Genomic DNA, 72,089 nt, shown 5'->3' on the forward strand with positions numbered 1-72,089 from the left:
CTTGGCCTGTTGTTCTGTCCACTTGGCTTCATTTATGAAAGTGGCCACCATGTGACTGATGCCAGGCGGAAGCTTCAAGTCATCAATAGGAGTGTTTGGGTCCTCATACCAGATATTGATGTAGTCAAGGAGGACCTTGGGGTCCATGGCCAGAGGAATGGCACTGCCTGATGCTTGAGCTACTCTTTCTTGCTTGTTTCTGATGATGGCTTGCAGACTTTCATCATCAAATTCATCACTTCCCTCTGATGTAGACGGGACTGTGATGATTTTGCTGGGGCTTGGCAGAGGTGCACGTTCAGCAGTTACCAAAGTCTTCACTGGAGGTGTTGAAGACTTTGTCTCTGAGCTGGTTGCAGCTGGGAGTGAGGAGCTGGATCTCGCGGTCGTAGGCTTCACGACATGCTTCTGTACTGGTTTCTCTTGAGGCTTTGGAGGTGGAGCTGAGGATTTTGATGCTAATGGTTTTGGTGTTGAAGGTTTTGGTAATGAGGGTTTTGGTGCTGAGGGTTTTGTGATAGAAGCCTCAGCAGACTTCTCTTGAGGCTTGGGAGCCCTTGACTTTGATGGCACAGACTGCATTTGAGGAACTTCTGAGCCTGAGGTTTCTGCAGCTGAGGAATTAGCAGCACCGGAGGCAGCAGCTGAGGATTCATTAAATTTCCTCACTGGAGCTTCCGCCTGCTTCTTGAGCTTGGCCAGATGCTTTTCTTTCTCATCTGGATAGTCATCAATGGTCATGAGACTTGAGGGATGTGCTACTTGATGATCCTCAAGTGGGGCCCTTCTTCCAGGAGGCTTCAAAGAGAATTTCTTCGCATATTTGGGAGTCACAAACCTGCACTCCTTCCATTCCTTCGCCCATCGGCGTTCAATCTTTTGCAGCCGTATCTTTCTCTTGGCCATTGTCTCATTTTCATCAGGCGTGCAATAGTCCAAGTAAATGTCCTGAGGGATATCAGCACCTGTATTTTGCTCAAGCATCTAAGATTTTGCTGATGATTTTGAACTCTTGAGGATTCTGATGAGCCTTGAAGAGTTTCTTCCAGAAACGCTGCAAATGAGTTAATGTGATGAGAACCGAAAGATTCATTAGCTGACATGTGTGTACCTGTGAACAGAGTATAGTTGCGAGGAATTTGGAGAGGTCATATGCGTTCTCAGATTGGAAGAAAATGAAAAAGTTTGACAGTTTGAGGAATATAACCAGTGGTTGAGGAATTTTCCTAAGCATACTGTTCTTGGGTTCCAGAGTTGTACAGATCCGAAAATTCGCACAATTGAGGAATCTCGTGGAAATCTTAGATGCTTAGCATAGTTCATCAATGATTGTGGTGATAGGTAGTGTTTGAGGAATCAAGTGTGCATCGTATCTTGAGGAAAAACAGATTTCACATAGAAGATGTAAAATTTTAGATCTAATCTTGCTGTAAAAATGGGATATATTTACCATGTAAGGTGCGCACGAAGAACACAGAAAGTTGTGTGTTGGAGAGGCTCTTCGTTTGAGTGTCCAATGCACCCTAACTCGGCGCCAGAGGACATCTACGGTAGCGGCGGACGAAGATGGTCCGACTCCGGCGTGGTTCCGGCGACGGAGAAGTCGAGGCAGTGAAGCTCTTCCTCACCGGCGACGAGACTACCAGCGGTGGCGCTAGGGTTCGGTGGAGTGTGCTGTGGCAGGAGAGCGATGAGGCGAAGAAGAGGATGCTGAGGGGGATAAGGACATATTTATAGCCAAAAGTTACTGTTGGCGCGAGAATGTCGGACCAAATAGCCCCTGCCTCTACGTCTCCACAGGACACTTGTAGCTCCCGCACGATGCAGTGGAGATAGTGGAGATCGTGGTTATCCGATCGTGGGAAGTGGGGGTTCAGATACTGTGCCTTTAAAGAATACATTTTTTGAAGATTTGAGGATTTTTGTTACAAAATCATCAGCTGACAAGGATGCAGTGAGGATTTTGAACAAAGTTTCAAGTAGAACGCATATGAAGAATTGAATAGACTGGATAAGTATAGCATAGAGGGAAAGTAGGGTCCGATCACATTCACTTAGCAGAAACATCAACTTGAAGAAATAGCAATAAGTGAATGCTGTTGAGAACTAGAAATCACAGTCTATCTAGTCAAATGAAAGTCATCAAGTGTTTTTTAAGATTTTGTAATAAATCATCACAATGAAGAACAGCTGTTTTTGAAGAAAAATGCATTGTGAGGAAATTGATCATTTGAAGAGAATCAGCTTGAGGAATTTCACATTGGGCGGCGGCGTTACCCACCATATAAGAATGTTGATTACAGACGCCGCGTACAATTGTCGTAGGGCCCTGAGAATCAATTTCTTCATTAATTTCTTCACATTCAGAGTGACATTCTTCATCAGTTGAAGAAAATCGTTTCATCATGTGTTGCACATCTAAGTCATCAACTTTGCATAAGTGTTAGGATGTGTGCATGCTTTTACAAAACATTTGAAGATTCTAAGATATTTAGCTCACATCGCAACTTGCAAAACCTTTTCTCATCCAAGGGCCTAGTGAAGATATCTGCTAGTTGATCATCAGTCTTCACACGGTCGATGAGGATATTGCCCTTGAGGACATGGTCCCGAAGAAAATGATGACGAATCTAGATGTGCTTGGTCTTCGAGTGCTGTAGTGGGTTGTATGCAATCTTGATAGCACTCTCATTGTCACAGTAGAGAGGTACATTCTTCATGTTGATGCCGTAGTCCTTGAGGGATTGCTTCATCCATAGCAATTGAGCACAGCAAGAACCAGCAGCAATGTACTCAGCTTCGGCAGTGGAGAGTGATACGCAATTCTGCTTCTTTGAGGACCAGCAAACTAGTTTTCTTCCGAGGAAATGGCATGTGCCAGAAGTTGACTTGCGATCCACACGGTCACCAGCATAGTCTGAATCAGAATACCCTACCAGATGAAGATTGGAGCCCTTGGGATACCATAATCCTAGTGTTGGTGTGTGAGCTAAGTATCGAAGAATATGTTTCACAGCCTTATGGTGTGATTCCTTCGGTTTTGCTTGAAAACGTGCACACATGCAAACACTAAGCATTATATGTGGCCTAGATGCACATAGATACAATAAGGAGCCAATCACAGAACGGTATACCTGCTGATCGAAATCTTTACCATTTTCATCAGTGCCGAGGTGGCCGTTGGTAGGCATCGGAGTCTTGGCACCTTTGCATTCGTGCATGTCGAATTTCCTCAGAACATCCTTGAGGTATCACTCCTGTGATATGAAGATTCCATTGCTTTGTTGACAAATTTGAAGACCTAAGAAGAATTTCAGCTCCCCCATCATGGACATCTGATATTCTTCACTCATCATGTAGGCAAATTCATCACTGTATCTTTTGTCAGTACAGCCAAATATGATATCATCAACATATATTTGACATACAAAAAACTCATTATCATAGGATTTTGTGAAAAGAGTTGGATCGAGTGAACCAGGTTTGAAGCCTTTCTTCATGAGGAATTCCTTCAATGTATCATACCATCCCCGAGTGGCTTGCTTGAGGCCATACAGAGCCTTTCTGAGTCTGAAGACTTTGTCTGGATTCTTTGGATCCTCAAAACCTGGAGGCTGAGCAACATATACTTCTTCCTCAAGCTTACCATTGAGGAATGCACTTTTCACATCGATTTGATATAAGGTGATGTTATGATGATTAGCATAAGCAAGTAATATACGAATATCTTCAAGTCTAGCAACAGGTGGAAAAGTTTCATCGAAATCTATTCCTTCAACCTGGGTGTAGCCTTGGGCTACAAGTCGTGCCTTGTTCCTCACCACTTGACCGTCCTCATCTTGCTTGTTTCAAAAAATCCACTTGGTGCCGATGATGTTGTGCTTGCGAGGATCTGGTCGTTTGACGAGCTCCCATACGTCATTCAGCTTGAATTGAAGAAGTTCGTCTTGCATAGCTTGGATCCACTCCGGTTCCAGAAAAGCCTCAGCAACTTTTGAGGGTTCTGTGATGGATACAAAGGAAAAGTGCCCACAAAAGTTAACTAAGTGTGAAGCTTTTGAGCGAGTGAGAGGACCTGGCACGTTGATGTCGTTGAGGATTTTGTCAAGTTCTACTTTGTTTGCAATCCTGGGATGACCTGGTTGAGGATTTTGTCTGGGCTGAGGAAGTGGTGCTGGTGCAATTTCCTCAGGAGCATCTTCTTGGTTTTTATCAGCGATGGGGATCGTTTCTTCACCAATTTCCTCACTGGGGACAATGTCTTCAGTAGGCTTAAGCTTTATTGCTTCCTCAGGAGACAACTTATCTGGATCAGAAGGCAATTTCTCTCTTTGCGAGCCATTAGTTTCATCGAACCACACATCTACAGTCTCAACAACTTTGTTGTGATAGTTGTTGAAGACTATGTAAGTGTGCGAGTCCTTTCCATAACCAAGCATAAAACCTTCATGTGCCTTAGGTGCAAATTTTGAGCTATGGTGAGGATCTCTAATCCAGCATTTTGCACCGAAGACATTGAAATAACTTACATTGGGTTTCTTGTCAGTGAGGAGTTCATATGAGGTTTTCTTGAGGAATTTGTGAAGATATACCTTGTTGATGATATGACATGCAGTGTTGAATGATTCAGGCCAAAAGCGACGAGGAGTCTGATATTCTTCAAGCATAGTTCTAGCGATTTCAACCAGAGTCCTGTTCTTCCTTTCGACGACACCATTCTGCTGAGGAGTATAAGGAGCGGACAATTCATGAGTACTACCAAGTTCATCATGATAATCATCAAGACAAGTGTTTTTGAACTCGGTTCCATTATCACTCCTGATATGTTTGATCTTGATGCCAAAGTTCGTCGAGGCCCTTGAAGAAAATCGTTTGAAGATTTCCTGCACTTCAGTTTTATACACTATGATATGCACCCAAGTATATCTGGAATAATCATCAACTATGATGAAGCCATATAAATATGCTGCATTGGTTAGTGTGGCATAGTGAGTAGGTCCAAATAGATCCATATGAAGCAATTCGAATGGACGTGTAGTGGTCATGATAGTCTTAGAGGGATGCTTGGATCTGGTCATTTTCCCAGACTCACAAGCACCGCAGAGATGATCCTTGAGGAATTTGACTGATTCGATGGCAATGACATGGTTCTTCTTCGCAAGCGTGTGCAAATTCCTCATGCCTGCATGACCTAGTCTTCAGTGCCACATCCATCCTTCTGAGGTTTTTGCTAGTAAGCAAGTGGCTGGTTGATGACCTGTAGTGAAATCAACAATGTACAAATCCCCTCTTCTTACACCTTCAAGACTTTGGATCTGTCAGATTCCATGATGACTACACATCTATATCTACCAAAGATAACAATCATATCTAGATCACAAAGCATTGAGACTGACATAAGGTTAAAACCAAGGGATTGAACAAGCATCACTTTGTCCATATGCCTATCCTTGGAAATAGCCACTTTGCCAAGTCCCAATACCTTGCTTTTACCTTTGTCGGCATATGTGATTTGCTTCAGAGGTGATGGAGTTAGTGGCATATTCATCAGTAAGCTTTTATCACCAGTCATGTGATGTGTGCAGCCACTATCAAGAACCCACTCAGTATTCTTGGGTTTGTCATCATGTAGATGAATTAGTATAGTTTACCATCTCATATGCTTCAGATTTGAAGAATACGATACTCATTTCATCAGATCAGTAATTTCATCATAACAGAAATGTAAGGATGTGTGAAATATTTTTATTTCATCAATCATTAGCTTGCGTCTTAGCAAGCATTTCCTCAGGTCTCCAGCAAATTCTTCACATGATGATTTTCATCTGGAGACCTGACCTGCAGAATTGATTAGTTTGATTTCTTCACCACCCACATCTGAAGGGGTGGCAAAGCGTTCATCATCCTGCGAGCACCATATGAGAAAGGTGGCATTGAAGCCAATGCACTTCTCTTAACAGTTGGGGGTTAAAGTACTCATATGAATATGCAGCGAACTGGTTTGAGGATTTATGAACATAATGATTTGAGGAGTAACGCTCATATTCATATTCCTTGTAGTTTCCCTGCATGTTAGAAGCATAAGCACGGGTACGAGCGTAGTTTTGACGTGTTGAGGATTTTGATCCTCTTGAAGATTTTGGTCCTCCTGAGGAATTTGATCTGGGTTCAGATTCTTCAGTGGTGGTGTCATGAGGACATTCACCTGAAGATTTTCAAGACAGCTTTTGGGAACCCAGATTTTCCTTCGAGGAGGGCCATTCCTGCAGTTAGTTCCAACATATCGAGCAAATACTTCACCAGATTGATTTTAGAACATTTTATAGTTGGAATCAAATGATTCATCCGAGGAATGGGATAATTCACATGAAAAGCCAGTTAGATTAGATGGATCAAAAGGAGGCCCAGTAGCAGCAACCCATGAGGTTTTGGGATACTGCTCAGGTTTCCAATAAGATCCATCAGCATTTAATTTCCTCTCAAAGGCAGTTCCTTCTTTCCTCGGGTTCTTGTTCAAGATCTGCTTTTTAAGCACATCACAAAGGGTTTGATGTCCTTTGAGGCTTTTGTACATGCCTGTCATGTAGAATTCCTTCAACCCTGCATTTTCATCAGTAACATTTGTGTTTTCCTCAAGTGAGGAAATAGACACAACAGGTGCAGTTGAAGAATTTGTAGCAATGGTAGCATTTGATGATTCTGGTGAGGAATTAGCAGTTTCGCGTTCAATGCATTTAAGACATGGAGGAATAAATTCCAATTGACTAGCGCTGATCTGTTGAGCTTGTAATGAATCATTTTCCATACGAAGATCATCATGAGACATCCTCAGCTTCTCAAGATCAAGCTTCCTTTGAAGAAATTCATAGGAAAGCTTCTCATGATCAGTGAGGAGTGTATCATAATGATCCTGAAGATTATCAAATCTAGACTGAAGACTTTTCATGTCATCAGTGAGGATTTGGGTAAGGTTCATTTCGTCATTCAACAGATCATCACTTTTGTCTAGCAGTTTCTGAAGCTTTTCCAGAGCAGTTTGTTGTTTAGTGGCAATGATAGCAAGTTTACTGTAACTGGGTTTATTATAATCATTAGGTTCAGAGTCACTTGAATCAGAGGAGGAGGCATTATTTGGTACCTTCGAATCCTTTGCCATGAAGCAATAGGTTGGAGCGAAGTCATCACCATAGTCATCAGTATGGATGGTGCAATCATTTTCTTCAAGATTGAAGATTGACTTGCTGACGAAAGTGGTTGCTAGTGCAAGACTAGCCTGTCCAGATTCTGAGTCTTCTTCAGAACCTTCTTCTTCATCACCTTCCTCTGATTCTGGCTCAGAGTCCATTTTCTTGCCAATAAGTGCCCGAGCCTTTCTGAAACTAGTCTTCTTGTGTGATGAGGGCTTTGAAGATGAGGATTTTGAAGATTTCTTCTTCTTCTTCGAGTCATCAGAACTGTCATCCTTGTATTTCTTCTTCTTTGATTCCTTTCCCCAACGGGGACAATCAGCAATGTAATGACCTGATTTCTTGCACATTTGACAGGTTCGTTTCTTGTAGTCCTCAGATGAAGATTCTGATTTCCTCATGTCTCTTCTTGAAGATTTACCGAACTGACCACGTCGTGTAAATCTCTGGAATTTCCTCACGAGCATTGCAAGCTCCTGTCCAAATTCTTCAGGGTCACAAATGTTGTCATCTGTGTCTTCTTCTTCAGATGAGGAAATTGCTCTAGCCTTGAGTGCACGTGGTCTGGAATAGCTTTGTCCATATAGATCTCTCTTTTCTTCTAGCTGGAATTCATGAGTATTTAGCCTTTCAAGTATATCAGCTGGATCCAGCATCTTGTCGTCTGGTCTTTCTTGAATCATCAGAATTAAAGTATCAAATGAAGAATCCAAAGATCTAAGCAGTTTCTTCACAACTTCGTGATCAGTGATGTCTCGAGCTCCAAGTGCTTGCAGTTCATTTGATATGTCAGTGAGGCGATCAAAGGTGTCTTGGCAGCTTTCATTGTCATGTCTCTTAAAGCGACTGAAGAGATTGCGAAGAATATCAACACGAGAGTCACGCTAGGTTGATACTCCTTCATTTACCTTGCACAGTCTCTCCCAGATCAGTGTTGCAGAGCCCAAAGCACTTACTCTTCCAAACTGGCCTGGGCTCAGATGGCCACAGATGATGTTCTTCGCTTGAGAATCGAGTTGCTTGAATTTCTTCACATCAGCCACAGTGACACTGGTAGAGATGATGGGGACACCATTTTCCACAATATACCAGAGATCATTATCAATAGCTTGTAGATGCATTTGCATTTTGTTCTTCCAGAAGGGAAAGTTCTTTCTTTCGTAGGTAGGACATGTTGCAGTCACCTTAAACATGTCTGCAGTCGACATAACTAAAACTCCAGGTGGTTAAACCAAAATCACACACAACAAGAGAGTACCTTGCTCTGATACCAATTGAAAGTGCGTTATATCGACTAGAGGGGGGCGGGGTGAATAGGAGATTTTTAGAATTTCATCACTGAGGAAATTCCTTTTGAGGAAATTCCTCACTGATGACTAACTTACAAAGGAAACAGTAAAGGATCAGACGTGCAAACGTTCACAACAGCAGTATTTCAGAGTGAATAATGTGAAAATAAATTGCAAAGTAAGCAGGCACGTAGAATACAGATGATGATTAACTATGATGAAGAATTTGGGGTTGAGGAAATTTAGAGAAAGTCTTCAGCAAATTCTTCAAACAGTCACAGTGAAAGTTATCAACACCTAATACATGGAAAGTAAAGAGTTGATGAATTAGAACCCGTTTCTCAGTGAAGACAATCGTTGATGACCCAGTTCCAACTGCTGTGACAGTCGTACATCTGGTTTGGAGCGGCTTGCTATTGAAACCAAAGGACACCCAGTCCAGGGACACACAGTCCCTACCGTATTCTCCTTGAGCTAAGGACAAACAGTCCTCGCCCAACACTCGTGGTAAGTCTTCAGGGCAGACTTCCAAACCCTGACAAACTTGGTCACTCGACGATCCACAATTAACTGCTGGAACGTTCTAGACCATGACGCCTAACCGTCTAGAGGATGCACAGTCCTCAAAGGTAAAAGGCTTCGGTCCCACACAGGAACAACTTCTTCAGTGATGCTCAATCACTAGGTTTGGTTTGTGGTTTCGGTGGATGGTGTATTTCCTCACTGATGAATTACTCTCGAATACTCTGAGGAATTTGGGTTGCTCTTATGACAAGTGTCAGTTTATAACGGAGCAGCAAACCAGCTTGTGGTTGTGGGGGTGGCTATTTATAGCCTGGGAGCATCCCGACATGATTTGACACTAATGCCTTTAAATAATATGACCGTTGGAGTGGATAAGACCAGTGACTTGGCGTGGTTATCGAAACGGTCGGAACCCTCAACTGTGAGAGTCCTCATGTCACTCATATTCCTCACTTGAGGCTTTTGGTAGGATTAGGCTTGGGTTGAGCATCATGAGGAAATTCATTCCATAGTGTAACTTCAACCCCCATTTACAGTACGGTGTTCCTATTACTCAAATGCGAAGAAAGTAAAAGAGAAAGTGTAAATCTTCATGCTTGAAATTCTTTAGAATGATTTTCTTCAGGAACCACCGGTCTTCTCAATATCAGTATCTTCATGAGGAATATCAATTTCATCGCAGATTCCTCACGATTCATTTCTTCAGCTTTAGATCAATTTCTTCAACTGAAGACATATATTTTTAGGGGTCGATATTCTTCAAATATGTCAAACTCCTCCATGACTTATAGATCCTGTGTACACTCACAAACACATTAGATACTTAACCTATAAGTCTTCAAACCACCAAAATCACTAAGGGGCACTAGATGCACTTACAATTTGTGCTTTTTGGACGCCTACTCTGGGTATCACCAAATGAAGATGGCCGTGGAGGATCAAGAGAAAATAGCTTTCATAACCCCCTTTGGGGCTTTTTGCTATGTGTCCATGCCGTTTGGACTCAAGAGTGCAGGGGCGACTTATCTGCGCTGCATCCAGAATTGCCTCCGCAGCCAAATCGGACGTCACGTCCACGCCTATGTCGATGACATTGTGATTAAAACCCGCCGGGGGGAGACGCTACTCGAGGATCTCAAGGAAACTTTCGATAATCTGCGGGTGTATCAGATGAAGCTGAATCCCACCAAGTGTGTTTTTGGTGTTCCTGCAGGGATATTGTTGGGCTTCCTGGTGTCTGAGCGTGGCATTGAAGCTAACCCGGACATAATCGAAGCAGTTACGTCCCTTGGAAAACCAGCAAATGTTAATGAAGTCCAACGAATGGCGGGTCGCATTGCGGCTTTAAGTCGCTTCATAAGCCGCCTGGGAGAAAAGGCGATTCCCCTTTATCAATTACTAAAGAGATCTGACCATTTTGTTTGGACAGATGAAGCAGATGAAGCTTTCGAAGCCTTGAAACGACAACTGGTCAACCCGCCGGTCTTGGCCGCCCCGGCTGAGAAAGAACCCATGCTTTTGTATGTTGCGGCAAACTCTAAAGCAGTAAGTGTGGCGGTGGTCGTTGAAATGAAGGAGGAAGGAAAGGAATACCCAGTGCAGTGCCCGGTGTATTTTGTCAGCGAAGTGCTAACTCTTTCCAAGCAACGGTACCCACATTGGCAGAAGTTAGTGTATGGGGTGTTTATGGCGAGTCGGAAGCTTAAACATTATTTTCAAGAACATCCCATCACGATGGTTAGTTCCACCCCCTCAGGGACATCATCCAGAATCGGGAGGCAACATGGCGGATTGCCAAGTGGGCGATTGAACTTGGGCCGCATCACGTATGATACACCCCTCGCACAGCTATCAAATCTCAAGCGTGAGTTGATTTCGTCAATGATTGGACCGAGTTGCAGGCCCCAGAAGACAGGCCTGATCTTACATACAGGACTATTTATTTTGATGGATCCAGACAGCTGGAAGGCTCGGGGGCTGGTGTGGTACTGGTGCCCCCTCAAGGAGATAAATTCTGTTATGTCCTCCGACTCGTGTTTCCGTGCAACTAACAATGCTGCAGAATATGACGCTTTGCTTCACGGCTTGCGACTCGCCAAGGACATGAACCTTACGCGGGTTAGATGTTTTGGCGACTCTGATCTGGTGGCTCAGCAAGTTTCAGGCACTTGGGATTCTCTAGACCCCGTGATGGCGGTTTACAGAAGAGCTGTGTCCGATGTGGCGGGTCATTTCCATGGCTATCAGGTTGATCACATTGACCGGCGCCTTAACGAGGCAGCTGATGCCCTTTCACGTCTTGGTTCCCAGAGAAAGCCGGTTCCCCCCAATGTTTTTCTAGATATTTTGCATAATCCCTCCGTGAGTTTGCAGTCACAGGAGGAGTTGGCAATACCAGATCCTGAGTCTCAATTCGTGGCGGCTCTCCACGTCATGTCGGATTGGGTTCTTCCCTATCTGGCTTATCTCGCCCGGGGCAAGTTACCAACAGACGAAGTTTTGGCCCGGCAAATTGTTCGGTGAAGCAAATCCATGGTGATCATCAATGGAGAATTATATAAGCGGAGTGCCTCTGGGGTTTTCCAATGATGTGTTTCCTCCGAAGAAGGATGCATAATCCTAAATGACATTCATTCCGGAGATTGTGGGCATCACGCCGGGTCATGTTCTTTGGTTTCAAAGGCATTCCATCATGGTTTCTTTTGGTTGACGGCTCATGCAGATGCAGAAGAGATAGTTCGTCGATGCGAGGGATGCCAGCGTTATGGACGATAGGCTCATGTGCCGGCTCAAGAACTAAGAATGATTCCCATCACTTGGCCTTTCGCGGTCTGGGGGTTAGACATTGTTGGCCCCTTTAAAATGTCATCCAACAAGAAAACCCATTTGCTGGTGGCGGTTGATAAGTTCACCAAGTGGGTTGAGGCAGAGCCCGTTGGAACTTGCGATGCGGAGATGGCGGTCAAATTCTTGAAAAAGCTGATCTTCCGGTTTGGATATCCACATAGTATCATTACTGATAATGGCACCAATCTGTCTCAAGGGGCGATGCAGGAGTTTTGCCGTCGAGAGCATATCCGGCTTGATATTTCTGCGGTTACTCACCCGCAATCTAATGGGCAGGCGGAACGGGCGAATCAAGAAGTTTTACGGGGAATCAAGCCCCGACTCATGGTTCTCTTGGAAAAAACCCCGGGATGTTGGGTTGAGGAGTTGCCTTCAGTGCTATGGAGCATCCGGACCAGCCCAAACCGGTCCACGGGTTTTACCCCTTTCTTTCTGGTCTATGGAGCAGAAGCTGTTCTTCCCACTGACATAAGGCACTCGCCTAGAGTCGCCGCTTATGTGGAATAGGACAACGAACTGGCGCGTCAAGATTCTTTGGACGCCTTAGAGGAGGCGCGTGACTTGGCTGCGGCCCGATCGGCCATTTATCAGCAGGATTTACGGCGTTATCACAACCGCCGGGTCAAGAGCCGAACCTTTCAGGAAGGCGATTTAGTGCTTCGGCTGATACAGGATCATGCCGGCATGCATAAGTTATCACCACCATGGGAAGGACCGTTCGTCGTCAGCAAAAATCTTCACAATGGCTCTTACTATCTGGTGGATCTCCGGCCTAACCGGCCAACCACGGAGGCTGAGTCGACTCGCCCCTAGAATATTGCCCACTTGCGGCCTTATTACACTTGAGCTTTTAAGCTCTGCATTTTGTATGTTTTTCAGTTTTTATTATAAAGCAATAAAATTAAAAACGCCTCCCAACTTGGGGGCTTCCTCTCATTGAGATCAATTTTATTATCCATTTGGCCTATGAAATTATTGTCTTGGGTGGCGCTTGAGCTTGTTTGACTCGCCCTTTCCTGTCGCGACCTTATGAGACGACGAAATTATTATCTTGGATGGCGCTTGAGCTTGTTTGACTCGCCCTATCCTGTCGCGACCTTGTGAGCCGACGAAATTATTATCTTGGATGGCGCTTGAGCTTGTTTGACTCGCCCTATCCTGTCGCGACCTTATGAGCCGACGAAATCATTATCTTGGGTGGCGCTTGAGCTTGTTTGACTCGCCCTATCCTGCCGCGACCTTATGAGCCGACGAAATCATTATTTTAGGTGGTGCTTGAGCTTGTTTGACTCGCCCTTTCCTTTTGCGACCCTATGAGCCGAGAAAGTTGTTATTTTTTTACCTCCCTGGCACTGCTATATGGTTTTTCAGATTTTTTTTTCCTGACTCGTCTCAAAATATTTTAGGGCGACTGCTATTTGTTATCACTTATTATTCGTTGAGATGGTTTCATAATGTTTTTGAAGCTTAGAATAGGTTGATGTTCAAAATCACTCTATCCATGGCGGATTAAGCATCATAAAAAGGCCTCAATGGCGGGTCGAGTATTATGATAAAAAAGCCTCAAGCGGCGCATCAAGCATTTCAAAACGCCTTAAGGGCGACATAAGGATTTTTTAAGGTGTCACAAAAGCAATGTCGATTCCTAAAAGAGACCTATTACATGGCTCTCATGGCCAAATAATTGAAATTTTATTCTGCTGATGTCCTTGGATCAGCCTGCTGCGAGGTTTGGCCAACCTCAATCTGCAAGTCGCCCAGTACCCAGTTACACTTGGATAGAGCGGCAAATTCATCTTCATCGGTCAGGATTGATGAGTGGTCTGCGTCCAAGTCAAAAGGATTCTTGGGTTGACATGGAGTTAAGCTGGTAGTCACAAAGGTTGGCGGGTTGACCTTCTTGTTCTTATTGTCATAGGTGGCTTGATATTTTGATAAGTCCAGGCTTGCAGCAAGTTGAGTCGCCGCCAGATGGGAGTCCTTGACAACGCGCTGGTAGTCCTCTTCGGCGAATTCTGACCCATCATCCTTGAGTTGAGGAAAGCCCGCGCTACTCCTTCTGGGTTTATCTCTGGAGCATATGCTAAGCATCGACTTACTGTTGTCAGCACTCCTTTCCGGGCGACTGACCGAGTTAACTCGCCAATTTGGGGAGGAAGAGTGGATATGCAGCCAAGCATCTTCTTTATTGATGTTATAGGCTCCTTGGCGCCCATCACCGCTTTCACAATCAGTACACTGTCGGTATATAGCTTCTCCGTCAGCGTGTAAATCTCCTTTAGCGTTAGGACGCAATCATTTTGAAGGTTGGCGGCTCTCGGACATGTATAAGGGGTAATGATAATCCGCGACTCGGATAAAGGTTATTTGTTTACAAAGGTGAAGGGTTAGTTTTTACCGAAGATGGCTTGCGCCATGTTTGAGATATGTCGTTTTAAGCCTGACAGCTCTTGTTGCACAGTATCCAGCTTGGCTTCACCTTTTTCTGCTCGCTTTGTTAAAATATCTTGGTCAGCTTGAGCCCTTTTTAAATCGGCTTTTAGCTTTTCCATCTCAGCTAAGACCAGTTGATACTTCTCCTCTGATTTGGCCCGGGCATCCTCTTGATCAGATAAGCTTTTCTTCAAGTCGCCAAGTGCTGATTCAGTCTGGATAAGAGATTCCTGTTGAAACATATGGTTAAGGGGCAAGTCTCAAAACTATTGCAAGCAACATCCCTGATAGTTGGGGGCTAATGTATAATTTTTTTCAGACAAAATTATACAGCATCAAGAACCGGCTCATCTTTTTACTGATGACCCGGTCCTTGGGGGTTACTGGTCGAAATGTTTTACTTCATCAAGACCCGGCTCATCTTTTTACTGATGACCCCGCCCTTGGGGGTTACTGGTTGAATTTTTTTACTTCACCAAGACCCGACTCATCTTTTTATTGATGACCCGACCCTTGGTTGTTACTGGTCGAAATTTTTGAAGTCATCAAGACCCGGCTCCTCTTTTTACTGATGACCCGGCCCTTGGGGTTTACTGGTCGAAAATTTTTAAATTCATCAAGACCCGACTCATCTTTTTACTGATGACCCGGCCCTTGGGGGTTAATGGAGATAATATAGTATACAACAAAACGTACCTCATGTTTGTGTTTCAGCATCCGAAGCAGGCCTTTCTCCATCTCATAACTCGCCTCCAGGCGACTTACAAAACCAGATCAAAGTTCTTTGAATTCCAAATGTTCATATTGAGAGAGCTTAGCCTTGGAGAGTTCATACTCAGGAACAGTTTGTGCTGATGATGATACATGCTTCGATAAAACCGCTGTGGCCGGTTTAGAGAAGCTAGTACCAGTGATAATTACAGTGTCCGGATCTTCTGCTGTTGTCAATGGACTTGGCGGCTTGGGTGCATCCATTGTTTCCTTGGGAGAGCTAGGGAGATCCACTTGATCTTCAGGTTTGTCTTGGTCCGGGTTGTCTTGGATCGGCGCCGACTTTTTGATAGGCTCTGAGATTATGATGGGAGTTGACCCGCCAGTTTTTCTTTTCTTCGCATGTGCCCTGAAAGGAGAAGGGGTGCGTTTAAAGGACTGAAAATTTATCACCATCAGATTGAAAGTAAATATTATCAAAAGATTTACCCAAGGACACGGATCATTGGCGGAAGTGCCGACATTACTGAGTCGCGAGATGTAGGAGGAGAATTCTGCAAGAATTGTACTTCGAAGATATAAGCAGGTTACAAATGCGATCCAAAAAGACATGAAGAAGTATTGTTAAAGGATACCTCATTTGGCCTTTTCTTGTTCCTTGTTGGTAAACCGGACACCAGATCACCGGAATGACTTCGAGTCTTCCGATTTGAAGTGTGTTGTACTTTCTTCAGAAGAAAATTTGGGTCCAAACAAGCATTTGGGTGTGAGAAGGGAACTTTCCCACAAATTCGCCTGGCCGGCTTAGGTGGAGAAGGAGATGAATCGGGGGAAACAGAAATTACCTCTACGGAATCCTCCTGGCTTTCATTGTCTTCATTCTATTCAAGAGATGCAGAGGTATAAGTACAAAGTTATCAGTAATGGCTGGCGAGTTAAGAGAGGATAGGTTTTTACCTCCGAAGGAGCGTTGCCGACTTGGGATTCATCGGGCTCAGATGGTTCGGCCACAGCAGGCTTGCCCTTGCCCTTGGATTTCTTCTTTGGAGGCGGCCTAGCTTGCTTCATGGCTGACTTTTTTGGCCTCTTGGACTAAAATTTATCACCTTTATGAAATGGCATATTTTATAAGAGGTCATAGTTCGAATGAGACATAAGAAGGAAAATACAAAAGGCGGGTTAAATTTGTTTACCTTAGGTGCCGGGTTAATCTTGCACAAAGGTTTCAGACCTATTTGGCCGCATTTTCCCGCGGGCTCGCCGGTCAGCTTCTTGATGATGGTACCAATGTCATTTTCCGTTAGAGCCGTGTGGAAGTAGCACTGAGGATGATCTAGAGTGCCTTCGAATTCACACATTAACCCGTCCCGACGACTTAAAGGGAGGATGCGCCATTCGACCCAGCAGCGGATCAAGTCAACTCCAATAAGGCCGTTGTTTGTCAAAGATCTTAACTCGGACAATACTGGGATAAAATCTGACTCCTCCACTTCGGTGAGCTTGTCTGGGAGTTTGAAATTCATTGGAAGGCGATCTTCCCTATAACCCAGAAGTTTGTTTTCACCCACGGGTGAGGTCTCTTGACAATAGAACCAAGACTCGCCCCAGCCTTTGGGGTGGCTTGGCATGCCGAGTGACGGAAATGGGCTATCCCTGCGGCGCTGGACATTTACGCAGCCAAGCTCCAGGCTGGGGCCATTGTGAAATTCTGTTTAGCGATTTAAGTGGAAGAAATACCAGAATAAGGGAACCGAGGGTTCCATCCGCAAATAAGCCTCACAAAACACATGGAACTGGCATATGTTGCTTATCGAGTTGGGCCCTAGATCTTGGAGGCGGACATTCATGAAAGCCATGGCGTCTCTAAGGAACTTCGATCCAGGCGGCTTAAAACCCCTCTCAAGGTGTTCAACGAAAACAACTATTAACCCTTCTTTGGGATTGGGGATTTCTTCTCCGAACCCGGTGCACCAACCGATAACATCCTGAGCGTCCAAATTTCCCGTTTTCACATAATCTTCTAGTATGGCATCATTAACCTTGGTAGGGAGCCAGTCACTTTTGAAGATGGCCCATGCTACAAAGGGATAAAGTACGAGTGAATTGACATGCCAAAACATCTACTGTAAGAGGTGAAACGTTTTCATTTGACTCGCCAAGTAATTTGTCCGCTGGATGAGGAAATTTTTCGATCCGCCAATAAAGGCCCGGGTCAGGTTGCTAGGGCGACTTACGAAACTTTGGCTACTTAAGGGAGCGGTGTTTCAAGGCATCAGAGGTATTTATCCAAAAATGGCAAAGTATGAAGACTACAAACAGTTTTCACATAATAAGCGGTAGATTATGGATCTACTGGACAGATGGAACTAAACACGGAAAATGACCGGATACGGCAACCTACGACTAAGATGGGATAATACTGTTGATTTGGTGAAGTCCTACCCTAAGTGTGCAAATCGAGAGCGGACAGGTAAAGGTATCAAAGACATTGATTGTCTCGTCATCGTCGCCATCGATTAATCGAAAGCGCCAAGTAACGTGGCAGTGATGAACTTCGAAAGAAAACTGGGATCTGCTCTTGAAAACTGGAAATCTAACCTGGTGGATTTGGCTAGAGATGGTCGACGGTGATGAAGGCTTCCGGACGGGCGCGGAAACCTCAGGCGGCGACGAAGTATTCGGCAGCACCGAAGTGCTCGGCGACGGCGAGGTGTTCGACAACGACGAGACGGTCGATAATGGTGAACTGCTCGGCCGCGGCGAAGTGCTTGGCGGCGACAATGTCCTCGGGCGGCACCAAAGCTTTCGGACGACGGCGAGAACCGTGGTTGGTGGCGGAGCTCTCGGAAGACGATGACTGTTTTCAGTGTGATAATGGGGAGAAGGGCGACAAGACTGGTGGGTAGAATGCGCCCAATCCTTTCCCCCACCTATTTAACAGGGCAGGCGCTGGAATCGAGGCGCCACGAGCGGGAACCACCTTAAGATAAAGATTCGCCATGATGGCGCTCCGAAATTTTTTGGATAACGATACCGAAGCATCCGTTGGGATTGCGTCATTATCTTTTCCGGAGTTCAAGGGATAAGAAGGTACCAACGAGAAATGGTTTGGCGACTTAAGTTTTTTCGCAACAGATGGCCGGTTAAGTTCATGGCGTATAAAAGAGGATGAAAAATGAATCGCCCTTAATCGAGTAAGAATATTGGCGTGAAGAAAATTCAAGTCAATATGGGGCCTAATGTTGGGGATATTATCTATTGATAACCCGCCCTAGTTGGGCCGGGTCACCAAATCTCGCGATTCATCTAAGCATGGTTCGGGCCTTGGCCTGGCAAGACCGAAGGTTCTATGGCGGTTTACAACTTCCGGATGGTTTCCAAGCTTTGGAAAGATGGCGACTTAGAGATTGTAAGAGTCACGGTTTGTAGAAAGGAAAGTACCCTTGTAAACCCTAGGGACTCGACCTGTATATAAAGGCGAGTCCCATGGAAGAAGAGGGCAGGTTAGAAATCATCGAGTGCTAGGTCTGGCAAGTTACGCCCTCCTTATAATCGAAACTCCATCAATACAACTCAAAGAAGGACGTTGGCTTTTACCTTCTCACGAGGGGCCGAACCTGGGTAAATCGCCGTCTCACTCCCGTTTAACCCCTTTGACTCGCCACCAAGGTGCGATGGCTCCAATACTAAGTCCTTTCACGAGGACATCTGCCATGACAAAACCACGACACATAGGGTTGTCTTTAAACTAACGTTTGTGTTTGCAGATGCGTTTACTATATTACTAGGACGTAGCTTGAGTAGTAATAGCATAGCATACACGACAACCTCGATGGTGGCACAATGATGGAGATCGTGATGATGGGGAACATGGTGTGGCGCCGGTGACAAGAAGATCATACCGGTGCTTTGGTGATGGAGATCAAGGAGCACTTGATGATGGCCATATCATGTCACTTATGAATTGCATGTGATGTTAATCCTGTATGCACCTTATATTGCTTAGAACGACGGTAGCATTATGAGGTGATCTCTCACTGAAATTTCAAGCTCAAACTGTGTTCTCCCGACTATGCACCGTTGCGACAGTTCGTCGTTTCGAGACACCACGTGATGATCGGGTGTGATAGACTCAACGTTCACATACAACGGGTGCAAAATAGTTGCTCGCGCGGAACACTCGGGTTAAACTTGACGAGCCTAGCATGTACAAACATGACCTCTGAACACATGAGACCGAAAGGTCGAGCATGAATCATATAGTTGATATGATCAGCATAGAGATGCTTACCACTGAAGCTACTCTCAACTCACGTGATGATCGGACTTGAGATAGTGGATTTGGATCATGTACCACTCAAATGACTAGAGAGATGTACTTTTTGAGTTGGAGTTTAAAATTGATTTGATTAGTTAAACTCTAATTATCTTGAACATACTCAAAAGGTCTTTACAATTTATGATGTACCTTGCGCTATAGCTCTACAGTTTTTATATGTTCCTAGATAAAATTTTAGTTGAAAGTTGATAGTACCAACTTTGCGGACTGAGTCTGTAAAACTGAGGATTGTCCTCATTGTTGCGCACAAGGCTTATGTCCTTAATGCACCACTCGGTGTGCTCCACCTTGAGCGTCGTCTGTGGATGTGGTGAACATCCGACATACACGTTTATGATGACTACACGATAGTTCAGTGCAAAATACTTAATGGCTTGGAAGCAAGGTGCCGAAGACGTTTTGAAACGTCACGGAACATAAGAGATGTTCTAAAGAGATGAAGTTGTGATTTCATGGTCATGCCCTTGTTAAGAGGTATGAGACCTCCGACAAGATTCTTTGTCCGTGAAATAAAGGAGAAAAGCTCAATCGTTGAGCGTGTGCTCAGATTGTCTCAGTACGACAATCGCTTGAATCAAGTGGGAGTTAATCTTCCAGATGAGATAGTGATGGTTCTCCAAAGTCACTGCCACCAAGCTGTGAGAGCTTCGTGATGAACTATAACATATCAAGGGTAGATACATTGATCCTTGAGCGATTCGTGATGTTTGACACTGCAAAAGTAGAAATCAAGAAGGAGCATCAATAGTTGATGGTTAGTAAAACCACTAAGTTTCAAGAAAGGCAAGGGCTAGAAGGGATACTTCGTGAAACGGCAAAACAGTTGCTGCACTAATGAAGAGTCCCAAGATTAAACCCAAACCTGAGACTAAGTGATTCTGTTATGAGGGGAACGGTCACTGAGGCGGAGCTACCCTAGATTCTTGGTAGATAAGAAGGCTGGCAAAGTCGACAGAAGTATATTTGATATACATGATGTTGATGTGTACTTTACTAGTACTCCTAGTAGTGCGAGGGTATTGGATATCGGTTCGGTTGCTAAATGATTAGTAACACGAAATGAAAGCTACGGAATAAACGGAGACTAGCTAAGGGCGAGGTGACGATACGTGTTGGAAGTGTTTCCAAGGTTGATATGATCAAACGTCGCACGCTCCCTCTACCATCGGGATTGGTGTTAAACCTAAATAATTGTTATTTGGTGCTTGCGTTAAGCATGAACATGATTGGATCGTGTTTATTGCAATACAATTATTCATTTAAAGAGAATAATGGTTACTCTATTTGCTTGAATAATCACCTTCAATGGTTTATTGAATCTCGATCGTAGTGTTACACATGTTCGTCATATTGGTGCCAAAAGATACAAGGTAATGATGATAGTACCACTTACTTGTGGCACTGCCGCTTGAGTCATGTTGGTGTAAATTGCATGAAGAAGCTCCATGCTGATGGATCTTTATACTCACTTGATTTTGAATCACTTGTGACATGCAAATCATACCACATGAGCAAGGCCTTGTTTTCATTGAGATGAAACAAGATAGTAACTTGTTGGAAGTAATACATTTTGATGTATGCAGTCCAATGGGTGCTGAGGCACGCAGTGGATATCATTATGTTCTTACTTCAATGATGATTTGAGTAGATACAGGAGTATTTACTTAATGAATCACAAGTCTGAAATATTGAAAAAGTTCAATTTTGTTTCAGAGTGAAGTTCGTCGTAACAAGAGGATAAACTGTCTACGATATGATCATAGAGATGAATATCTGAGTTGCAAGTTTTGGTACACAGTTAAGACAATGTGGAAGTTTTTTCGCAATTCATGCCACCAAGAACACCATTGTGTGATGGTGTCATTTCCGCGACCTATTTGATATGGTGCATACTATGATGTCTCTTATCGAATTACCACTATCATTTACGGGTTATGCATTAGAGACAACCGCATTCACTTTAAATAGGACACCGCGTAATTCCGTTGAGATGACACAGTATAGATTGAGGTTTAGAGAAATCTAAGATGTCGTTTCTTGAAAGTTTGGGGCTGCGACACTTATGTGAAAAAGTTTCAGTCTGGTAAGCTCGAACCAAAAGCAGATAAATGCATCTTCATAGGATATCCAAAACAGTTGGGTGCATCTCCTATCTCAGATCCGGAAGCAAATTGTTTGTTTCTAGAAATGGATCCTTTCTCGAGGAAAGGTTTCTCTCGAAAGAATTAAGTGGGAGGGTAGTAAAACTTGATGAGGTTATTGGACCATCACTTCAACCAGTGTGTAGTAGTGCGCGGGAAGTTGTTTCTGTGGCGCCTACACCAATTGAAGTGGAAGCTGATGATAGTGATCATTAAGCATCGGATCAAGTTACTACAGACCTCGTAGGTCGACAAGGTCGCGTACTACTACTGAGTGGTACGGTAACCCTGTCTTAGAGGTCATGTTGTTGAACAACAATGAACCTACGAGTTATGGAGAAGCAATGGTGGGCCCGGATTCCGACTAATGGCTAGAGGCCATGAAGTACCGAGAGAGAATCCATGTGTGAGAACAAAGTATATACTTTGAAAGACCTACTTGATGGTCGTAGGACTATTAAGTAAAGATGGATCTTTATAAGGAAGACAGCCGATGATGGTGAAACGTCACCATTAAGAAAAGCTCGACTTGTCGCAAAGGTGTTTTCCGACAAGTTCAAAGAGTTGACTATTGAGACTTTCTCACTCATGGCGATGCTAAAGGTCTGTTGGAATTATGTTGGCAGTTGCTACATTATTTATGAAATATTGCACATAGGATGTCAAAACATTGTTTTCCTCGACGGAAAGGTTGTATGTGATACAACCAGAAAGTTTTGTCGATCCTAAGGATGCTAACAAGTATGCAAGCTCCAGCGATCTTTCCGTGGATTGGTGCAAGCATCTCGGAGTTGGAATACATGCTTTGATGAGTTGATCAAAGTTTTTGGGTTTATACAAGGTTTATGAGAAACTTGTATTTCCAAAGAAGTGAGTGGGAGCACTATAGAATTTCTGATAAGTATTTATGGTTGACATATTGTTGATCAGAAGTAATGTAGAATTTCTGTGAAGCATAAAAGGGTTGTTTGAAAGGAGTTTTTCAAAGGAATACCTGGATTGAGCTACTTGAACGTTGAGCATCAAGATCTATGGAGAAAGATCGAGACGATCCACGGAAGTTTCAACAAGATGAATGCCTTGACAAGTTTTTGAAGGAGTTCAAAATAGATCAGCAAAGAAGGAGTTCTTGGTTGTGTTATAAGGTGTGAATTTGAGTAAGACTCAAAACCCGACCACGGCAGAAGAAAGAGAATAGATGAAGGTCGTCTTCTATGCCTTAGCCATAGACACTAAAGTATGCCATGCTGAGTACCGCACCTGATGTGTGCCTTACCACAAGTCTGTTAAGAGGTACGGAGAGTGATCCAGGATTGAATCACTAAGCAGCGGTCAAAGTTATCCTTAGTAACTAACGGACTAAGGAATTTTTATCTATTATGGAGGTGGTTAAAGAGTTCTTCATAAAGGGTTACGTTGATGCAAGCTTTGACACTAATCCGAATAACTATGAGTAGTAAAACGGATTCACATGGTAGAGTAGGTATTTGGAATATTTCCGAATAGCACATAGTAGCAGCATCTAAAAGATGACATAAAGATTTGTAAAGCTCACTCGGATCTGAAAGGTTCAGAACCGTTGACTAAAACCTCTCTCACGAGCAAGACGTGATCAAACCCGAAAACTTAAGGGTGTTGGATTCGTTAGAATCACATGGTGATGTGAACTAGATTATTGACTCTAGTGCAAGTGGGAGACTTTGGAAATATGCCCTAGAGGCAATAATAAATTAGTTATTATTATATTTCTTTGTTCATGATAATCGTTTATTATCCATGCTATACTTGATTGGTTGGAAACACAATACTTGTGTGGATACATAGACAAAACACTGTCCCTAGTAGGCCTCTAGTTGACTAGCTCGTTGATCAAAGATGGTCAAGGTTTCCCGACCATAGGCAAGTGTTGTCACTTGATAACAGGATCACATCATTAAGAGAATCATGTGATGGACTAGACCCAAACTAATGAATGTAGCATGTTGATCGTGTCATTTTATTGCTACTGTTTTCTGCGTGTGAAGTATTTATTCCTATGACCGTGAGATCATATAACTCACTGTCACCAGAGGAATGCCTTGTGTGTATCAAACGTCACAACGTAACTGGGTGACTATAAAGATGCTCCACAGGTATCTCCGAAAGTGTCCTTTGAGTTAGTATGGATCAAGACTGGGATTTGTCAGTCCGTGTGACGGAGAGATATCTCAGGGCCCACTCGGTAATAGAACATCACACACAAGCCTTGCAAGCAATGTGACTTAGTGTAAGTCACAGGATCTAGTATTACGGAACGAGTAAACAAACTTGCTGGTAAACAAGATTGAAATAGGTATGCGGATACTGACGATCGAATCTCGGGCAAGTAACATACCGAAGAACAAAGGGAATGACATACGGGATTATATGAATCCTTGGCACTAAGGTTCAACCGATAAGATTTTCGGAGAATATGTAGGATCCAATATGGGCATCCAGGTCCTGCTATTGGATATTGACCGAGGAGTCTCTCGGGTCATGTCTACATAGTTCTCGAACCCGCAGGGTCTGCACATTTAAGGTTCGGCGATGTTTTATACGTATTCGAGTCATATGGTTGGTTACCGAATGTTGTTAGGATTCGCGGATGGGATCACAGATGTCACGAGGGTTTCTGGAATGGTCCGGAAACGAAGATTGATATATAGGTTTGTCTCATTTGGTTACCGGAAGGTTTTCGGGCATTACCGGCATCGTACAGGGAATGACGAATGGGTTCCGGAGTTCTAACGGGAGGGGCCCACCCACCCGGGAAGAAGTCCAAAGGATTTTTGGGGTACACCAGCCCTTATTGGGCTCGTGGGCAAGCCCAAGAGGGCCCTTGCGCAGGAGATAAGGAAATCAAAAGAAAAGGAAAAAAGGGAGGTGGGAAGGAAGGGAAGGACTCCACCTTCCAATCCTAGTTGGACTAGGATTGGAGGTGGACTCCTACACCTTGATTCGGCCGACCCCTTTCGGAACCTTTGAGCCTCAAGGCAAGGCCCTCCCCCTCCCTCCTATATATACTGAGGTATTTGGGCTGATTTGAGACAGCTTTGCCATGGCAGCCCGACCACATACCTCCACGGTTTTTCCTCTAGATCGTGTTTCTGCGGAGCTCGGGCGGAGCCCTGCTGGAATAGATCACCACCAACCTTCGGAGCGCCTTCACGCTGCCGGAGAACCCATCTACCTCTCTGTCTCTCTTGCTATATCAAGAAGGCCGAGATCATCGTCGCGCTGTACGTGTGCTGAATGCGGAGGTGTCGTCCGTTCGGCACTAGATCGGAGCGGATCGTGGGACGCATCGCGGGACGGTTCGTGGGACGGTTCGCGGGGCGGATCGAGGGACATGAGGACGTTCGACTACATCAACCGCGTTTCTTAACGCTTCTGCTGTGTGATCTACAAGGGTACGTAGATCGGAAATCCCCTCTTGTAGATGGACATCACCATGATAGGTATTGCGTGTGCGTAGGAACATTTTAGTTTCCCGTACCACGTTCCCCAACAGAGCCTACCAAATTTATTACAGCTCCGTAAGAATCAACGGTATGGCTACCCAAGAAATTTCCGCCCACGATGGTGTCAAGAATATACCTATTCCAAGGAAAAACACCCACATAAAAACTGCGAAGAAGGACGGTAGTAGATTGATTATGAGTAGATCTACTCTGAGCATTGCAAATCCTATACCAGGCGTCCTTTAAGTTTTCTTCCTCAATTTGTTTGAAATTGAGAACTTCGTTCTAGGGAGTATCGTTTGAAGTGGTGGATCTAGCCATGAGGATAGGTAGACTATCACACACAAACAAACAGAAAGCAAGCGAGAGAAAAGGGCGAACGAAAAGGCAAACGAAGAAAAGGGCAAATCTGTTTGTAAATTTTTGTTTTTCAGAAGTGGGGGAGAGGAAAACGAGAGGCAAAAAAAGTAAATGCAAGAGATGAGTTTGCGACACTTACTTGGATGAGTTCTTGACTTGATCCTCCCCGGCAACGGCGCCAGAAATCCTTCTTGCTACTTCTCAAACAACAGCGCCAAAAACTTACACGTTGACGGAGATTTGCTTGCGTTGGTTTTTCCCTTGAAGAGGAAAGGGTGATGCAGCACAGCATCAGTAAGTATTTGCCTCAGTTTGAGAATCAAGGTATCAATCCAGTAGGAGAATATCGTCAAGTCCAGAGTATCTGCGCAAACACAAAGAGCTTGCTCCCAATGCTATAAAGGGGTTGTCAATCCCTTTAAGATTGATTGCAAAGTGAGATCTGAAGGCGGAAAGTGCAACGAAGTAAAAGAGTAAGGCTGAAAATATGGTGTAGAGTAGACCCGGGGGCCATAGTGTTCACTAGAGGGTTCTCTCAAAATAGCAAATATTACGGTGGGTGAACAAATTACCGTCGAGCAATTGACAGAACCGCGCAAAGTCATGACAATATCTAAGGCAATGATCATACATATAGGCATCATGTCCGAGACAAGTAGACCGATACTTTCTGCATCTACTACCATTACTCCACACATCAACCGCTATCCAGCATGCATCTAGTGTATTGAGTTCATGACGAACAGAGTAACGCCTTAAGCAAGATGACATGATGTAGAGGGATAATCTCAAACCAATGATGAAAACCCCATCTTTTTACCCTTGATGGCAACAACATGATGCGTGCCTCGCTACCCCTTCAGGCACTGGGTGAGGTCACCGCACGGTATGAACCCAAAACCAAGCACTTCTCCCATTGCAAGAATCATAGATCAAGCTGGCTAAACAAAACCCACAACTCGAAGAGAATTACAAGGATATGACATCATGCATACAAGAGATCAGAAGAAACTCAAATAAGATTCATAGATAATCTGGTCATAAATCCACAATTCATCAGATCTCGACAAACACACCGCAAAAGAAGATTACATCGGATAGATCTCCATGAAGATCATGGAGAAGTTTGTATTGAAGATCCAAGAGAGAGAACAAGCCATCTAGCTACTAGCTATGGACCCGTAGGTCTATGGTGAACTACTCACGCATCATTGGAGAAATCATGGTGTTGATGAAGAAGCCCTCCGTGTCCGAATCCCCCCTCCGGCAGGGACCAGAACATGCCCCAGAAGCGATCTTGCGGAGACAGAAGCTTGCGGCAGCGGAAAAGTACTTTCGATGATTTCCTGATTTTTTGTGGAATTTTTGGGAATATATAGGCGGAAGACCTAGGGCTGAGGTGGCCCAGGGAGCCCACAAGCCTGGGAGGCGCGGGCCCCCCTGGCCACGGCTAGGGGGCTTGTGGGGTCCCTGGTGGCCCCCTGCCCTGGTTCTCAGGCTCCCCGATCTTATTATGTTTTGGAAAAAATCTTTTTGGAAGTTTCATTCCGTTTGGACTCCGTTTAAAATTCTCCTCTAAAAAGGGTCAAAAACACAGAATAAACAGGAACTAGCACTTCGCACTGAGTTAATAATTTAGTCCCAAAAAAGATATAAAAGGGATACAAAACATCCAAAGTTTGACCAGATAATAGCATCAAACCATCAAAAATTATAGATACGTTGGAGACGTATCAGTGGCATAGAGCCCACCAAAGAAATCCCCTTCATTAGCATTATTATTTAGCCTCCTTGCTATTATAGCTCCCATGTTGAAACTTCTATCGCTCGTTACTGCGCTCTTAAGAATACTAAGGTCAGGTGCGCAGAGGTGAAAATGCTCAATCTTGCCGTTAATGCATCTACCTATGAAGAGAGCAAAGTAATGCAAGGCAGGAAAATGAATGCTCCCCATAGTAGCTTGCGTAATATCTCTAGTTTCTCCAGCAGTTATACTAGAGAAAAAATGTCTAACCGAAGATTTAGGAGGATCATTGAGACTACCCCAATTTGGTATTTTGCAAATTCTATTGAAATCCTCTAAATCCATGGTATATGATTTGTCATAGAGATCAAACAGTACAGATGTGTCACGGCCAGCTGAAAATTTGAATCTACGAAAAAAAGAGGGAGTGAGAGTAGTATACTGTTCACATTTATCAGAGATAAATTCTTCGAGCCCGGCGTTGTGAACAAATATATCAAACTCGTCTTTGAAACCTGCCTCAATCATGAATTCATCAGAAGGCCATTCACATGGTTGTCCATGTGCGTTCCTCGGTTGGTAAGGATCGGGCTCCCGAGTCGCGAGACAAGGACCTCTCTTGCTTGAGGAACCACCATGACAGTTTCTCCTGAACATCTTCCTTTTCTGAAATTTTCAGTGACTCAAAGGAAAACTGAACAAGGCTCAATTAAACTCATAGCAACTACTCCCACAAGTGCCTAGAAGTCATATCACGCATCAAAACTACTTGGGACCAGCTAAAATTAGCATGCAAAGCTCAAGAACAGGGTCACCAAGGCAGCAAAAATACGTGATGAACAAGGCACTAGAGCAAAAACTAATTGGACCAATGGAGAAGTCACATACCAAGGAGTAATTTCCCCAAAACAGCTTGGTGGATGGTGCTTTGCACAAGGAGATCGAAAATCCCAGCAAGAAGAGCAAGATCACGAGTTTGAGCTGTGAAACAATTTTTTCTGGAGGTAGGAGAAGCAGATGAGAGCTAGAATGAGTGAAGGGGGTGCACGTGGGCCCCACAAGCCTAGTAGGCATGGCCAGGCGGGCCCGTGCCTGGTGGGCTTATGGCCCACTGGTGCAGCCCCCGACTAGCTCTCCGTCTCAGTATTTTTCAGAAATTCTAGAAAAACACATACTTGATTTTCACGACATTCGGAGAACTTTTATTTCGGGGTACTTTTCTACGGGACGCAAAAAAAGAAAACAGGGAAAACTAAACTAAATCTATCATTTTTCTTCTAAGCAACCGAAGGTGAAAGCTTGGAACAGAGGTTTTTGACTCCTCGATTCATCCATCTGATGTTCATCGAAAGAAATCCGTCAATGAGGTTGATCAAGTCTCCTTGACAAACTTTTTCGAATCGCAAAAGAGAGCGGAGAATTATTGAATAGTCACTAGGTTACCTCAATGGGGATGTGAATGTCCCCAACAAGCAAATCATACTTCATCTTGACAGGAGGTATAGGGCATTCAAAGCTCCCAACAAGAATCGATGAAGTTTTTTCGATAGCATTGATACAATGTACACGATATTGTTTCTCCGGAAAGTGCACCGTATGCTCATTACCATTGACATGGAAAGTGACATTGCCTTTGATGTAATCTATAACAGCCCCAGCAGTGTTTAAAAAGGGTCTTCCAAGGATGACCGCCATGGCATCATCCTCGGGAATATCCAGAATAACAAAGTCTGTTAAGATAGTAACGTTCGCAACCACAACGGGTACATCCTCGCAAATGCCAATTGCCGCGAGATTTGTCGGCCAATTGCCGCGAGATTTCAGTGGGTGTCAACTTATCCAATTCAAGTCTACGATAAAGAGAGAGAGGCATAATGCTAATGCAACAAAAGACCTTCCAATGACGCCAGAAATAGGCGTGTTGACGGGAGACTTTTCTTGTCTTGATTCTCCTCAACAACGGCACGAGGAATCCTTCTGCTACGGCTACGCCTTAAGGGAGTTCCTAGGAAAATATGCAAAGGATTTCCCCCGTGGCCTTGGAGCCTTGCGTTGGTGTTCCCGCGAAGCGGAAAGGGTGATGTAGCACAGCGGTGGTAAGTATTTCCCTCAGTTTGAGAACCAAGGTATCGATCCAGTGAAGGAGTATCTCAAGTGGATGCACAAACACAAAAAGCTTGCTCCCAACACTATGAAGGGGTTGTCAATCCCTTATAGATTGTTCGCCAAGTGAGAACTGAAAGCAACAAAGTAACAAAGCAAAGTAAAAGCGAAAGTGGAAACGATAGGTGTGAATAGACCTGGGGGCCATGGTGTTTACTAGTGGCTTCTCTCATGAAAGCAAGTAGATGGTGGGTGAACAAATTACTGTCGAGCAATTGATAGAACCATGCAAAGTTGTGACGTCATCTAAGGCAATGATTATATCTATAGGCATCACGTCCAAAACAAGTAGACCTTTACTTTCTGCATCTGCTACTATTACTCCACACGTCGACCGTTATCCAGCATGCATCTAGTGTATTAAGTCCAAAAGAACAGAGTAACGCCTTAAGCAAGATGACATGATGTAGATGGACAATCTCATATCTACGACAAAGCCCGCCTTGTTACCCTTGATGGCAACTACACGATGTGTGCCTTGTTGCCCCTATTGTCACTGGGAAAGGTCACCACACGGTAAGAACCCAAAACATAACACTTCTCCCATTGCAAGAATCATACATCTAGTTGGCCAAACAAAACCCAAGACTCGGAGAGACTTACAAGGATATCAAATCATGAATATAAGAAATCAGCAAAGACTCAAATATATATCATAGATAATCTGATCACAAATCCACAATTCATCGGATCTCGACAAACACACCGCCAAAAAGGATTACATCGGATAGATCTCCATGAAGATCATGGAGAACTTTGTATCGAAGATCCAAGAGAGAGAAAAAGCCATCTAGCTACTAACTACACACCCGTAGGTATGAAGTGAACTACTCATGAGTCATTGGAGGGGCGATGATGTTGATGTAGAAGCCCTCCAACTCCAAAGTCCCCTTCGGCAGGGCACGGGGAAGGGCCTGCAAATGAGATATCACGGAAACGGAAGCTTGCGGCGGCGGGAAAGTATTTTCGTGGATCCCTTGATTTTTTTCTGTATTTTAGGGAATATATAGGCGAAGGATCTAGGTCAGGGGGCACCAGGGAGGCCACAAGCCTGCCCACCGCCGCCCCCTGGTGGCGGATAGGGGGCTTGTGGGCCCCCTGTAGCCCTCCTGGCTTGGCCCTCAAGCCCCCTGATCTTCTTCCGTTTGGGAAAAAATTATTTCGGGGATTTTATTCCATTTGGACTCGTTCCAAAATCAGATCTGAAAAGAGCCAAAAACACAGAAAAAACAGGAACTCGCACTTGGCTCTGAATTACTAAGTTAGTCCCAAAAAAGATATAAAAGGTACATAAAACATCCAAGGATGACAAGATAACAACATGAAACCATCAAAAATTATAGATACGGTTGAGACGTATCAAGCATCCCCAAGCTTAACTCCTGCTCGTCCTCGAGTAGGGAACTGATAAAGAATGAATTTTTTATGCTTTCATGCTACCTAGCATAGATGTCCTTTGTAACTCCTCTTATGTGACGTGAATGTTTAGATCCATTAGATTCAAAACAATAGTTTGCTATTGACGTGGAAACAATAATAATTCAAGCAAACTAGCAAGGTAATCATGAACATTCAAAATAACAAGTCCAAAAGAAAGTCATCCCTACAAAAGCATATAGTCTGGCTATGCTCTATCATCATTGCACAACAAATTTAAATCATGCCCAACCCGGCATTGGCCAAGTAATTGTTTCACACCTTTACTTTCTCAAACCTTTTCAGCTCTCACGCAATACATGAGCGTGAGCCATGGTTTTAGCACTATAAGTGGTGTGGAGTGTGGTGGAGGTTGCAAGACAAAATAAGGAGAAGATGATCACATTAACTAGGCATATCAATGAGCTGTGGAGATGCTCATCAATAGATATCAATGTGAATGAGTATGGATTGCCATACAAATGATGCACTAGAGCTAAGAGTATGTGAAAGCTCTTCAAGAAAACTAGTGGGTGTGCATCCAACTTGCTTGCTCACGAAGACCTAAGGCAATTTTGAGGAAGCCTATCATTGGAATATACAAGCCAAGTTATATAATGAAAATTTCCCACTAGCTATATGTTGGTGACAAAACGAGAGACTCTCAATCATGAAGATCATGGTGCTTAATATGCACAAGTGTGGAAAGGTGGTAGCATTGTCCCTTCTATCTTTTTCTCTCATTTTTTTTGTTGGGCTCTTTGGCCTCTTTTTTTTTGGGTGGGCTTCTTTGGCCTCTTTTATTTCCTCACATGGGACAATGCTCCATCAATGATGATCATCACACTTTCAACTCAAAACGTAGAGCAACGATGACTCTATATGGAATGCCTTCGGTAGTGTACCGTGACAACGATCTAGCATGGCATAGACATTAATGGAAACATGATGCTAGCTATCTTATGATCATGCAATGGCAATGTAGACGTGGTGGCACATGTCATGGTGGTAGTTGCATGGCAATATATCTCGGAATGATTTTGAAAAAGCCATAGTAGGTAGGTATGGTGGTTGTTTTGAGGGAGGCTAATGGTGGGTTTTGTGCACCGGCGAAAGTTGCACGACACTAAGAAGATAGTGATGGTGGAAGGTGAAAGTGCATCTAAACCATGGACTCAACATTAGTCATGAGGAACTCATATACTTGTTGCAAAAGTTTTATTAGTAATCAAAACAAAGCATTCAACGTATACTCCTAGGGGAAGGGTTGGTAGGTATAAACCATCGCGCGATCCCGACCGCCACGCAAAGGATGACAATCAATAGACTAATCATGCTCAGATTTCATCACATAGCGGTTCACCATACGTGCATGCTACGGGAATCACTAAATTCAACACAAATATTTCTAGATCCACAACACCTTACTAGCATGACTTCAATATTACCAAAACCACAACTCAAAACTAATTGAGATGAATCAAACTTCTCTAGCTATTCAATGCACATGAAGGTGGAAGTTTTCGTATCCCTTTGGATAACTACCCCTTTTGAGACTAATTTTAAAGCATAGATCAACTACCAAACCATGCACCACTGTACTCTAAAAGATATAAGTGAAGCACAAAGAGCAAAAGTATCTAGCTCAAAAGATATAAGTGAAGCACATGTGAGCTGAATTGTCTACCAAAGGATATAAGTGAAGCTCGAGAAAATCACGGTGAGTGCATGTCTCTATATCTAAGTGTGCAGAAAGGATGATTGTGACACAACAAAAATAAAAGACTCCTACGATACAAGACGCTCCAAGCAAAAACACATAACATGTGGTGAATAAAAATATAGCCCCAAGTAACGTTACCGATGGATTGAAGACGACAGAGGGCATGCCTTCCCGGGGCTTCCCCATGCTTAGGCTTTTACGGCATCCTTGAATCTCTTGGGGTGCCTTGGGAATCCCCAAGCTTGAGATCTTGCCACTCTTTATCTCTTTGTCCATAAGAACTTCATCCAAAACTTGAAAACTTCACAACACGAAACTTAAACAGAAACTCGTGATAACATTATTATGAGAAAGCAAACCACCACTTCCTTAGGTACTGTAGCAAACTTAAATTATACTTATTCTGATGTTGGGTTACTGATTTTCAATCTTCCATGGATAATACCCCCCGATACAATCCATAGTTTCATCAAAATAAGCAACCAACACAACAAAAACAGAATCTGTTAACAGCAGACCAGTCTGTAGCAATTTGTATATTTCGTATACTTCTGGTACTTCCAAAATTCTGAAAACTTAAGAAAATCTGAAGAATTTGCGTAGAAATCAGCAGAAAAAAGAATCAACTCAAAAGCTATTACAGAAAAAAATGAAAATTATTTTCATGAGCAGAAAGTTTCTGTCTTTTCCAGGATGACCAAACGATCATCCCCAAGACTCATCATAACGGTTTTGCTTGGCACAAACGTAAAAAGAAACACAAAAAACACAATCATAACAGAATTATTAAAGTGTGGAAAACACAAAACAGAAATAAAAAGGATAGATTCGTTGGGTTGCCTCCCAACAAGCGCTATTGTTTAATGCCCTTAGCTAGGCGAAAGGTGATGGAATCACGTATAGTCATCTTTGGTGCTCAAACCATAAGTAGCCCTCATCATAGATTCATAAGGAAATCTTATTTTATTTCTAGGAAAGTGCTCCATGCCCTTCTTTAAAGTAAATTGAAATCTAATATTCCCTTCCTTCATATCGATAGTAGCACCAATAGTCCTTAGGAAAGGTCTACCAAGAATAATGGGACATGAAGGATTGCAATCTATGTCAAGTACAATCAAATCCACGGGTACATAGTTCTTACTTGCAACAATAAGAACATCATCGATCCTTCCCATGGGTTTCTTGACAGTAGAATCCTCAAGATGCAAATTAAGATAACACTCTTCAATCTCATGAAAACCAAGAATATCACATAAAGACTTTGGAATCGCGGAAACACTAGCACCCAAATCACACAAAGCATTGCACTCATAGTTTTTGATCTTGATTTGGATAGTAGGTTCCCACTCATCATGAATTTTTCCAGGTATAGAGACTTCTAGTTCGAGCTTCTCTTCAAGAGATTTCATCATAGCATCTACGATATGCGAGGTAAAGGCTTTGCTTTGGCTATAAGCATGTGGAGAATTTGGAATGGATTGCATCAAAGAAATGCATTCAAACAAGGAGCAATTATCATAATTGAATTCCTTGAAATCCAAAGTGGGAGTTTCATTACTACCCAAAATTTTGATTTCTTCTACTCCACTCTCCAAGATGGGTGGACTCCATATCATTGGGGCGTTTTTCAACCAAAGTGGATTCATATCCATCCCCTCCATCAATAGGTTTGACACACGAAGACAAAGATTCAAGAGGAGACACACCAAGCACTTTAAGATCTTCGTAATTTGCATCACTAGAACGCACCCTTTTAAACCATTCATGCCTAGCGCGAATTTGGGCGGTTCTTTCTTTGCTCTCAATCATGGAGACATGCATAGATTTCAAAGTTTCATCCAAGTTGACCTTGGGAGGAGCACATCTAACTTTCAAAGCATCAATATCACAAGACATCCTATCAACGCTCTTAGCCAAATCGTCAATTTTGAGTAGTTTTTCCTGTATGGACACATTGAAAATCTTTTGAGAGTTGATGAACTCTTTGATATTACTCTCTAAATCAGAGGGTAATTTGTTGTGATTTCCATAAGTGTTGTTGTAGGAATTGCCATAATTGTTAGAGGAGTTACTAGGAAAAGGCCTAGGAACATAGTTTCCTCTAAAAGCATTGTTGTTGCCAAAATTGTTCCTACCAACAAAATTCATGCCCAAACTAGCTTTGCTACTCTCAATCAAAGAAGATAGTGGCATGTCATTAGGATCTACAGTAGCGTTTCTACTAGCAACCAAATTAATCAACTCGTCCATCTTAGCACTAAGCGAGTTAATCTCTTTTATAACGTGTACCTTTTTGCTAGCAGGTGACCTTTCAGTATCCCACTGAGAGTAGTTGGTCATGATATTGTCTAGGAGTTTTGTAGTGTCTCCTAACGTGATTTCCATGAATGTTCCACCTGAGGCGGAGTCCAAGATATTGCGAGAAGCGAAATTCAAGCTAACGTAAAAGATTTGTATAATCATCCACAAACTCAAGCCATGAGCGGGACAATTTCTAATCATAAGCCTCATCCTCTCCCAAGATTGTGCAACGTGTTTATGATCAAGTTGCTTGAAATTCATGATATCGTTACGTAAGGAGATGATCTTAGCCGGCGGAAAATACTTGGATATGTAAGCATCTTTGCACTTATCCCAAGAATTGATACTATTTTTAGGCAAAGAAGAAAACCAAGTTTTTGCGCGATCTCACAACGAGAAAGGAAAAAGTTTCAACTTAATCACGTCATTATCCACATCTCTTTTCTTTTGCATATCACAAAGATCAATGAAGGTATTGAGATGGGATGCAGCATCTTCACTAGGAAGGCCCGAGAATTGCTCTTTCATAACACGATTTAGCAAAGCTGCGTTGATTTCATACGATTCCGCACTAGTGGCGGGAGCAATCGGAGTACTAATAAAATCATTATTATTGGTACTCGAGAAGTCGCAAAGTTTGGTGTTTTCAGCCATGATGACTTGAACAAACAAACAAGCACACAAGCAAGCAAGAAAACCGGCAAAGGAAAACGGCAAAAAGGCAAAAGGCAAAAGAAAACGGCAAACGAGAATGGCAAATGAAAACGACAAATGTGAAATGGGGGAGAGGAAAACGAGAGGCAACTGGCAAAAAAAAGTAAATGCGAGATATGAGTTTGTGAGACCTACTTGGATAGATCTCTCCTTCCCCGGCAATGGCGCTAGAAATACTTATGCTACTGCAACAAAAGACCTTCCAACGGCGCCAGAAATAGGCGTGTTGACGGGAGACTGTTCTTGTCTTGATACTCCCCGGCAACGATGCCAGAAATACTTCTGCTACTGCAACAAAATACCTTCCAACGGCACCAGAAATAGGCGTGTTGACGGGAGACTATTCTTGTCTTGATACTCCTCAACAACGGCACCAGGAATCCTTCTGCAACGGCTACGCCTTAAGGGACTTCCTAGGCAAATATGCAAAGGATTTCCCCCGTGGCCTTGGAGCTTTGCGTTGGTGTTCCCTCGAAGCGGAAAGGGTGATGTAGCACAGAGGTGGTAAGTATTTCCCTCAATTTGAGAACCAAGGTATCGATCCAGTGAAGGAGTATCTCAAGTGCCAGCACAAACACAAAAAGCTTGCTCCCAACACTATGAAGGGGTTGTCAATCCCTTATAGATTGTTCGCCAAGTGAGAACTGAAAGAAACAAAGTAACAAAGGAAAGTAAAAGCAAAAGTGGAAATGATAGGTGTGAATAGACCCGCGGGCCGTAGTGTTTACTAGTGGCTTCTCTCATGAAAGCAAGTAGACGGTGGGTGAACAAATTACTGTTGAGAAATTGATAGAACCGCACAAAGTCGTGACGTCATCTATGGCAATGATTATATATATAGGCATCACGTCCAAAACAAGTAGACCTATACTTTCTGCATCTACTACTATTACTCCACACGTCGACCGCTATCCAGCATGCATCTAGTGTATTAAGTCCAAAAGAACAGAGTAACGCCTTAAGCAAGATGACATGATGTAGATGGACAATCTCATGTCTACGACAAAACCCACCTTGTTACCCTTGATGGCAACTACACGATGTGTGCCTTGCTGACCCTACTTTCACTAGGAAAGGTCACCACACGGTAAGAACGCAAAACCAAACACTTGTCCCATTGCAAGAATCATAGATCTAGTTGGCCAAGCAAAACCCAAGACTCGGAGAGACTTACAAGGATATCAAATCATGCATATAACAAATCAGCAAAGACTCAAATATATATCATAGATAATCTGATCACAAATCCACAATTCATCGGATCTCGACAAACACACCGCCAAAGAGGATTAAATCAGATAGATCTCCATGAAGATCATGGAGAACTTTGGATTGAAGATCCAAGAGAGAGAAGAAGCCATCTAGCTACTAACTACGGACCCGTAGGACTGAAGTGAACTACTCACGAGTCATTGGAGGGGCGATGATGTTGATGTAGAAGCCCTCCAACTGCAAAGTCCCCTTCGGCAGGGTACCGGGAAGGGTCTCCAGATGAGATCTCGCGGAAACGGAAGCTTGCGGTGGCGGAAAAGTATTTTCGTGGATCCCTTGATTTTTTTTCTGTATTTTAGGGAATATATAGGCGAAGGATTTAGGTCAGGGGGGCACCAGGGAGGCCACAAGCCTATCCACCGCCGCCCCCCTGGTGGCTGATAGGGGGCTTGTGGGCCCCCTGTAGCCCTCCTGGCTTGGCCCTCAAGCCCCCTGATCATCTTTCGTTCGGGAAAAATTTATTTCGGGGATTTTATTCCGTTTGGACTCCGTTCCAAAATCAGATCTGAAAAGAGCCAATAACACAGAAAAAACAGGAACTGGCACTTGGCACTGAATTAATAAGTTAGTCCCAAAAAAGATATAAAAGGTACATAAAACATCCAAGGATGACAAGATAACAACATGAAACCATAAAAATTATAGATACGTTTGAGACGTATCACATAACACTAACACCGAATCCAAGGTCGCATAAGCAGTTCTAACGTAGTTGCCTTTAATGGAGCAAGGTATAGTGGGCACTTCGGGATCACCTAGTTTCTTAGGAGTTCCACCCGTGAAGTATAATTAGTGAGCATGGTGGAAATCTCAACCTCAGGTATCTTCCTGTTATTAGTCACAATATCATTCATGTACTTAGCATACGGAGACATTTTGAGCATATTTGTCAAACGCATTTGCAGAAAGACACCTCTAATCATCTCAACAAAGAGCTCAAAATCCGCATCATCCTTTTTCTTGGATGATTTGGGAGGAAAGGGCATGGGTTTCTGAAACCATGGCTCCCTTTCTTTACCATGCTTCCTAGCAGGGAAGTCATTCTTATCGTATCTCTTATTCTTAGGCTGTGGGTTATCAAGATCAACAGGTTCAATCTCCACATGCTTATCGTTGCTAGGTTGAGCATCAACATGAACATCACTATTGATATTATCATTAGGCTCATGTTCATCACCAGATTGCGTTTCAGCATCAGAAACAGAGACATCGTTTGGACTCTCGGGTGTAGCAGCAACAGGGTTGCTAGCGTACAGGTTCCTATCATCTTTCTTCTTATTTCCAGGATGACTAGGTGCATCAGTGCTAACTCCTTGAGAATATTGTTCAATTCTCTTAGGATGACCCTCAGGATACAAAGGTTCCTGGGTCATTCTACCGCCTCTAGTGATGACTCTAATAGAGTTGTCATTCAAGTCATTGAGCAAGTCATTCTGAGCCTTAAGTACTTGTTCTACTTGAGTAGTAGCCATAGAGGCATGTTTACTCAAGAGCTTAAGATCATTGACGTTTCTGTCCACACAAGCACTTACATGACTAAGCATGCGAGCATTCTGTTCCAATTGTCTACTAACATAATCATTGAAACTTTGTTGTTTGGCAACAAAGTTATCAAAATCATCTAGGCATAAGCTAGGAGGTTTATCAGAAGGACTGTCACTCTCATTGAATCTACGAAGAGAATTTACTTCTACTACCTATATCGGGTTATCAAGAGCATGTATCTCTTTGATAGGTGGTAGATTTTTGACATCTTCAAATTTAATGCCTTTCTCTTTCATAGATTTCTTAGCTTCTTGCATATCTTTAGGACTGAGGAATAGAATAACTCTTTTCTTCGGAGTTGACTTAGGAGGTGGTTCGGGAATAGTCCAAGCATTCTCATTGCACAAGATGTTATTCAATAGGATCTCAGCTTGTTCTACAGTTCGTTCCCTAAAAACACAACCAACACAACTATCTAGGTGGTCTCTAGAAGCATTGATAAGTCCATTATAGAAAATATCAAGTATTTCATTCTTCTCAAGAGGGTGATGAGGCAAAGCATTCAGCAGCTAAACGAGCCTCCCCAAGCTTGTGGGAGACTCTCTTCTTCAACTTGCGCAAAGTTATATATTTCCTGCAAGGTAGCTTGCTTCTTATGCGCAGGAAAATATTTCTCAGAGAAGTAGTAGATAATATCCTGGGGACTACACAAACAACCAGGAGCAAGAGAAGTGAACCAAGCCTTAGCATCATCCTTTAGCGAGAAAGGAAACAACTTAAGGATATAGTAGTGGCGAATATTTTCCTCACTCGTGAATAGGGTGGCTATATCGTGCAGTTTGGTAAGATGTGCTACAACCGTTTCAGACTCATAACCGTGAAAAGGATCAGATTCGACCAGAGTGATTAACTCAGGGTTGACAGAGAATTCATAATCCTTATTGGTCACAAAGATAGGCGAAGTGGCAAACTTCGGGTCATATTTCATCCTAGCGTTCAAAGATTTTTCTTTCCACTTGCGCAGTAATTTCTCAACATCATAGCTATCCTTACACGCAAGAAAGTCCTCAGCTATCTATCCCTCCATAACATAACCCTCAGGCATATCACGCAATTCATATCTAAGAGAGCTAGTTCTAACAGGCAAAATAGCAGGTTCTACTTCAATAGTATCAGCAGTTTCAGAAGTATCATCACATCTAGCGGCTACTCTAGAAATTTGTGCATCAAGGAATGCACCTAGTGGCAAAGCAGTATGAAGCATAGCATCATCATAAGCATCATGGGTAGCAGAAGTAGCATCATCAAGCACACGCGACACATCAAAAGTTCTAGCCGGAGGGGGTGTCGCAAACTTACTCATAACTGAAGGTGAATCAAGTGCAGAGCTAGATGATAGTTCCTGACCTGTCCTCATAGTTGAGGCCAAGATTTTAGTTTTTGGATCTCTCGGATTCCGAATAGTGACCACCAGACGTAAATCCCAAGTGAGTCAGAGAATATAGCTATGCTTCCCCGGCAACGGCGCCAGAAAAAGGTCTTGATAACCCACAAGTATAGGGGATCGCAACAATTTTCGAGGGTAGAGTATTCAACCCAAATTTGTTAATTCGACACAACGGGAAGCCAAAGGATATTCTCAAGTATTAGCAGTTGAGTTGTCAATTCAACCACACCTGAAAGATTTAGTATCTGCAGCAGAGTATCAGTAGCAAGGTGGTATGATAGTAGCAGTAGCAATAGTGACAGCCGTAGCAACAGAGTAACAGTAGCAGGAGTGACAGTAGTAGCAAGAGAGTAACAGTAGCAGCAACAACAAAGTAACGTAGAAAGGACCAGTAGGAAAAGACTCGTAGGCATTGGATCGGTGATGGATGATTATGTCGGATGTTATTCATCATGCAAGAGTTATAACATGGAGAGATATGTAACTAGCTCCAGTTCGTCAATGTAATGTAGACATGTATTCCGTATCTAGTCATACGTGCTTAGGGAAAATAACTTGCATGACATCTATTGTCCATCCCTCCCGTGGCAGCGGGGTCCTAATGGAAACTAAGGTATATTAAGGTTCTCCTTTTAATAAAGAACTGGACCAACGCATTAACACTTAGTGAATACATGAACTCCTCATACTATGGTCATCTCCGGAAGCGGTTCCGGCTATTTTCACTTCGGGGTTGCCGGGTCATAACACATAGTAGGTGACTACAACTTGCAAGATAGGATCAAGAACACACATATATTGGTGAAAACATAATAGGTTCAGATCTGAAATCATGGCACTCAGGCCCTAGTGACCAGCATTAAGCATGGCAAAGTAGTAGCAACATCAATCTCAGAACATAGTGGATACTAGGGATCAATCCCCATCAAAACTAACTCGATTACATGATAGATCTCATCCAACCCATCACCATCCAGCAAGCCTACGATGACATTACTCACGAACGGTGAAGAGCATCATGGAATTGGCGATGAACGAAGGTTGGTGATCACGATGGCGACGATCTCCCCTCTCCGGAGCCGAGAACGGAGTCCAGATCTGCCCTCTAGAGGAAGAACAGGAGGTGGCGGCGCCTCTTATCGTAAAATGCGATGAACTCTTCTCCTTGATTTTTTCCGGACGGAAGGGACTAAATAGAGCTGGAATTGGAGGCGGTGGAGCTTCATGGGACCCACAAGCCTGCCAGGCGCGGCCGGGGGGGGGGGCACCTCGTGGGCTTGTGGGCTCTCAGCTCCACCCTCCGGCTGATTCTTGCGCTAGTATTTTTTATAAATTCCACAAAAAATCCCCATAAATTTCTAGGTCATTCCGAGAACTTCTATTTCTGCGCAAAAACAACACCATGGCAACTCTGCTGAAAACAGCGTTAGTCCGGGTTAGTTCCATTCAAATAATGCAAATTAGAGTCCAAAACAAGGGCAAAAGAGTTTGGAAAAGTAGATACGATGGAGACGTATCAGTCTCATACATAAAATAGACATATGTCTCATACATAATTAGATAGTCATGTCTCTAATGATAGACATAAGTCTCATACATAAAATAGACATATGTCTCATACATAATTAGATAGCAATGTCTCTAATGATAGATAGTGAAAGTGCGTTATATCGACTAGAGGGGGTGAATAGGAGATTATTAGAATTTCATCACTGAGGAAATTCCTTTTGAGGAAATTCCTCACTGATGACTAACTTACAGCGGAAACAGTAAAGGATCAGAAGTGCAAAGTTTCACAACAGCAGTTTTTCAGAGTGAAGAATGTGAAAACAGATTGCACTATGAGCAGGCACGCAGAATACAGATGAGAATTAACTGACGTGAAGAATTTCTGGTTGAGGAAATTCAGAGAAAGTCTTCAACAAATTCTTCAAACAGTCGCAGTGAAAGTCATCAACACATAATACGAGGAAAGTAAGGAGTTGAGGAATTAGAACCCGTTTCTCAGTGAAGACAGTCGTTGATGACCTAGTTCCAACTGCTATGAGAGTTGTACATCTGGTTTGGAGCGGCTTGGTATTGAAAACAAAGGACACACAGTCCCGGGACACACAGTCCCTACCGTATTCTCCTTGAGCTAAGGACACACAGTCCTCGCCCAACACTCGTGGTAAGTCTTCAGGGCAGACTTCCAAACCCTCACAAACTTGGTCACCCGGCGATCCACAATTGACATGCTGGAAAGCTCTAGAACATGACACCTAACCGTCTGGAGGATGCACAGTCCTCAATGGTAAAAGACTTCAGTCCCACACAGGAACAACTTCTTCAGTGATGCTCAATCACTAGGTTTGGTTTGTGGTTTCGGTGTATGGTGTATTTCCTCACTGATGAATTTCTCTCGAAGACATTGAGGAATTGGGTTGCTCTTATGACAAGTGTTAGTTTCTAGTGGAGCAGCCAGCCAGCAAGTGGTTGTGGGGGGTGGCTATTTATAGCCTGGGAGCATCCCGACATGATTGACACTAATGCCCTTAAATAATATGTCCGTTGGAGTGGATAAGACCAGTGACTTGGCGTGGTTATCGAAACGGTCGGAACCCTCAACTGTGAGAGTCCTCAGGTCACTCATATTCCTCACTTGAGGCTTTTGGTAGGATTTGGCTTGGGTTGAGCATCATGAGGAAATTCATTCCATAGTGTAACTTCGACCCCCTTGAACAGTATGGTGTTCCTATTACTCAAATGCGAAAAAAGTAAAACAGAAAGTGTAAATCTTCATGCTTCAAATTCTTCAGAATGATTTTCTTCAGGAACCGCCGGACTTTTCAATATCAGTATCTTCATGAGGAATATCAATTTCATCGCAGATTCCTCGCGATTCAGTTCTTCAGCTTCAGATCAATTTCTTCAGCTGAAGACATATATTTTTAGGGGTCGATATTCTTCAAATATCTCAAACTCCTCAATGACTTATAGATCCTGTGTACACTCATAAACACATTAGATACTTAACCTATAAGTCTTCAAACCACCAAAATTACTAAGGGGCACTAGATGCACTTACAAAGATGACGGAAATGATCCGGAGATAAATAAAAAAGACAAGATGTTGAGTCACCCTAAGGATGCGAGCCAGTGGGGACGATCCAAGGAACATCGTGCTGGGCGCGAGCACCGATGGAGTTAATCCATTTGGCAGCCAGAGAAGCACACATAGCACCTGGCCTGTGTTTGTGTGGATGTACAACCTTCCCCCTGGTTGTGCATGAAGAGGAAGTACATTCACATGAGTATGCTAATTGAAGGGCCGAAACAACCAGGGAATGACATCAATCTATATCTGGGGTTGATGAAAGAGGAGCTAGACACACTGTGGAAAATGCCAGCCAATACGTGGGACGCCGCAGAGAAAGAATATTTCCCTATGAGAGCCGCACTGCTCACGACGGTGCACGACTATCTCGGTTACGGATATGTCGCGGGGTAGGTGTTCCACGGATTTTCTGGATGCGTCAGGTGCATGGATGACACAATATATCGCCAGCTAGATAGAGATCCCGGGTCTTCAAAAACCGTGTTCATGGGACATCGAAGGTGGCTTGGCGACGATGACTCATGGAGAAAATGCAAGGATCTGTTCGATGGTGAAACCGAACCCGAAGACGCCCCCTTATGAGGAGCGGCGAGGAAATATACGAGCTTTTGAAAAATTGGAAAGAGTACCCACCACCGGGAAAGGCGCCAGAGTCGGGAAAGAAGTGAAAGGCACCAGAGCCGCTGCTGAAGGTATGGAAAACGAGGTCTGTTTTCTGCGACTTGCCGTACTGGAAGATCCTCCGTGTGCCTCACAGCCTTGATGTCATGCATATCACGAAGAAAGTGTGTGAGAGTCTGCTTGGTACCCTGCTCAACATGCCAGAGAGGACCAAAGATGGACCGAAAGCAAGGGCAGACTTGAAATCAATGGGCATTAGGGAGGAGCTTCACGCTAATAATGATGACGATGATGAGGATGATGATGATGAGGCAAAGCAGGACACGGAAAGTCGTCACAAAGGCAAAAAGTCCAAGAAGACCAGAAATGACTTCCCTCCCGCGTGCTTCACTCTAAGTCAGCAGGAGATCGATCATTTTTTCACCTGCCTCGTAGGCGTAAAACTTCCTTACGGTTACGCGGGGAAGATAAGCAGATACCTAGACTCAGCGAAGCAGAAGTTTAGCGGGATGAAGTCTCACGGCTGTCACGTGCTGATGACGCAGATACTTCCAGTTGCAATCCGTGGGATCATGGACGCGCACGTCCGTGAAACGCTATTTGGCCTATGCAACTTTTTCAATGTCATCTCTCGGAAGTCGGTTGGCGTGAGGCAACTCAGAAGGCTACAGGAAGAGATCATGGTGATACTATGCGAGCTTGAGATGTACTTCCCGCCCGCATTCTTCGACGTTGTGGTGCATCTGCTGGTCCATATCGTGGAGGATATCATCCAACTCGGGCCGACGTTCCTGCACAGCATGATGCCGTTCGAAAGGATGAATGGTGTCATCAAAGGATACTGTCGTGGGTATAAGTCTGACAGTAGATGTGTAGGGTACGAAAGGATGGGCAGAGCCTTAGCTACGACGAGGTTGTATGAGTTCAGGCCCCTCTACGGTGGAGGTTATAGCCCTACGTCTCAGTGCTCTGGGAGCTTGTTGTCGAGTGAAATATGGATTACAGTGAATTGCTAACCCTTGCACCAGTGGGGAAGGGCGGCTTATATAGAGTGTGCTGCCCTTCACAACGGTTCGGTGCACAGGGGTGGAGTAGTGGCGAATAAATGCCTACGTTACAGGTAACGTATGTCTTAAATGCTAATAAAGGCACATGGAAACGTATGATCGTTTCCCTCCAGGGGGGTTATGATGCACAGAGTTGAATCCAGTCGGTTAGTTTGATACACTCCGAATGCTCATCTCCGACTGGATGGTGGAGGATTCGTTACCGACTGGATGATTGGAAATCCTTAATTGACTAAGGGCCTTATCCCTTATGAAGGGTAGTCCTTGGGTAGGACTTATAGGGCAGGCCTATGACCGTACCCTAGGACAATAACCCCATCATTAGTCCCCGAATGGATTGGGGTTGGAACGACGAAGCGATGCTTGGAGTATGGATCCGACTGGTACAGATGTGACTTTGGCGTTGCTTGCCTCGATCCATTTTATCTTCTTTGACCAAAGATCCGAGTGGATGTATTTGTGAAACGAACTGTCGGGGACCGAGTGCTTCCGTGGTATGTTTTGACGTGACCAGTCAACTGACAGCGGCGGATTTTGCGGGATCCTCAAATTTCGGTTGCCGCGTGCTCAGCGGGGATGACGACATCGCAATCGAGTAGTACCCGACGCCTCAATTCCCGCGCCTTCATCTTCTCCACTGATATCACCGCGACCGGTCGGGGGATAAGATTTCGGGGCCACTTTCTAGTGACCCAGTCGGAACCTTATTTAAACCTCTGCGACGAGGGTTTTTTCGTTACACTCGCCGGATAACTTGCATTTGCTCCGCTTCTCTCGCCATCCCCTGCGCATCCCAAGCTCCTTCTCTCTCCTTCTCCCTCGCGAATCCGCAGCCTCCGCCATGACAAAGGGGCAGACTAGCAAGCTAGAGGCGCGGAAGAAGAAGGGGAAGACAGCGGCGACAGCGAGCGGTACCGGCGGCGTGGATCCAGGGGGATTTCCTCCCCTCCACGGTGACAGAGAAGAACTTGCTGGAGTTGGTGGAGCACCAAATGATTGCGCACGAGTCGTGGAGGTTGCCGGCGGAGGGCGAGACCGAGCCGGCGCCCCGGGAGGGGGAGCGCGTCTTGCTGCTCAGCCACGTGCACCGAGGTTTCTCTCTGCCCCCACATCCCTTCTTCAAAGGTATAATGAACCACTTTGGTGCGCAGCTCCACCATTTTCCCCCAAATGCCATAGCTCATCTCTCTGCCTTCGTCGTGTTGTGCGAGTGTTTCATCGGCTGTCCTCCCCATTGGGGGATTTTCAAACACATCTTCTCTGCTAGATCCCAAACCATCAAACGACTTAACCAGTCGGATGACAAAACTCACCTTCTCCAGCTCTGCGGAGGCTTAGGCTTCCAAAAGAAGAGTAAAAGCAGCTATCCCGCTCTTCAGTTGAGTGAATCTGTTAGGAACTGGCAGTTGACATGGTTCTACTTCCAGGACGTTGCTTGCCCGAATGCCATAACTGGACTGCCTCCCTTTAGCTTAGACCGACCGGCTCCGCCTAGGCAGCTCGCGGTCACGAAGGCAGAGTAGATCCATATCCAGCCTCTGGTCGATGCGCTCATAGATGTTGTCCGAAGGGGAGTCACCGGCATAGATTTGCTCGAGGTTTTCCTGGGTCGGCGTATCCAGCCTCTACAAGCTCGACACCACGCCATGTGGCACTACACGGGGCCTGAGGACTCCACTCGGACCAACGTCGAGTGCGTGACCGGGGAGACGGTGGCGTCGTGGGTCCTCAACATCACAGGCGCCTGCGAAAACCCCAGAGGGGCCCGGCGAGTGAAGGCCTTCCGCGTGGACAACCCTCCTCCGAATGAGGCGAGTACAACTTGTCGAGTGTACACAATTGTCTTAGATTTATCGCTTTCTTGAATCATTGTCTGACGGTTGATGTTGTTGACTGTATCTTGTGCACGCGTGGACTAACTGGTTTTCTCCTGTCTCGAATGGGAATCCGGCCGAGGAGGAGGAAGGCAGCCAGGGGGGGCAGCATCGAGAGCGTCGAGTACGTCTCCAACGGTGGGGAGACGGAGGAGGAGTCCACAGAAGAAGAAGAGGCAGATGAGGAGCAGAACTCGCCACCTCCACCGCCAGAGCATCGGACTAAGCGCCGTCATGAACCTGTGGCTCCTTCGGCCCCTCCAGCATCCTCGAGTGCACCGCCAGCTGCTCCTTTGGTACCGAGTGCCTCGCCAGCCGTTCCCGTGGCTCCGAGTGCTCGGAGCACAAAGAGGACCAGGGACTCTGCTGCTGAGCCTGCGGGTCAGTCCTCTAAGGTGTCCAAACCGAGTGGATCTAAGCCTCGGAAGGCTTTGCCGCGGATGAGGGTCACAGTTCCCGTCACCTCCACGTAAGTGCATTGTTCTTCTATCTTTTTTCAGTATTTGATCGAACTCTTGCTTATTGGTCGAATGAATTTTACTCGACAGAGTTGCCACCTCTGCTACCTCTCCGACACGCCAGGGGGACGATCTCATGGACATGGACAACGTTGCCACATCTCAGCCAGGTGCGTCGTAGCGATTCCGAGAGTCTATGTTATTGCGTCACGAATTCTGTCTTTGGTCTTGCCTTTTTCCTGTGGTCTCACGCCGTTCGGTCGGGTTTCCCTCAGGGGTGATTTATGTGGAGGAGGGCGGCCAGGGGAGGTCCGAGCAAGCTGCGGTGCCTGTCCTTCAGGCTGTTCCGCCAGTTACTACTCTCGCCATGGACGCGCCACCGACTGAGGCGATGCCGTCGACTGAAACGGCACTGATCGCTGCTGAACCGACTGGAGCAGGGCTTGGGATGCCCAAGGAGCCTCCTACGATGCCAGGCCCGTTGACTGTCGAGTACAACGTCCAGCACCTCCCGGAACATCGGGTGGGAGCTGCCAAGGGGGCCATGGTGCAGGCAGAGCTGATGGCGGGAGAGGCCAAGAAAGCGTACGACTCCATCGCGTCCGTGTACAAGCGAAGCTTGGATTTGCGGGACGATATACGAGTAAGTTGGCTAGTAAGTATTTACTTTCCTCTTGTAACCCACTGGTGTTTGATCAATGCACTCGGATATTGTATGATTATTATGCAATGGGTTCACTAAGAGTGAACCCAATGGGTGTAGTCCCCGAGACTTCTGTCGAGTGCTTGCACCGGCAGTTGTCTTTATACACATTTTCTTTAACTTGATCGGATCAAAAACTAATCTGTTCGAATGTTAGCAGTGGGGGCACTCCGAGTGCACCTACTGGATGAGTCCCCGAGAGTAATTTTACTCAGGTCGGGTAGTAGTAAACTCATAGGCTTGTTTGTTGTCATGTATCTCAATAGGGCGGACCTGTTTGAGCTGCATGCCAGTGGAGTCACTCTTAGTGAACCCACTGGATGTAGTCCCCGAGACCGCTGTCGACTGCTTGCCTCGGCAGGGGTCTGAAGACCTTAGAATGTTTACTGTTGTCCTTGTTGAATTTATCTGATCGTCTCTTGGCGCCGACTTGCAGAAAACATGCGAGATGGGAGCAGCGTACGAGACTCTGAGGGCTGAAAAGGTGCAGTTTGCTGGGGAACTGGATGGAGCAATGGTTGCGTTGGCTGGTATGAAGGATGTTCTGGCTGAACGAGAAAAGTCCTTGGAGGAGGCCCGTGAGGCAAACAAGGCATTGACTGCTGAAGTGGACAAAATGGGGAAACAAAGGACCGAGCTAATGGGACAGATGAAAGTGTTGTACAGGCGGTGCATAGCACAGGAAAATTACGTCAGTGACTGGGCCCGGAAGATGATAGCGCTTCTCGGTGGTAAGTTTTGTTTTTCCGAGTGCTTGTGGACTGTGCATTTCATTCTGTGCTTACTGTTTTCTCGTCCTGTCTTTGCAGATTTTTGCATGGACGCTGAGGTGGAAGCAGCTGACGTTGAGCGGTCGATTCTTGCGAATGTTCCACTCGGCGAGGACGCCATTCGAGATATGCTCCGAGCGCACATTTGCCTGGGCAAAGTGGGACCTTTCATCGGTCGACTGAGAGAGGTCGTCGGCCGAATCGACAAGGAGCTTTGGCCTGAAGACGAGTCTCGGCACGAGATGGAAGGCTTGATGACTCGGCTGGAGGAAGTCCCGAACCGAGTGCAGGCGTGGAAGAAATCTGCGGCTCACTGTGGTGCGGACGTCGCTCTGTCGCTTGTCCGAGTGCACTGCAAGGAGGGTCGCGAAGAGAAGCTGAAGGCGTTGCAGGTCGCCAACACGAAAAAGCTTCGATTTGAAGACTTCATGGAGACCTTCCTTGAGAGCGCCACTCGCATCGCCGACGGGATCGACCTCGACACATTCGTGGAGCCTGCCAGTCCCAGTGCCAGTCCTGACGACGTTTAAGAAAACTTTTACCTCGGTATGCCGAGTGTTGGTTGTAAGAAACTTTTGCCACTGCTGTTGGCGATACATTCGTGGTTCGGTGTGGATAAGCTTGATCTACACCGAGCCAACTATCCTTAGGCGAACTTTGAATTTGAATCGAATCTTTTTCTCTTCTTTTGCCAAAGAGCTGTAGATACGATTTTGGCTCGTGGTGTTTGTTTGCGTTTCTTGGTGAAGCCAATGGCAAACATGCGGAGCATGTAATTCTTAGTTGTCTTGACATCTGCATGAGCCTCACTAAGGGTCTGCTGAGTCTCCGAGTGGATCTGTAGGATACACTCGAAGGCAATAGAGTACTTAGGCGATTCGGGATCGCGGCTAAGTCTTCGAGTGCGACTGTCAGGTCGTACTCGGAGCGAGTTGTTACTCATGTAATTGTCAGTTGTCTTGACATCTGCATGAGCCTCACTGAGGGTCTGCTGAGTCTCCGAGTGGATCTATAGGATACACTCGAAGGCAATAGAGTACTTAGGTGATTCGGGATCGCGGCTAAGTCTTCGAGTGCGACTGTCAGGTCATACTCGGAGCGAGTTGTTACTCATGTAATTGTCAGTGGTCTTGACATCTACATTAGCCTCAATGAGGTTCTGCTACTCATGTAATTGTCAGTGGTCTTGACATCTACATGAGCCTCAATGAGGTTCTGCTAATCATGTAATTGTCAGTGGTCTTGACATCTACATGAGCCTCGATGAGGGTCTGCTAAGCCTCCGAGTGGATCTGTGAGATACACTCGAAGGAAGCTTTCTACTTAAGCGATTCTTGTTCGCAGACAAGTCCCCGAGTGCGACGTTAAGTGCACACTCGAAGAAAGTGTGTAGTTAGGCGATTCGTGATCAGAGCTAAGTCCCCGAGTGCGACGCTTAGTGCACACTCGGAGAAAGTTTGTACTTAGGCGATTTTTGATCGCAACTAAGTCCCCGAGTGCAACGTTAAGTGCACACTCGGAGAAAGTTAATACTTAGGCGATTCTAGACCGTAGCTAAATCCCCGAGTGCGACGTTTAGTGTACACTCGGAGAAAGTTTGTACTTAGGCGATTCTTGATCGCAGCTAAGTCCCCGAGTGCGACGTTTCGTGCACACTCGGAGATAGTTTGTACTTAGGCGATTCTTGATTGCAGCTAAGTCCCTGAGTGCGACGTTAAGTTCACACTCGGAGAAAGTTAATACTTAGGCGATTCTTGATCGCAGCTAAGTCCCCGAGTGCGATGTTAAGTGCACACTCGGAGAAAGTTAGTACTTAGGCGATTCTGGATCGCAGCTAAGTCCCCGAGTGCGACGTTAAGTGCACACTCGAAGAAAGTTAATACTTAGGCGATTCGTGATCGCAGATAAGTCCTCGAGTGCGATGTTAAGTGCACACTTGGAGAAAGTTAGTACTTAGGCGATTCTGGATTGCAGCTAAGTCCCCGAGTGCGACGTTAAGTGCACACTCGGGGAAAGTTAATACTTAGGCGATTCATGATCGCAGCTAAGTTTTTTTTTTTGAGACCGGAGTCTACGACCGCGGAAGAATTTTGAATCTGCAAAAACTCAATCTGCTTTGTATTATTTCACCAATACTTGTTCTTTACATTGCTTCAGTCGACGGTCACGTGTAGAAGCGCTTCAGGAGATCTCCGTTCCATGCTCGCGGATCGTCCGTTTCCCTGTCGATGTTGTAGAGTCGGTATGCACCGTTGTTCAACAACTTGGAGATGATGAAGGGTCCTTCCCAGGCGGGAGCCAACTTGTGAGGTCTCTGCTGATCCACTCGGAGCACCAGGTCGCCTGCTTGGAATGTACGACTCCTGACGTGTCGCGCGTGAAAACGCCGCAGATCTTGTTGATATATGGTTGAGCGAGTCAGTGCCATCTCTCGCTCCTCCTCTAGAAGATCCACTCCGTCTTGCCTTGCTTGTTCTGCTTCAGCTTCGGAGAAGAGTTCAACTCGTGGAGCGTTGTGAAGCAAGTCACTTGGAAGGACTGCCTCTGCTCCGTAGATGAGGAAGAACGGGGATCGCCCTGTAGATCTATTTGGGGTTGTGCGGAGACCCCAAAGCACCAAAGGTAGCTCGGTGACCCATGCGCCAGCATCATGTCCCACCTCTCACAGGAGTCGAGGTTTCAAACCTTGCATAATAAGTCCATTCACCCGCTCTGCTTGCCCGTTTGTTTGGAGATGCGCCACGGATGCAAAATCCACTCGGATACCTTGGCCTGTACGGAAACCTTTCAATCTGTCCGAGTCAAAGTTTGTTCCGTTGTGAGTAATTATGCTGTGAGGTACCCCGAATGTGGAGATGATGTCCCTGACAAACTTGATGGCCGTTAGGGCGTCGAGCTTCTTGATGGGCTTGGCTTCGATCCACTTCGTGAACTTGTCGACTGCCACCAACAGATGTGTGAATCCCCCTTGGCTTGTCCTGAATGGACCGACTGTATCTAATACCCATACCGCAAACGGCCAAACAAGAGGGATTGTCTTCAACGGAGATGTTGGCTTATGGGACTTGTTAGAGTAGAACTGACAGCCTTCACATCGGTCGACCATATCTTTAGCCATTTCATTCGCCTGTAGCCAGAAGAAGCCATCTCTGAATGCTTTGGCGACGATTGCTCTTGAAGAGGCGTGATGACCGCAGGTTCCCGAGTGAATTTCTTCCAGGATTAACTGTCCCTCCTCAGGGGAGATGCATCATTGAAGAACGCGTGAAACGCTTTCCTTGTACAACTGGCCATCAATGACAGTGAATGACTTTGACCTGCGGACGATCTGTCTGGCTTGGACTTCATCTTCTGGTAATTCTTGCCTCAGGATGTATGCAATGATCGGCACGGTCCAATCGGGGATGGCAGCAAGAATCTCCATGATCAAATCAACCACAGCAGGTACGTCGACTTCATTCGGATCTGTCGAGCTCTTTGGTTGTACTGGTTCCTCTGTGAAAGGACCTTCTTTAACTGAGGGAAGGTGGAGGTGCTCGAGGCAGACGTCACTCGGGACTAGTCTCCGAGTGGATCCGAGTTTTGCCAACTCATCAGCTGCCTGGTTCTTCAGTCGCGGAACATGGTGGAGTTCTAGACCTTCAAACTTTTTCTCGAGCTTCCTCACTGCATTGCAGTATGTGGTCATGGTGGGGTTCTTGACGTCCCACTCCTTCATCACCTTATTAACCACCAAATCCTAATCGCCATAGACCATCAGGCGACGGGCGCTGAGTGCGATGGCCATGCGTAGTCTGTAAAGGAGAGCTTCATACTCAGCCTCGTTGTTGGAGGAATTGAAGTGTATCTGCAACACATACTTGAGTTTGTCACCCTTTGGCGATATGATCACCACGCCAGCGCCGGAGCCATTCAACATCTTGGACCCATCGAAGAACATTGTCCAATGGGCCGAGTAGATGTGGGTCGGTTGCTGTTGTTCTACCCATTCTTCTATGAAGTCAGCCAGAGCTTGAGACTTTCTAGCTTTCTTGGCCTCGAACTTGATGTCGCAGTATAACATCTCCATTGCCTACTTCGCCACTCGACCTGATGCGTCTCGATTGTGGAGGATTTCTGACAACGTAGCATCAGAGACGACAGATACCGAGTGGTCTTGGAAATAATGAGCCACCTTCTTCGTAGTCATGTCAATATCGTAGATAAGTTTTTGATAGTGGGGATACCTCTGCTTGGAAGGAGTCAGGACTTCGGAGACGTAATACACTGGCCGCTGAACTTTGTATGCTTTGCCTTGTTCTTCTCGTTCGACTGTGAGAACAATGCTGACGACTTGATTTGTAGCCGCGATGTACAGAAGAAGGGGCTCTTTACTGAGCGGAGCAGTAAGAACCGGCTGAGTGGAAAGTAGGACTTTGAGTTCATCGAATGTGACTTGGGCTTCGTCTGTCCACTTGAAAGTATATGATTTCTTCATGAGTCGGTACAGAGGAAGCACCTTCTCGCCGAGTCGACTGATAAACCTGCTCAAAGCCGCTAGGCAACCTGTGAGCCGTTGAACATCGTGTATTCTGTCCGGCCGCTCCATTCGGACGATGGTCCCGATCTTTTCGGGGTTGACATCGATCCCTCGTTCAGAAACGAAGAAACCGAGTAACTTTCCGCTGGGAACGCCGAATGAACACTTGGCGGGGTTGAGCTTGATATCGTACCTATGAAGGTTGGCGAATGTTTCTGCCAAGTCAGTCAGCAGGTCGGAACCTTTGCGTGACTTGACTACGATATCATCCATATCTGCCTCCACATTCCAACCGATCTGGTCGAGGAGGCATTTTTGGATCATGCGCATAAAGGTTGCTCCTGCATTCTTCAAACCAAATGGCATAGTGATGTAGCAGAAGCACCCGAATGGGGTGATGAAGGCGGTTTTTAATTCATCGGGGCCATACAGACGGATCTGATGATAGCCCGAGTAGGCATCAAGAAATGACAAACGCTCGGAACCCGCAGTCGAATCGACAATTTGATCGATGCGGGGGAGCGGAAAATGGTCTTTCGGGCAGACCTTATTGAGATGCTTGAAGTTGATGCACATTCGGAGTGACTTGTCCTTCTTGGGCACCATGACAACATTGGCGAGCCACTCGGAGTGGTGTACCTCACGAATGAAGTTGGCTGCCAAAAGCTTGGCCACTTCTTCTCCGATTGCCTTCCTCTTGTGCGTGGCGGACCGACGCAGGTGTTCTCGGACAGGCCGAGCGGTGGGATCCACATGCAGTCGGTGCTCAGCCAACTCCCTGGGTACACCTGGCATGTCAGAGGGCTTTCATGCGAAGATGTCCCAATTCTCATGGAGGAATCGGATGAGCTCGGCTTCCTATTTAGGATCGAGGGTGGTGGAGATGTTCGTCGGGGCAGCGGTGTCGTCCGTTGGGTGGATGCTAAGCTTCTTCGTCTCTCCCACCGACTGGAATGCGGACTCCAAAGCTGGCTTCTTTGCATGCATCAAGTCAGCGGGGTCGACTGTTTTCTTGTACTCGTCAAGCTCGAGGACAGCCATCTGCTGATCGACGATCCTTGATCGCTGCTGCAGACACTCCTCGGCCCGCTGTCGATTGCCTGTGATAGTGATCACACCTTTCAGGCCTGGCATCTTCAGCTTCATGTACACGTAACAGGGACGGGCCATGAAACACGCATACGCCGGGCGGCCCAGAATTGCGTGGTACGCGCTCTAGAAGTCCACCACCTCGAACGTCAGCTTTTCCTTGCGGAAGTTCTTGTTGGAGCCGAAAACGACGTCCAACGCGATCTGGCTGAGAGACTTGGCCTTTCGTCCAGGGACGACTCCATGGAACTGCATGCTGCTCTTACTGAGTTTGGACATCGGAATGCCCATCCCCTTGAGAGTGTCGGTGTACATGATGTTCAAGCCACTGCCGCCGTCCATGAGGACTTTTCGCAATCGGACTCCTTCCACCACCGGGTCGACGACCAGAGCCTGTCTCCCTGGGGTGGGTACGTGTGCTGGATGATCCGACTGGTCAAAGGTGATCGCAGTCTGAGACCATTTGAGGAACCTGGGGCTGGTAGGCGTGGCCATGTTCACCTCCCTGTTCACCAGCTTCAGTCGACTCTTGCTCTCAACGTCAGCAAAAATCATCAGTGTTGCATGGACTTGGGGGAACGGATCCTCCTTGTCCTCCTCATCCTGTTCATTTCACTTTTCACTCGGTTGCCCTTCGCCGAACCCCTGGATCAGGAGGCGACATTAGCGAGTGGTATGCTTCGGATATATGGCGTTGTCCTCTTCATCCATCTTCGTGTGAATCAGACATGGCTGGTCCAGGATGGGGTTACTGAACTGCCTCTTCTTGGGGGTGAATTGAGCCTTCCCCTTGCCTTTGAACTTGGCATTGGTAACAGCTGCGACTTCTGCCTGCGGAGTGGACGGAGCTTTCTGCTTCTGATTCTGAGTGTTATTCCCATCCCCATCGGCGACTGCTTTGTGTTTTCCGCTACGGATGCGCTCCTCTTCTTCGCCATTTGCATAGTGTGCCGCTATCTCCATCATCTTGCTCATGGAGATGTCGCCTGTTCGACCGAACTTCAAATACAGATATCTGTACCGCACGCCTGCCTTGAAGGCGCAGACTGCTTGGTGCTCTATGATGTTCTCCACCGTGTGGTAGAGGGTCGTCCAACGCTGAATGAAATCGCGCAGGGGCTCATTCTGCTTCTGGACACAGTGCTGGAGCTCCACGAGGCCAGCAGGGTGCTTGCACGTCCCTTCGAAGGTCCTGATGAACACTCGGGCCAGATCTGCCCAGCTGTAGATGCTTGAGGGGGCCAATTGATTTAGCCACGCTCGCGCCGAGCCATCGAGCATCAGAGGGAGGTGCTTCATGGCGACGTGGTCATCCCCTCCTCCGATCTGGACTGCCACTCGGTAGTCGGCCAGCCACGTTTCTGGCTTGGATTCTCCTGTAAACTTGTTGATTCCCATCGCCAATCGGAAGTTGGGAGGGATGTCACCCGACCGGATGGCTCGACTAAAACACACGGGACCATAGACGATGGTCCTGCTTCCACTCGGACGGTCCATATCGCGACCATCCAGTGGGCTCGGCCCCTGTCTACCCTCCGCTGGGCGATATGCCCTCTCGCGTCGGGCCTTGGAACGTAAGTTTCACCGACTGAACGCCGATCATCATAATGTCGTGGCCCGTAGGGCCCATCCCGCGGAGGGGTGCGTGAACGGCGACGATCTTCGGGATTTATGGAACGGCTGCCTCCCGTGTGTCGCTGATGAGAACCAGGGCTGTGAACTGACCGATGCGTGTTCGCATGAACAGAACTATTATGGATCCTGTTGTGCGACTGGGAGACCGCCGAATTTTGCTGCTGCGCCGTGTGCAGCAGGGCGCGGATTTGCTCGATCCCCCTGCCAGCCTCTGAATCAGTCGGCTGAAGGGAATCGGCTATCTTGGCGGCGGCAACCAGGTTGAGGATGGGTGTGCGGAACACCTCCACGTTGCTCCGCCGAGGTGTGCCGACTGGCAGAACAGCGAGGCGGACGGCGAGCGCCGGATGTTTCGCGGATCTCGTGCTCGTTCCGGCCAGTTGGGCGGGGACTTTCATGGGAGTTGGCCATGCGCACTTCTGCTGCAGGCCCGCGACCCAAGTACTCGGAAGGAAACTCAGTCGGAAACAAGTCCGAGCGCTGGGACGGGGGGGCAACCACAACCGACTCTAGGACCGCCACTTGTGAAGACGCGTTCTGGCGTGCCTGGGCGTGCTGCACCCAACGGTGGAGCCGCGGACGGTGGGACCGCTTGTTGCGGCGTGTGACGGCAGTGTAGGTCGACACTAGAGCCGACTACTAGAGAAGAAGAATACCGCGGGTGCCGGCACGGAAGTGCGTAGCCCCGCGACGGGTGAGCGCGTTGACGTCGAGAGGGGCGTCCCGAAGCCATGCCGAATTGTCCATGATGAAGGAGAGAGCGCCGAAGAGGATCTCGTGACCCATGCTCAAATCTCCACCGGATGACATGACGAAAAGATGTAGTCGCAAACTCGCCGGAAGTCTCTTAGACGCATGCCCCATGGTGGGCGCCAACTGTCGTGGGTATAAGTCTGATAGTAGATGTGTAGGGTACGAAAGGATGGCCAGAGCCTTAGCTATGGCGAGGTTGTATGAGTTCAGGCCCCTCTTCGGTGAGGTAATAGCCCTACGTTTCAGTGCTCTGGGAGCTTGTTGTCGAGTGAAATACGGATTACAGTTAATTGCTAACCCTTGCACCAGTGGGGAAGGGCGGCTTATATAGAGTGCGCTGCCCTTCACAATGGTTCGATGCACAGGGGTGGAGTAGTGGCGAATAAATGCCTACGTTACAGGTAACGTATGTCTTAAATGCTAATAAAGGCACATGGAAACGTATGACCGTTTCCCTCCAAGGGTGTTACGATGCCCAGACTGGAATCCAGTTTGTTAGTTTTATACACTCCGAATGCTCATCTCCGACTGGATGATGGAGGATTCGTTACCGACTGGATGGTGGGAAGTCCTTAATTCAGCCGGAACTGACTAAGGGCCTTATCCCTTATGAAGGGTAGTCCTTGGGTAGGACTTATAGGGAAGGCCTATTTCCCTACCCTAGGACTATAACCCCATCAGATACATTCGCAAATTGTCACGTCCAGAGGGAAGCATAGCCAGGGGCTTTCTAACCGAAGAGTGCATCTCCTACTGCACGAATTATCTAGGCATCGAGAACTCCGTTGATCTGCCCGTCAACAGGCACCTCGACAGGCTCGCAGGATGGGGTCACCGTGAGGGTCGCCGCGAAATGCATGTCGACTTCGAGGGTCGAGTCGCCGACTTTGAAACAGCAAACCTAGTCGCGCTACAACACATAGACGTGGTCGATCCTTGTGTCGTAGAGCACAAAACGTTTATTGAGAAGACGTACAATGACCGAGGCCAACAGAGGACGGACGGACATGCATATGGCACAGGATCTGGACGACGACGATGGTACATTTACCAAGGTCGATAAGTACTTTGCCGAACATGGGTACGGTGAGGAATTCTTGGGGCCTCCTTCTCAAGAACCCAACCCTGCAAAAGACGACCGCGATCTAGCTGGTACCACGGAGAAACCCAATTGCAACAGGCGTTGTCTGGCGTTTAGTTTTGAGGAGACGCCTCCAGCTGCCGCCTTCACCGAGCCTCAGATAGCCGAGGTGCGAAATATTATCATCGCCAACACACTCAAGAAGGTGGTCTCTGAGAAGATGAACTCGATCCCATTACATCAGCAGAAGAAGGGACGGAAAAGAAAGACTAACAAGGGTGCGAGCCAGCCGGCACTGAGTACGATCCGTGCTCTGGACGTGCCACCTTCACCTAAGGATATCTCGAGGAGGGTGCATGTGGCGGGTAGGCCGATGCTACCGACTAATCTGCTCAATCCTGCAACCGGTGCTATGCAGAGTCTGCATGACAGTGTTCTTTGTTTGGAGAAGCGGCGTCTCTCCGAGAATAATGTGGCATACCTTTTTTCGTGGCCAAGGTGCCAGAGGGCAAGGGCTTTGTCGATTGCGCCATCGGGGGTATGATCGTCCTGCGGTTTGCTGACATCTTCGCTATGTTTAACCTTCATCCGCTGCACTACACCTTCGTTCGGCTATTTTCGCTAAGTATGGATATGCGGATCTTTAGAGACAAGACCCCGGACCTAGTGATAGTCGACCCCTTCTATATGTGTGCCAAGATCTTGGGGAGCGCTGGGGACCGGCAAGTCGCGAGTTCATACCTCGAAGGCATCATTCTGGCAAACTCAGAAAAGGATAGCTTCCTCGTGCCTTACTTTCCCTGGTAAGTTATCCCCTCATCTCCCCGTAACAAATGATTTCTTAGATTTTGATCGTCCTTTTTTTCTAACATTCCGTGTTTTGTGAAGTGACACACGTTGCACACTCATCCTCTTAAGCCTGAAATATTCCACGGCCACGTATTTCGACTCGGACCATCAGTCAAAAAAAGACTACACAAATATCAAGAAAGTTCTTGATGAAGCTCTTCCCGGCTACGCCATATCTGGAGGCACCTTCAGCAGGACAAGTCTCAGGCACGGCAAGCACGTGTTCACCCACAATACGACGTTCGCCTGCGTCAAGCAGCCGCCTGGCAGTCAGAAGGATGCCTACTACGCCCTCCATCACATGCGGGCGATCATACGGGACAGTAATCACCTTCGGCTCCCAAATAATCTCAAAGATTGGGCCACACGCTTGTCGGCAATCCAGGATGCGGACATCAGACAAGAATTCTTTCGCATCCAGTCGGAGTTTGCGGAAATCATCCATCAAGATGTCCTTCGTACCTCGGGGCATTTCTACCTCAGATCTCCGCTGTCCAATAGTGAGATAGATACAATGCTACAAATGCAGGCTGACAACGACGGCAATTTCATGACCATCACGAAAGACGGTGGCTTCATCCACGTTCCCGCGAATCGCTACTAATTCATGTTGCAATATTAAACTTTAATGAACTTGTATGTCTCTTTGGTTTGGACAGTCGTTCAACTTATATGTAACCGATGCTATTTATTAGTAGGACCATGAATCGTGCTGTTGTAGTTGTAATATTAAACTTTAATGAACTCGTATGTCTCTGTGAATTGCTACTAACGTTTTGTTTGGCTAGTGCATAGATATGCCGTCGTATGTCGTGTACAAGGGTAAGGTTCCTGGAGTATACGACGACTGGGAGGAGTGTCGGAGACAGGTTCACCGATTCAGCGGTAACAGTTACAAAGGGTACACCACAAGGGCGGAGGCGGAAGTTAGATACGCGCACTATCTAGCGGGAGAGAGGAGGGAGCGTTGGAGGAACCGGATGAAGACCAGTTTCATTGCGATTATGCTCATCGTGATGACCGCAGCTCTCTTCTATGTGATGGTAGTTTAGATGGTCGATATCGACTTGTAATGTGAAGACAAACTCGCTACTCGCGGTCTCGAGACTTGTAATGTTCTAACTTTGTTCGGTATTTTAAATTCGGAGACTAATATGATGAATTGTATTCGGAGACTAATCTTCTATTGTATTCAATAAATCGGTTGTTTATATGTTGTGCTCTCTATATTCTGTGCAATAATATATTTTGTAATCTGTGCAAATATCAGAAAAAATAAAATAAATACCTAATATGCATACTAGTGGCGCATCACTCAGCACACTAGTGACGCACTTCAAAAGCACACTAGTGGCGCATCGTCAACTAGTGCGCCATTAGTAAGCCAGAGCATATGGGTAAATATCGCCCTGGGAGGCATACTAATGTCGCACCAGGATCTATACTAATGGCGCACTAGGATCTATACTAATGGCGCACCAGGATCTATACTAATGGCGCACTACTTGGTGCGCCATTAGTATACCAGATACTAATGGCGCACCGTGAGCAATACTAATGGCGCATTGCCTGGTGTGCCATTAGTATACCAGATACTAATGGCGCACTTGTGGTGCGCCATTAGTAAAAAAATCTAATGGCATGATGCTAGTGGCGCACCTATAGTGCGCCATTAGTAGCCAAAATAGGTGCGCCATTAGCAGGCCTTTTCCTAGAAGTGACGGTTATGCACAAAGTTGGCAAGTTTTAATTAAGTTAACTTCAAGTTATCTAGAACGACTGTTAAACAAAGTTTCCACGTTGCCACATAACCGCGGGCGCGGCTTTCCGAAAAGATTTAACCCTGCAGGGGTGCTCCAAGTAGTCCATCACCAAATACCACAAGCCGCATAGAAATCCTCGATCATGACTCTCGCGATCTCGTCGGACTCCTTAGTGGAAAATCTCAACTCTGAGATTACCCAAAGCATCACCGGAATCCCAATGCACAAGATATCTCATCAAAGGTAAAACTAATCCAGCAAGGCCGCCCGACGTGTCGACGATCCCGATAGGAGCCGCGTATCTCGTTCTCAGGACATGACGGATGGAACTAGCTACGAGTGCCAAACCTCGAGTTTCCTCGCGGTGGCCCCACAGGCAGACCGTTTGGGACCAACACCACCAGCAGTGGCTGCTCCTGTTTATGTAAAATTACCCCTCGGGTTCATGACGCCCTATGCATCTCAGTATTAACAGAATTATTATGTCGGGCAAATGTAGAACCAATGTTGGGCCTTGCCAGACCAGCTTTAATCTAAAACGAATTATCAAGGGGGTCCCCATAACAACCCCGATCGTGTTAGGAGCGCTCAATTATGGAACATAACACCGGTAGCCGAAACTAAGGGGGCAAAGGTGGAACAAAACACCAGGCTAGAAAGGCCGAGCCTTCCACCTTTTACCAAGTATATAGGTGCATTAAATTAAATAGCAATTAATATGGTGATATAACAAGGAACCCATGTTATCACATGTAAGCAACTGCACCTCCAACTAGCAACCGTAACACATGGTTAAGCAATCAGTAACATAGCCAATCACTGGTTTGCTAGGTTGAACAGGTTGAAGGTTTCATGGCATTGTTGAGAGGCTAATATTTAACAGGTGGTAGGCAACGAGACATAATCAATAGAAGCGGTAAACTAGCATGGCAATGATAGTAATGGTAACTGGGGAAATGGTCTTCTTTCCTGAGATCCGCTTGGAAGAAGAATGACTCCGTGAAGCACACGAACCGACGTAGTCGAACGGGTCCTCACATCCGACACACTTGTGGAGCTCTATCGAGACGTGGGAAACCGGAAACAAGCATCAACACACGATATTCACCTCACGATGCACAACACACATGATGCATGAGTAGTTGAATACATGCAAGTCACGGCATGACAATTCACACAATCAAACACTACACATTAAGTGAAGTTCAATATGCAACGAGTTGCATATTGACGAAACTCCACGTAGGAGTTATTTAGTTCTATCCGGATTAGGTACACGGCAATATTAAATGTGGTTACTGATACGTCTCCAACATATTTATAATTTTTGATCTTTTCATGCTATTATCTTGTCAAACTTTGGATGTTTTGTATGCCTTTTATTTATTTATTGGGACTAACTTATTAACTCAGTGCCAAGTGCCAGTTCCTGTGTTTTCCATGTTTTTGACCCCTTTCAGAGGAGATTTGGAAACGGAGTCCAAACGGAAGAAAATCTCCGAAAAGATTTTTTTTTGGAACGGAAGAAGATCGGAGAACTTGGGAGCCAAGCCAGAAGAGCCCCAGGGGACCCACAAGCCCCCACCCCGCGGCTAGGGGCCGCGCCATACAAGCTTGTGGGCCCCCTGGAGGTCCCCTAACCTAGATCTTGCGCCTATATATTCCCAAATATTCCCAAAAAATCAAGAGACGATCGCAATTAGTTTTTCGCCGCCGCAAGCTTCTGTCTCCGCGAGATCCCATCTGGGGCACGTCCTGGTGCCCTGCCAGAGGTGGGATTCGGACATGGAGGCCTTTTTCATCAACACCATGACCTCTCCGATGATGCCACTCAGTAGTTCACCATAGACCTACGGGTCCATAGCTAGTTACTAGATGGCTTCTTCTCTCTCTTGGATCTTCAATACAAAGTTCTCAATGATCTTCATGGAGATCTATCCGATGTAATCTTCTTTTGCGGTGTGTTTGTTGAGATCCGATGAATTGTGGATTTATTATCAGATTATCTATGAATCTTATTTGAGTTTCTTTTGATCTCTCTTATGCATGATTTCATATCCTTGTAATTCTCTTCGAGTTGTGGGTTTTGTCTGGCCAACTAGATCTATGATTCTTGCGATGGGAGAAGTGCTTGGTTTTGGGTTCATACCGTGCGGTGACCTCACCCAGGGACAGAAGGGGTAGCGAGGCACGTATCGTGTTGTTGCCATGAAGGGTAAAAAGATGGGGTTTTCATCATTGGTTTGAGATTATCCCTCTACATCATGTCATCTTGCTTAAAGCGTTACTCTGTTCGTCATGAACTCAATACACTAGATGCATGCTAGATAGTGGTCAATGTGTGGAGTAATAGTAGTAGATGTAGAAAGTATCAGTCTACTTGTCTCGGACATGATGCCTATATGCATGATCATTGCCTTAGATATCGTCATAACTTTGCGCAGTTCTATAAATTGCTCGACAGTAATTTGTTCACCCACCGTGATACTTGCTATTTTGAGAGAAGCCTCTAGTAAATACTATGGCCCCCAGGGTCTACTCCACACTATATTTTCAGCCTTACACTTTTTACTTTGTTGCTCTTTCCGCCTTCAGATCTCACTTTGCAAACAATCTTGAAGGGATTGACAACCCCTTTGAAGCATTGGGTGCAAGCTTGTTTGTGTTTGCGCACGTACTCTGGACTTGACGAGACCCTCCTTCTGGATCGATACCTTGGTTCTCAAACTGAGGGAAATACTTACTTCTCCTGTGCTGCATCACCCTTTCCTCTTCAAGGGAAGAACCAACGCAAGCCCAGCCTCTGTCAACGTGTAAACTTCTGGCGCTCTTGTCTGTGGGATAGCAGAAGAATTTATGGCGCCGTTGTCGGAGTGGAAGATCAAGTCAAGAACTCATCCAAGTAGGTGTCGCAAACTCATCTCTTGCATTTACTTTGTTTGCCATTTTCCTCTCGTTTTCCTCTCCCCCACTTCACCAATTTGCCTTTTTCGTTTGCCTTTTTCATTCACCCTTTTCTCTCGCTTGCTTTCTGTTCGCTTGTGTGCCTTCAATATGCTTGCATCTTCGCTTGGTGAAAATCTAGTGACATGGATCCTCATCCACTTGCTAATCTCTTTAAGAGATCCAATTATGTTGATCCAATTGCTAGTGAGTTGAGTGCACTTGACTATCTTGATGGAGTTTTGCTTGAGATGCGTGAATCTGAAATTTGTGAGGAAGAAATTGATGAAGTGATTCACGAGGGCTCCTAGGATGAAAAGCATGATTGCAATGGTTTCACTATAAAATCTATTAGTGAGAATCATGCTAAAAATATGCAAAACCCTAAGCTTGGGGATGCTAGTTTTGCTATGTCCACTACTTGTTTCAATGATCATGAGTGGGGCGATGATTTTTCTTATGATCTTGAAAATTTGTTTAAGCTTCATGATGAATATGATATTTGCAATATTATTGAAAGTGGGTTTGGAGAAGTCAGGACGTCAGTTGTTGATAATCCCACTATTTTTGAAGAGCGTCAACTTTGCATGCATGTGGATCATGAAAAAAATATCCTATGTGATAGTTACATTGTTGAATTCGAATATGATCCCACATGTAAGTGCTATGAGAGAGGAAAATATTGTGGTAGAAACTTTCATGTTACCAAATTACCTCTCGTTATGTGGAGATTGCTATTGTCTGTTTCTTCTTCCTTGCATATGGCAACTATTGGTTGTCTTGACAATCTGTTTTCCTATAAAATGCCTATGCATAGGAAGTATGTTAGACTTAGATGTGATTTTCACATGCTTTATGATGCTCTCGTTGTGCTTCAATTCTTGTCTTTTGTGTGAGCATCATTGATTTATCAATGCCTAGCTAAGGGCGTTAAACAATAGCGCTTGTTGGGAGGCAACCCAACCAATTTATCTTTTTCTTTCTGTTTTGTTGCGTCCACACTTTCACAATTCTGTTGTGATTGTCTTTTTTGTGTTTCTTTTTCTGTTTGAGCCAAGCAAAACCTTTATGACCAGTCTTGGTAATGGTTGTTTCATCTTGCTGGAAAAAGACAGAAACTTTTTGCTCACGAGATGTTTTTTCATTTTTATTCACAAAGAGCTTTTCAGTTGATTCTTTTTGCTGATGATTGATATGCTTTTTCCCTAGATCTTCGTAATTGTTCAGATTGTTTGAGGTAACAGAAGTATACGAAGTATACAGATTGCTACAGACTGGTCTGTTTTTGACAGATTCTTTTTTTGTTGAGTTGGTTGCTTGTTTTGATGAAACTATGGTTAGTATCGGGGGGTACTAGCCATGGAAAAGTGAGAATACAGTAGCCAATCATCAATATAGATGGAATTCAAGTTTGCTACAGTACCAAAAGAAGTGGTAGTTTGTTTTCTTGTACTAACGTTATCACGAGTTTCTGTTTAAGTTTTGTGTTGTGAAGTTTTCAAGTTTTGGGTGATGTTCTCATGGACAAAGGGATTAAGAGTGTAAAGAGCTCAAGCTTGGGGAAGCCTAAGGCATCCCAAGCCAAATTCAAGGACACCAAAAAGCCTAAGCTTGGGGATGCCCCGGGAAGGCAGCCCCTCTTTCGTCTTCAATCCATCAGTAACATTACTTGGAGCTATATTTTTATTCACCACATGATATGTGTTTTGCTTGGAGCGTCTTGTACCTTAGGAGTCTTTTCTTTTTGTTGTGTCACAATCATCCTGGATGCACACCTTTTTGAGAGAGACACATGCACTCATCGTGATCTTGCTAGAATGCTCATTGTGCTTCACTTATATCTTTTGAGCTAGATACTTTAGCTCTTGTGCTTCACTTATATCTTTACAGCACGGCGGTGCGTGATTTGGTAGTTGTCTTATGCTATGAAAGTAGTCCCAAATTTGCTAGGTACCCAAGGAGGATGCAAAAACCTCCATCTTCATGTGCATTGAATAGAAAGAGAAGTTTTGATTCCTCTCAATTAGTTTGAGACGTGGATTCGGTAATATTGAGAGTTATGTTAGTAGGGTGTTGTGAATCTAGAAATACTTGTGTTGGACTTAGTGATTTCCGTAGCATGCACATATGGTGAACCGCTATGTTAGGAAGTCGGAGCATAATTGATCTATTGATTGTCATCCTTTGTGTTGAGGTCGGGATCGTGCGATGGTTTACACCTACCAACCCTTCCCCTCGGAGTATGCGTTTAACACTTTGTTTCGATTACTAATAAAAACTTTCGCAATAAGTATGTGAGTTCTTCATGAGTACTGTGAGCCCATGGTATAGATGCACTTTCACCTTCCACCTTTGCTAGCCTCTCTAGTACCGCGCAATTCTCGCCGGTGCACAAACCCACCAAATTCCATCCTCAAAACAGCCACCATGCCTACCAACTATGGCATTTTCATAGCCATTCCGAGATATATTTCCATGCAACTCCCACCGTTCCGTCTCATAACTTGTGCCGTCACTCTCATATTGCCATTGCATGATCGTACTAGATCATTGCACACACTGCCGGAGGCATTTCCTATGGAGTCATGACCATTGTGATCTTTGAGCTTTGAGTAAATAAAAAGTGTGATGATCATCATTATTAGAGCATTGTCCCATGTGAGGAAATAAAATAAGACCAAAGAGCCCAAAAAAGAGAGGCCTAAGAGCCCAAATAAAAAAAAGAGAGAAAAAGAGAGAAGGGACAATGCTACTATCGTTTTCCACACTTGTGCTTCATGTTAGCACCATGTTCTTCATGATTGAGAGCTTCTTGCTTTTTCACTACCATATGTTAGTGGGAATCTTTTATAACTTGGCTTGTATATTCCAATGATGGGCTTCCTCAAAATTGCCCTAGGTCTTCGTGAGCAAGCAAGTTGGATGCACACCCACTAGTTTTCCTCTTGTGCTTTCACATACTTATAGCTCTAGTGCATCTCTTGTATGGCAATCCCTACTCATTCACATCGATATCTATTAATGGGCATATCCATAGCCTATTTATACGCCGAGTCAGTGTGAACATCTCCTCCTTTTCGTCTCACAACCACCACCACACTCTATTCCACCTATAGTGCAATCTCCATGGCTCGCGCTCATGTATTGCGTGATAGTTAAAAAAAGTTTGACAAAGTAAAAAAATTGAGTGAGAAAAGGAGTAGAAATAAATTATTACATCAAGATTCCTCACGAGAGCATAGAAGAGGAGAAAAAAGAATCCTACTCTCCAATATATAACTAGACTCAAATCAGTTTTTCACTAGACTCGACTCGGCCAAGTTCAATCAATCAAGGGGGATCCTAGGTCGGTACTGCTCTGATACCAACTTGTCACGCCCAAGATGCGACCCTATCCTCAATTTGGCACGAGGGCCTCGTTAGGGATAGAAGTGCTTCTCGTCGTGTCGCATGAATGGATATCGTTACAAGTACATGTACTGAAAAGAAGAGATATACTTATAGAATTGGCTTACACTTGCCACAAGCTACATCAGAGTCACAACAGTACCAATACCTGAATATCATGAAGAAGAGCAGGGTCTGACTACGGACGAAAACAAAAGAGAAAAAGAAGAACGACGTCCATCCTTGCTATCCCAGGCTGCTGGATTGGAACCCATCCTAGATCGATGATGAAGAAGAAGAAGAAGAAGCAACTCCAAATGAACAATCAACGCGCTCGCGTCAAGTAACCCTTACCTGTACCTCCAACTGGTGTTGTAGTAATCTGTGAGCCACAGGGGACTCGGCAATCTCATTTCCAAAGGTATCAAGACTAGCAAAGCTTAATGGGTGAGGTATGGTTAAGTGGTGAGGTTGCAGCAGCGACTAAGCATATATTTGGTGGCTAAACTTACGAGTACAAGAATAAAGAGGGGGATGATCGATGCATAACGAACGTGAACTACTGATGATCAAAAGAATGATCCTCAACACCTACCTATGTCAGACATAACCCCACCGTGTCCTCCATCGGAGAAGGAACTCACGAAAGAGACAGTCATGGTTACGCTGACAGTTGGCAAGTTTTAATTAAGTTAACTTCAAGTTATCTAGAACTAGTGTTAAACAAAGTTTCCACGTTGCCACATAACCGCGGGCACGGCTTTCTAAAAAGATTTAACCCTACAGGGGTGCTCCAACTAGTCCATCACAAATTACCACAAGCCGCATAGAAATCCTTGATCACGACACTCGCGATCTCGTCGGACTCCTTAGTGGAAAACCTCAACTCTGAAATTACCCAAAGCATCACCGGAATCCCGATGCACAAGATATCTCGTCAAAGGTAAAACTAATCCAGCAAGGTCGCCCGACGTGTCGACGATCCCGATAGGAGCCGCGTATCTCGTTCTCAGGACACGACGAATGGAACTAGCTACGAGTGCCAAACCTCGAGTTTCCTCACGGTGGCCCCGCAGGCAGACCGTTTGGGACCAACACCATCAGCACTGGCCGCTCCTGTTTATGTAAAATTACTCCTCGGGTTCATGACGCCCTATGCATCTCAGTATTAACAAAATTATTATGTTGGGAAAATGTAGAACCAATGTTGGGCCTTGCCAGACCAGCTTTAATCTAAAACGAATTATCAAGGGGGTCCCCATAACCACCCCGATCGTGTTAGGAGCGCTCAATTATGGAAGATAACACTAGTAGCTGAAACTAAGGGGGCAAAGGTAGAACAAAACAATAGGCTAGAAAGGCCGAGCCTTCCACTGTTCACCAAGTATATAGGTGCACTAAATTAAATAGCAATTAATATGGTGATATAACAAGGAACCCATGTTATCACATGGAAGCAACTGCACCTGCAACTAGCAACCCTAACACATGGTTAAGCAAGCACTAACATAGCCAATCACTGGTTTGATAGGTTGAACAGGTTGAAGGTTTCATGGCATTGTTGAGAGGCTCATATTTAACAGGTGGTAGGCAACGATACATAATCGATAGAAGCGGTAAACTTGCATGGCAATGATAGTTATGGTATCTGGGGAATTGGTCATCTTGCCTGAGATCCCGCTTGGATGAAGAATGACTCTGTGAAGCAGACGAACCGACGTAGTCGAACGGGTCGTCACATCGGACACGCTTGCGGAGCTCTATCGAGACGGGGGAAACCGGAAACAAGCATCAACACACGATATTCACCACACGATACACAACACACATGATGCATGAGCAGCTGAATACATGCAAGTCACGGCATGACAATTCACACAATCAAACAATACACATTAAGTGAAGTTCAATATACAACGAGTTGCATATTGACGAAACTCCACATAGGGGTTATTTAGTTCTATCCCGATTAGGTACACGTAAATATTAAATGTGGTTACACATGGAAAGACGTGAAGCATAATTAAACTACCTATCTAGGCATTTTAAATGAGGTCGGAAATGACATATAGCATCTCCGAAACGACCTCACATGTTAATTTACAATTCTTTCCAGATCTGAAATAACGCGTTTAATTAGTTGTTAAACAGCAAAACAAATAGGTTCCTGTGATTCTTCGTGTTGTTACAAGCAATTTACACATAGAGAACATCTCCAACGGAGCTACGGATCAAAAACTACGAGCTAAACAAGAAATCACTACAATCTGTCAAAATCAGCCACATAGCTTTTTCTACACCCCACAACTACGTGCTACTCAACTCCAATAAGCTCAACCAAGGCATGAGACGATAGAGGGCAAGAAGCACTACAAAAAACAACTTATAACACCTAGCATTTCCCGGCATGTTCCTCCTCTCTTTTCTGTTTGACAGAATGTATTTCCCGGCATTTCTTGCTCGAAGAAAACAAATAGAAATGAAAAGAATTCAAATGCAAATATCTCCGTTCAAATTCTTTATAGTTGAAGAAGTCATGTCATATTCTCTCTTTGCTTTTAAATGATTGAATTTGAATTGAACGGAGAAGGGGAAAGTCATTTTATTCCCTCTCATTCAAAAGTTATGAAAACTTTCAAATTTCCACTCAAGTTTCAATCACTCAAGCAAACAAACAAACAAACTAATAATTTTATTAACATTCCAAAATTTGGGATGTGACAAACCTACCACTCTTAAAATGAATCTCGTCCTCGAGATCCGAAGAGGCTAGAAAGAAAGGTTAGGGTTTGGGGTATTCTAACAAATCCAACTTCCGGCAAAGTGGGATGCTACCACACTTAAAATAAAGATTGCTGGTCCCTTAGGATTTTAACAATCCTCTGGGATTTTGGCATCTGACTCCTCACAGTCTTCATATCTTCTGTTGATATAAGCTTCTTTCGTTACTGGGTCTTCTTAACTGACAGTCTCGTGATCAACTCTAATTAACCTATCGATGATTCTCATGGTGGTCTACCATTTGTGGTTATCCTGCAGAGAGAGAGATCTTGTCTTCATTCTCACCGTAAAATTTCCTACGCGTGACAACAAATGCCATGTACTTGGGGCTTTCCTTGTACCATTCTAATGCTTAAACAAAAGCTTCAGAGAACGTCGTCCCTCACTATGGGTAAGTCTCTCAGATTTACCATCCGAATAGCAAGATCAATGATAAGAGTAAGTCTTCCTGGTGATCAATCCATTCCGCACCCAAATCATTTCTTTGTATAAGGTTTAGCGAATCTCGCATTCTAATACTTGGGCATCTTCACAAGCGTTGCAGAATTTCTCTTGTCCACGAACGAAGTTCGGATAATCCATTGGTTCTGCAAGCTGAACGAAACATCTATCGTATCTTCGCAACTCTCAGGTTTTCGTATGTTCCTAAGAAAACGTTTGTTGATCCATCATAGCTTCTTCCATAAATAATATTCATTTCATAATCAATCCTTTATTACATCCTTGCTTTCTTCAAAATTCTAACTCAAAAGTAATTTATTACAAATGCTGCCATCCACATGGTTCGGTATGGTACTTTAGTTCCACTCGAACTTTCCGAGGTGCTCCTTGAAATCATCCATCTTTTGCTTCATCATGGTGGCCATTAGCTTCATCTCCATCATCTCAGCACGTACCTCACTCAGGTATTCCTGGGTATGACGGAGTCTTGCTTCAAGTATTTCTCCAATCTGACGTATGGCTTCCATGGCAGCTTCACGAACAGCATCAAAGAAGGTTGCTCGTGGTACACGTGAAATGAAAAAGTAGTGCCCCATAGTCTTTGGACAAACTCCTTTCACATGGTGGAGGTGTACTTCCACGTACCAAAGTTCCACTCCATTCTCCATGAATGGGTAGCCTTTGTAGACTGCATCTCCTTCAAGATGAATGTGCTTCATCATGTCCTTCAGGATTTTCGGGTAATCATGACCACTGGTCAGGGTCATGATCGTTTATGGGCCCTTGAGGAATGACTCGTAGAGAGTTGTCATCTGCAGGTGTCAGTAAATATGTACTCAGAGGAATGTATATGTCTCCTTGGTAATCATGGTACACTCCTACTCAATGGATCCCGTGGGTTTACTGATTACTACCACACTTAAAACGAATTGTACTCATGCGTGCATAGACCATATTTTATCATATCCTCATAATTGTTCTGAGATCTTTGTTCGTAGAGAAACAACGCATACAGTTTCAACATAGGCAATCATGAGGCAATAAATTCCATTTATTCATGATGTTATTACAATCTCAGGGACTTCTGTTACAAAAAATTTCACTCCATGATCTCATGAAAAACAAGAGTGCTTCGGATTACACTTATTGCCATGGTCAAAACTTAACTACTCCATTCTAGCTTTCTTCCTTTGTTGACAATCGCTGGCAAAATGTCCTGCTTCCTTGCAACAAAAGCAAATGATTTCTGACAAGTCTCGAGGCTTCTTAGCTTTTTCTTTTGCTCCTTGGGTTTCCAGCTTCCTTCCTGAGCACATGTATTTGTGGTGGCCAAATTTCATACACTTGTAACATCTGACATGACTCAGGTCTATGTCTGCAGAGATTTGGCTCTTTCGAGGGTACTTTTTCTTCTTTCCGGACTCCTTTATTTTGGCCAGTTCTTCTATTTCAAGTGGATCAAACTCCACTTCTTCCGTCGGGAAGTTTCCCAGATACTCTTGGCTTCTCTTCGTGCAATCCTGTGAATAATGTCCTTCTTCTCCACATGAGTAGCATGCATTGGAGAAAAATCTGGTCAGACCTTGTCCATCAGGGTCTTCAATATATTCGTTCATCACAAATTCTTCTAGAATCTTCTTCTTGAGTGTTTCCTTCATTGCTTCCTTCTGCTGCTTGACAACCCGTTGCACCTTGGGGTAAATGTGACACTGAGCTGGGTAGTGGGTGGTTCCTTCACAAAGGAAACAAGTCACTTGACTACTTGGGCACTCAGCTGGGTGATTTTCTTCACAATGAGTGCATCCATCCTTTTGTTCTTCCTGGGTCTGTCCTATTTCTGCATGGATCTTGCATGCACAATTCTTCTCCTTCGGATTGTCATAGCACTTCTGAATAAGTTGGGATCTTAACAAAGTCTTCTTGAATTCGTCCCAAGTTTCTGCTCCACTAAATCCTTGTATGGGATGATGCATTTTCCACCAGATAGCAGCACCTTGGGTAAAGTACTGGAGAGCGTGTTCCACTTCATACTTCCTTGAGATCAAGTTACTCCCGAAGTGGTTCTCCATGTTCTAAATCCATATCTCAGCTTCCAGCTGGGTCATTGGTCCAGAGACTACAAGTCCAGCTTCATACTCCATCTGGTAGGGTTGAGGTTTTGGGGATGAGACGGGTAAGAGAGGGAGGGAGATACAAACAAGACAAACAATATTTTTTGAGAATAGGTTTTATTTGTGGCCGTTGGAAAACACACACCAATGACGGCTCACAAATCATCGTATCTAATGTGAGTATATAAAAGGGGTTTGGACTTCTAATGGTTATATAATTATTCGAACACTTCAGGGTCTTCGAGTTCTTCGGGTCTTGAGAGTTCTCTGTTGGTGTAGCTTTAATTCTTCAAACGCGTGGTGAAATCCTCTTTATTTTGAAGTAGAACTTCGTTGATTCTTCATGAGGTCGAAGGGGTAAAGGTATTGTCTAACTATTGGAGGTGGGAGAGAACGTTTGATGAAATCAGAAGAGATGAGAAGTAAAATGTGTTCTTGAAAATAAAGTTTTTTGAGAGATCCTTTCCTAAGAGATTTCCAATTTCTAGGGTCACGTCCTACAGTCAACATGTGTTCTGATACCATTTCTGTAGCGACCCAACTCAAGACGAGTCAAGCCTCTGTGTTT

Source organism: Hordeum vulgare, chromosome 6H (genome assembly GCF_904849725.1).
Source record: "Hordeum vulgare subsp. vulgare chromosome 6H, MorexV3_pseudomolecules_assembly, whole genome shotgun sequence".
Taxonomy (NCBI): Eukaryota; Viridiplantae; Streptophyta; class Magnoliopsida; order Poales; family Poaceae; genus Hordeum; species Hordeum vulgare.